Source organism: Phyllostomus hastatus, unplaced genomic scaffold, assembly GCF_019186645.2.
Source record: "Phyllostomus hastatus isolate PE091 unplaced genomic scaffold, TTU_PhHast_1.1 phas_contig_551, whole genome shotgun sequence".
Classification (NCBI taxonomy): Eukaryota; Metazoa; Chordata; class Mammalia; order Chiroptera; family Phyllostomidae; genus Phyllostomus; species Phyllostomus hastatus.
This window is the reverse complement of record NW_025333909.1, coordinates 447,795-505,395: the sequence shown is the minus strand read 5'-3', so window position 1 is coordinate 505,395 and position 57,601 is coordinate 447,795. Positions and strand designations below refer to the sequence as shown.

At 50.8% G+C, this 57,601-nt stretch overlaps 4 protein-coding genes across 5 annotated transcripts; 2 read left to right on the top strand and 2 right to left on the bottom strand.

Annotated features, from left to right (window-relative positions):
• The first annotated feature begins 16,818 nt into the window (after positions 1 to 16,818).
• FOXO4 (forkhead box O4) lies at positions 16,819 to 24,159 on the top strand. The gene is made up of 3 exons (XM_045847492.1): positions 16,819 to 17,875; positions 21,355 to 22,435; positions 22,746 to 24,159. The coding sequence occupies exons 1-3, from the start codon at positions 17,249 to 17,251 to the stop codon at positions 22,751 to 22,753; spliced, it is 1,716 nt and encodes a 571-aa protein (XP_045703448.1). The 5' UTR covers positions 16,819 to 17,248; the 3' UTR covers positions 22,754 to 24,159.
• Positions 24,160 to 24,606: 447 nt separating this feature from the next.
• CUNHXorf65 (chromosome unknown CXorf65 homolog) lies at positions 24,607 to 25,961 on the bottom strand. The gene is made up of 4 exons (XM_045847361.1): positions 25,866 to 25,961; positions 25,478 to 25,546; positions 24,955 to 25,061; positions 24,607 to 24,738 (listed from the first exon to the last, which is right to left on the bottom strand). The coding sequence occupies exons 1-4, from the start codon at positions 25,948 to 25,950 to the stop codon at positions 24,631 to 24,633; spliced, it is 369 nt and encodes a 122-aa protein (XP_045703317.1). The 5' UTR covers positions 25,951 to 25,961; the 3' UTR covers positions 24,607 to 24,630.
• A 1,068-nt stretch (positions 25,962 to 27,029) lies between these two features.
• On the bottom strand, positions 27,030 to 31,199 carry IL2RG (interleukin 2 receptor subunit gamma). 2 transcript variants are annotated; one of them, XM_045847456.1, is made up of 8 exons: positions 30,984 to 31,199; positions 30,634 to 30,787; positions 30,228 to 30,409; positions 29,873 to 30,012; positions 29,064 to 29,226; positions 28,149 to 28,254; positions 27,819 to 27,888; positions 27,030 to 27,480 (listed from the first exon to the last, which is right to left on the bottom strand). In XM_045847456.1, the coding sequence occupies exons 1-8, from the start codon at positions 31,111 to 31,113 to the stop codon at positions 27,316 to 27,318; spliced, it is 1,110 nt and encodes a 369-aa protein (XP_045703412.1). In that variant the 5' UTR covers positions 31,114 to 31,199; the 3' UTR covers positions 27,030 to 27,315. The 2 variants fall into 2 exon arrangements, with proteins under 2 accessions (XP_045703412.1, XP_045703413.1); XM_045847457.1 differs by having other exon boundaries at positions 30,996 to 31,199.
• Positions 31,200 to 33,600: 2,401 nt separating this feature from the next.
• MED12 (mediator complex subunit 12) lies at positions 33,601 to 56,769 on the top strand. The gene is made up of 45 exons (XM_045847381.1): positions 33,601 to 33,888; positions 34,405 to 34,509; positions 34,719 to 34,910; positions 35,047 to 35,206; positions 36,483 to 36,664; positions 36,853 to 36,963; positions 37,076 to 37,330; positions 37,695 to 37,841; positions 38,009 to 38,108; positions 38,233 to 38,369; positions 38,823 to 38,954; positions 39,321 to 39,447; positions 39,912 to 40,141; positions 40,516 to 40,596; positions 40,932 to 41,102; positions 41,313 to 41,457; positions 41,624 to 41,674; positions 41,985 to 42,103; positions 42,266 to 42,409; positions 42,904 to 43,067; positions 43,290 to 43,421; positions 43,851 to 44,078; positions 44,254 to 44,398; positions 44,579 to 44,699; positions 45,043 to 45,144; positions 45,244 to 45,357; positions 45,609 to 45,784; positions 45,957 to 46,136; positions 47,190 to 47,261; positions 47,704 to 47,837; positions 48,012 to 48,173; positions 48,427 to 48,538; positions 48,670 to 48,759; positions 49,485 to 49,594; positions 49,844 to 49,979; positions 50,609 to 50,770; positions 51,605 to 51,979; positions 52,186 to 52,336; positions 52,493 to 52,689; positions 52,862 to 52,939; positions 53,031 to 53,248; positions 55,239 to 55,473; positions 55,858 to 55,998; positions 56,217 to 56,298; positions 56,495 to 56,769. The coding sequence occupies exons 1-45, from the start codon at positions 33,790 to 33,792 to the stop codon at positions 56,536 to 56,538; spliced, it is 6,549 nt and encodes a 2,182-aa protein (XP_045703337.1). The 5' UTR covers positions 33,601 to 33,789; the 3' UTR covers positions 56,539 to 56,769.
• Positions 56,770 to 57,601: the final 832 nt, after the last annotated feature.

The window sequence follows — 57,601 nt, the reverse complement described above, 5'->3', positions numbered from 1 at the left end:
GCAATAACAAACAAGTGCTTCTCTCCCTCTCTTTTCCTTTCTCTCTCTAAAAATAAATAAATAAATAAACTTTAAAAAAGATTTTATTTATTTATCTTTAGAGAGGGAAGGGAAGGAGAGAGAGAGAGAGACATCAATGTGTGGTTGCTGGGGGCCGTGGCCTGCAACCTAGGCATGTGCCCTGACTGGGAATTGAACCTACGATGCCTGGTTCACAGCCCGAGTTCAATCCACTGAGCTATGCCAGCCAGGGCAATAAATAAATTTTTAAAATTAAAAAAATAGAACTGTTTCCCTTTGAGGAAAAAAAAAAATTGAAGAGCAGGCCCAGGAAGAAAAGCTTGTGAAGGAGACCAGGAAGGACTGGTCAGAGAGGCAGAAAGAGAAGACAAGCAAACAAAAGTGGGCTGAAGGGAAGGAATAAAAGATGTTTGCGAGGGGCGCAAGTCGGTGGTCAACAGTGTTTAATACAGTAGACGGGTCCAATAAGATGAAGCCTAAGCGACTCCACTCCATTTGACAATTGCCTAAACGAGAGCAGTGTTGGTAGAGCACTGGAGATGGAACCCAGATGGTAGTAAATTAAGAACTGAGAGGTGGAAACACCTAGTAGAGACCATTCTTTTGAGAAGCTTGCCTAAGAAAGGAATGCTGGAGGGCAATGCATTGTCGAAGGGTTTGCTAATGAGGGAAGAGACTTAACTGTGTTTCATAGCTTGGGGGGAGGATTTCATAGAAAGTAAGAAACAGGTAAGTTACCGGTAAGGCTTAAAGTCAAATAGCCCTAGGAGAATTGTGCAAGTTAAATTCACAATGAGGTGTAAATATATGGCTTTGTTTTTTTAAGAGAAAGACTTCATAGGGTGAGAGAGGAGAGTAAGGGTACTGGGCTAATTAAATCCTTTGCTGTAATAACAAAATAACAGCTGTTGCCAGCTGGCGCGCGCGCTCTCTCTCTCTCTCTCTCTCTCACACACACACACACACACAACACTTTTTGCTTTTCACGAGAGGCACAGAGCTTCACAGTTATTAAGTGATGTTGGGTAAGGCACAGTTATCCTCTGTACCTCAGTACAGATCCCACCGAAAAAAAAAACATGAGCTGAATCTAATCTCCTGACAAATAGGTGACATCACAACTTGATGTGAGCAATGTCCATTTTCCCATTTTGGGTTTCCTTGACCAAGTTCATTCTTTGCCAAAAAGAGTCCAGAGTGGGGGAAAAAACCCATATGAGTTAAAGACTTATGATCCTCAAAATGGAAGGAATCTCATTAGTTCATCCTCCTGCCCAATGAAAATACTGTACCTTAATCAGACAGACACCTATCCATCTTCCTGCCCTTACATTTTTTCCAAAGGAGGTTGCATAACCTCTGACTCAATGTTACACAATCATACTGACAAGAACTTTTAGTCTTTATTCAGACTTTCCTGAGGAAACGGCAAACCAAAAGCCCCTATAATCTGGGGTGTTTTGTGTCCCTGGGAGCAGGGGCCTGGAACTGCAAGGCGAGGGAGCAAAGGGAGGGACTGATTATAAGAGAGGTAGTGCAGTGAGGAAAACCAGAGAGCAGCCCTCATAACACACAGTCTGTACTCCAGGGAACGTGGACCCAGAGCGAAACAGCCTTTCTGTGGCACGTGCTCTCTTTCCATACACACCCATCCAGCTGCCTACTACCATTAGTGACTTCTCCCCTTCTTGAAGTTCATTTAAACCCTAATTTCACCTGGTACCTCCCTTGGGATAGTCTCTAAACTGAATTCCTTCTGAAAGTTGTCAGTTCCCTCCCTATGTTGATGAGGTGTCCTTTCTATATTCAATTTGTCTACTTCAGTTTAGTGATTCTATTTATTTTAGTAAAGTATCTCTGAATTGCCTAGGGGTGAGGGCAATCTGGTTAAAAGTAGTGTGACCTAAGTGTTTCAGAGTCTCTGCATGCTTATCAAGGGTTGCTAAAGACCTAACTCTTTAGGTGACAGGAGTCTGGCCTCCAGCTCCACACAGGTTAATTATATACTGGATTATCTAGCAACAATAAGGCCTGGAAAGATAATAATGTTGCAATTAGCAAGTCTTCCTCTCTTAAAAAAAAGGCTAACATTTATTGAACACTTACTATGTGCCAACCACTCTTTTCAGCACGTTATATGTTTTCACTCAGTTAATCCTCGAAACAATCCTAGGACATTGGTCCTATTTTTATATCTGCATTTTATTGGTGGGGCACAGGCAGATTAGACAACTTGGCCAAAATCACACAGCTAATAAATGGTAAAGTCAGGTTTTGGAACCCAGATTTTCAGTCTACCTTTCACAGAAGATTCTTTTAGCCCAGCATGCCACCGTAAAAGAAGTAAGATGGAAAAAATATTAGAAAAGGAAAAAGAAGGGAAAGGAAGTCTCCCCGCAAAATGTGCATGCTGGGTACAAGGGATACAATGTCACTAACAATGTTCAGTAACTAGAATGTCACTAACTAGAATGTTCAGTAACATCCTAGTGTAGGCTGCCTACTCCTGCCTAGATGTTCTTCACCTGTTTGGTCTTTAGCCTCAAAATGTTTGTGTTGAATTCTATCTTCTTCATAACTATGAGAACTTGAAGCCTATTTAATTTCTGCCCAACCTTCAAAGCCCAGCACAGGTCTCACCTCCTCCATAAAGCCTCCACATCCAGCCAGTGTACAGTAATCTACACTTTCAAAAAATTTTTTACAGATTTATTGTCTGTAATGTTCATTTGGTTCTGATTCACATTGTTAATTAGCTTTGTGTGCATTTATGTCTCATCTTACCAACCACACTGTAAACTCCCCAAGGGAAGAGAGTAAGACTTCTATTGCTCTTGCATCTTGCATCCTAGCACAGTTTATTGTAAATAACAGGCACTCGGTAAATATTTGTTGGTTGATTGATTGATTGAAAAAAGGTCAGAAACTGCAGCAAATTTTGGTTAACCCCTACATCATGTAGTAAAGAACTATTCACTCAATGTGTACTAAATAAACACTAATAATGATTACAAAATCATTCCAAGTCTACAGAGTTTCTACAGTGTAGAAGATGGTGCTATGGGGACAAACATGAAATAGAAGACGTTTTTACTTTTGAAGAGCTTAGCTTAGTCTTCTCTTACTAGTTCAATGTGCACTCTTTTCTCTGAGTTCCTACCGCATTTGAAGTCAGGACTATTTGTCACTCCATTGTCTTCTCCCCCGATTTGATTGCGATTTCTTTGCAAGAAATGGCTAACACTGTACTACTAACAGCATAACAGAATCAGAATTGGAAGGGACTGTAGAGCTTTTCCTATTGACAGACCAATGCAAAAATCCCTTTTGCAACAGTCGTGATCCAGCTCTTGTTTAATTATACTCTTCCAGTATCAGAAATCCACTGAAATAGGAAACACAGGAGGAAGAGTAGCTTTGGGGGCTCGACAATGAGTTGAATTTTGACTACGTGCAGTTTTACATGTTTGTTAGCCAACCAGGTGTAGACAGCTGAAATTCAAGTCTCGGTCTCTGGAGAGGGGTCAGGGCTAAAGATAAAGACTTGGGAATCCTGGGCGTGGAAGTGCTGGTTAAAATATTAAGATTGAGTAATACTGCCAAGGACAAGAGAAGACAGAAGCCAAGGACAAAGTCTCTGAGAATTCCTCCACTTGGAAAATGAGAGGAGGAATTAATTAGGTCAGAGAACTGGAAGAGAAAGGACAGGATTTTAAGGAGAAGCTGCTCAGAGTCAGTGAGGGATGGAGCAATGAAGTTAGAGAGCATAAGAATGAGAAAAAGTAATCTGATCTGGTGAATAAGAAATCAGACCTTAGATGACCTTGGGAAGAGCAATCTCAGTGAAGTAGGGTCTTATTTTTACTTACCCTTAATGATTAGCACAATGCCTGGCTCGTACACATTTGTTGAATTCCAGAAAGAATGGATGCATGAATAATAGTTCCTGCCCCCAAAAAAGAGGTGATGGGAAAAGAGAGGAAAGTAAACAAATTATCCTTTTTTCCCTCTGAAGCAAGAGGGAAATATGGGTGATAATATAGAGAAATGTTAAATGTGAAAAAGAAGTTGAGGGTTATTATTCCTCCTCCAAAATACAAAGTAAGCTCATCTGATAATCTATCACAGTTTCTATTGTCAATTTGATGGAGTAAACTCTCAGTAGTTAACAACTATAAATTCTGGACAAAATACACACAACTGAAAACTCCAGAGAGTGAACAAAAGCAGGCAGATATTGGAGGAAGGTTGGCCAAATTCCCCATTGTTAATGATTTTAGCCTGAGGGCAGGCAGCAGTCGCTGAACCCTACCACTAAAATTATATTAGGAAGCACTCATCTTTTTAGCCTCAAGAACCAGAAAACAGGGCCTGGTGCAAGCACGGTCTCTAAAAAGTGACAGGATGGCTCAAGAAAGAGATCCTGAGAAAAGAAGCCCTAAATTATTTGCATAGATTCTCCCCAAGACTTCTCCCGAATCACACGTGCATAGGGCAGACTCAAAGCGTCTTCCATCTAAGACTAAAAGAATGGAACTGAGATCTGAGCTGCCAGCCATCATAGGAAAAGCACAGTTTTTTGTTTTAAAGTGAATTGCCTGCTGAGACAAATGTATCCACATTCTTGAGGTATATAACAGAATCCAGAGTTTTTTATAACATAGCATTCACAATGTCCAGGAAACCTCTAAAATTACTCAATATATGAAGAGTTAGGAAATGTGACCCATTCTCAAGGGAAATGACAATTAACAGGGGCCAACCCTGACATGATGATGCTCAATGAAGAAAGAGAAATACTCCAGCAGTGAATGAAAAGATAGGAAACCTCAGCAGAGAAATAGAAAATATTAAATAGAACTTAATGGAAATTCTAGAACTGAAAGACACAATATCTGAAAATTTTAAATTAACTAGATGGACTTAACAGCAGAATGAAATAACAGGAGAAAGTCAGTGAACTTAAAGATATAGCAATAAAAAGTATCTAATCCAAAAGAGAGGATTGAAAAAAAAAAGCCTCACAAACCTGTGGGACGATATTCAGGTCTACAATATATGTAATTAGAGTCCCTGAAGGAGGGCAAAGAGAGTGAGACCAGAAACATCTCTGGAAGAAATAGTGGTTGAACACTTCCCACATTTGGTGAAAGGCATACATTTTCTGTTTCAAGCTCAGCAAACATCAAACAGGTTAAATATGGAGAAAACTACATCTCTGTGTATCATAGTCAAAACTGCTGAGAACCAGAGAGATCAAGAGAAAATCTTGAAAGAGGCAAAAGCAGAATGCACTACATATAATCATTCAAATAGCAGTAGACTTTTCCTCAGAAACTATGAATGTGAGAAGACGAGAAAAACAGCTTTAAATTGCTGGGAAAATAATCACTGTCAACCCAGAATTCTATGTTCATAACAATATTCTTTAAAAATAAAGACAAAATAAAGACATCTTCAGATAAAAGGGAGTCTCTCTCATGCATGTAAGATTTTATTCTTGAGGTTCCCTCTGTCTGGAACACACTGTCAGTCTTCAGCTTGCTAAATCCTCTTCATCTTTCACATCGAAGCTTAGTTGCCCATTCCTCCAGGAAGCCTTCCCAATATCCTAAGTCTAATTTAAATGCTCCTCTTTTATACACCTGTAGCACCTATAGCCCCCTATATTTCCCTGACCTTAGTATTTATCATGGTGAATCTAATTGCTTGTTTGATTGCCTGGGAGCTCCACTAGACTATATGCTCCATGAGAGCAAGCACTTTATTTTTCTGATTGGTGTATTTGCAGTCTCTGACATATAATAGGCACTCAATTACTATTTATTGGATAAAGGAAAGAATTTGTAATGGGAAAATATAATAAAGGTTATATATTTTTAAAAACTTCTGGCCCTGGCTGGTATGGCCCAGTGGATTGAGCACGGGCTTGTGAACCAAAGGGTCTCCAGTTCAATTCCCAGCCAGGGCACATGCCTGGGTTGCCGGCCAGGGCCCCAGTGTGGGCATGGGAGGTGTGAGAGGCAACCATATGTTGATGTTTCGCTCCCTCTCTTCCTCCCTCCCTTTCCCTCTCTCTAAAAATAAATAAGTAAAATATTTTTTTATTTTTAAAAATTATAGTTTCAAATTGTTGTTTGTCTCTTTATCATACCGCGCTGTCATCATAGAGAGGGAGATCCTGACCCTGCTGTAAGATTTACTACTATTACACTCTCTTAAACTTTATGGAGAAAGCTACTGTCTCTGAAAACCTGCAGCTTTCATTGGCCTATCATTTTCTTGTGATTACATGGGCAGTTACTATTTGGGGATGATCTACATGTGCTTAACATAGATCCTTGGCAATTAATGCTTCTGAAAATTCTCATTTTAATAATTTCAAGATAAATGGCCAGCTTTTCTTGGGAAATGATAAAACTATACTATACCCCACTGATAGAATATTATGCAGGCACTAAAATTATATTGATGAACCTGTAAATCATTTGGAAATATCCTTATATGTTAGGTGGGAAAAACAAAAATACGGAAGTATGCATACAGTGTGATTACAACAATGTTTTTTAAAGATCTATGTAGAAGGAAAAAATAATACTGGAAAAGATATAGTAAAATATTAACTGTAGTTTTCATTGGGCAATAGAATTATGAGTACTTAAATTTTTTCTGTATTTTACAATCTTTCTTTAATAAATATGCATTACTCCTATAAATTGGGGGGGACTTCCTTTTTCAAAGGTTTACAATAGAAATTCTCAGGCTAGGTAAAAGTCGCCTTGTATCCCAGACTGCAATCACAAGAAAAATAGGACAGTGTTTCAGCGTCCTTTCTCTTTAACTTATATCTAATAGCGTGATACCACTTGTGGATTAAGTGAATTCATGACTTTGTGGAAGAATGCTGTAAGAATGACCTCAGGAAAAGAAGGGGATCAGCAGTGGAGATTGTCAGAGGCAAAAGGAGAGACTAAGCAGAGATCAGAGAAAGTAAACAAAAAAGAGCAGGAAATGGGAGGGAGAGGGAAAGACGAGAGGATTGGTACGTATCCTTTCATACATTGGCACCAATACCAAAAAGAGGAGCTAGTCGTGGATTTTTATAACAGGCATAGCTAGCATATTTTTCAGGTTACTTTATTATTGTCTGTATTAAGTGTGTATTGGTGCCTCATGCCTCACTATTCCTCCCAGGGGCCAGCTGTGTATTTCTTCAGCTCACATGTGCTGTCATATCTGCCTGATGCTGCCAGGGAAGATCAGCTGGACACTAAATCTGGACATTTTGGAGCCTACTCCTGAAGCAAATTGCACAACCACGTGCCTATCTATGTGAGTTATAGATTTAGCAGGCTATGTGGGACAGTCTGGAACTTTCGGAGTGATAAAGAAGATCTGGATGGGGATTCAGGGAATCCCAGAAACATTTATGGTAAACAAGAAAACAGATAAGTTCTCTTTGGGTCGAAACCCCACCTATGACACGTGACTTGACTAACTGAACAATACTGGCTCATAACCAAGACCATTTTCTTAAGATGTTTATACCACCCTGTTGACTTTGCGTACTACTTCTGTCACCCTTGAAGCTTTTACTGGGCTAGTGGGATGACTGATGGGTGATTTTAGTTTATTCAACGCCAACTGAGGGTGTTAGAATTAGAAGTGAATTTTGCCATAGTTTGGTTTGAGTACAGTCACTTCCCAGAAAGACAGGCTTTCTAGCAACCTTGTTTTTTCCATATGATAATCCATCTTTTAACACATCTGGAAACCTGGAATAAAGAGACTTAACCTTAAAAGAGGGACATGTAAAAAGACCAATATAAGATCTTAGCATCATCCATTGACCTTTATAGGGTGGGCACAATTGTCTTAGAGCTCCTGATGATGTGATTTGTGATATAAAAGATTGTGGCTTTCCATTACCCTGTGCTACAGTCTTGCACCCGTCCCATGCAGTAGCCACCAGTCACATGTGATCAAATTTAAAGTAATTGAAATTAAATAAAATTAAAAGTACAGCTCCTGCTCTGGCTGGTGTGGCCCAGTGGATTGAGTGCCGGCCTGTGAACCAAAGGGTCACCGGTTCAATTCCCAGTCAGGGCACATGCCTGGGTTGCGGGCCAGGTCCTCAGTTAGGGATGCGTGAGACGCAACTACACATTGATGTTTCTCTCCCTCTCTGTCTCCCTCACTTTCTCTAAAAATAAATTTAAAATATTTTTTTAAAACAAAAAAGCCTTCAGTTCCTCAGTTGCCTGGCCACATTTCATTCAATGCTCAATAGGCACAGTAGTTAGTTAGTGGCTACCATATTGGACAGTACAGATACGGAACATTTCCATTATCATAGAAAGTTCTCTTGGTTAAGGCTGTAAATCTGGACTCCCAGAACAGTTATTTGGGACCAGGCATCTCTGCACCTGCATCTAAAGTGACTTATTTTTTTCTTATTTCAGGTTTTCTCCTTGCATTAATGTGCTCATAGTGACACCCAGGAAGTTGAAGCCGTTTGGCAGACTTACTAGCCCTCTTGTCACACACACACACACACACACACACACACACACACACATACACACACACACACCCCTGACAGAATTCTCCTTTAGGGAATGGCTAAATGTGGTATATTCACTAAATGGAATACAATACAGCAGTTAAAGGGAATGAACTAGATGTATCAATAAGGATAGACCTCAAAAACATTTTTGTGTGAAAAAGCCCATGGCTATACACAATAATTTATTGCATGCAAAACTATACTACATTTTTCATAAAAAGGTCTGGAAGAATACACACCAAACTCATGACCATGATAACTTCAGGGAAGGGGGAAAAGGTAAGTGGACCAACGGCACTTTTAACTTTTTCTGTAATAGTCTAAACTTTTAAAAGAAAATATATTCACATGTTACTTGTGTAATTATAGTTTTAAAACAGGACTCAAATTTATATACACAATATGACTACAAGTATGTAAAAATATGGTGGTCAAAATAATAAGGGAAGTACACAAAACCCTAATGAGAGTTTTGTTAAGATAGATAGGTAGACAGTGGTTCTGCCTGGGTAGCTCAGTTGGTTGGAGTGTCATCCTGATACACCAAGGTTGTGCGTTCAATCCCTGGTCAGGGCACATAGAAGACTCAACCAATGAATGTATAAATATGTAGAACAAGTTGATGTTTCTCTCTCTCTCCTTTGCTCTCTCTCTAGAAATCAATAAATTTAAAAAAAAAGATAGTTGGATTGTGGATAATTATTTTCTTCTGTTTTTCTATTTTTAAAAAGGTTTTGTTGTGACCAGTGTGACTCAGTTGCTTGGGCATCATCCACAATGAGAAAGGTTGCTGGTTCAGTCAGGGCACATGTCTAAGTCGTGGGTTCAGTCCCTGGACAGGGCATTTATGAGAGGCAACTGTTTGATGTTTCTCTCTCACATCAATATTTCTCTGCCTCTCTTTCTTCCTCCCTTCCCCCTCTCTAAAAATAAATTAACTATTTTTAAAAATGTTTTTGTTTTGTGGCTGTAATGTTAATACAAGAAAATTTTTAAAATAAAAAATGAGTTTACCTTTCTGCTGCTGACATAGTATTATCACATATGAGGTATAGTTATTAAGAGGCAATTGGGTCTGGTATATAATTAGTGCCTGAAATAACAGCTCGACATCAATTCTATAAAAAATTTTTTAGCCCTGGCTTGTGTGGCTCAATGAATTGAGCACCAGCCTGTGAACTGAAAGGTCGCTGGTTCGATTCACAGTCAGGGCACATGCCTGGGTTATGGGCCATGTCCCCAGTGTTTGGGGGTGTGCAAGAGGCAACCAATGGATGTTTCATACATCGATGTTTCTCTCCCACCCTTTCTCCCTCCCTTCCCCTCTCTCTAAAAATAAATAAATAAAACCTTAAAAATTATTTTTAAATCTTTATAATAATTGTCCTTGGAGACGGTCTCCAACATTCAGTTTTTCAATATAAAACCCTATTATGTAGCTAAATCAGACTGAATGACACACTGGGACCCTACAATTTCTAAAACCAGAGGTTCCGTTGGAAAACTTATGAGACCTTCCCTTCTTATGTTGAGGCCACCTGACTGGTTATGGGTTTTGAACATTGTTCAGATCCTCCCTGCCTAATGTAGCTCACTGGATTGAGCACGGGCCTGTGAACCAAAGGGTCACCAGCTCAATTCCCAGTCAGGGCACATGCCTGGGTTGCGGGCCAGGCCCCCAGTAGGGGATGAGCAAGAGGCAACCACACATTGATGTTTCTCTCCCTCTTTCTCCTTCTCTTTCCCACTTCTCTAAAAATAAATAAATAAAATCTTTTTTTTTAAATCCCTCCTCTGTTGTATGGATCTCAGTTCCAAAAGCTGCTTCCTAGGAAAAAAACCTAAGCTTCACCTGCACCCTACCTTCGCAGGGATGTGGGGTACACTTCCATGTAGGCAACAACACTAGTCAGGCTTCTCAACTCTCAAGACAGAATGTAAACCCTGTCACCTAACCACCTGTTTGTTCATCTGGCTTCCAGACCATATGGATCCTGCCTCAGTCAACACCAGAGCACACCAACGTTTCTGGTCTTCATCAGAGGATAAATGCAGTCAGCCTCTGAGGTCCCATCAAAAGCCTGGTAGTGAGAAGAGATATTTATGGGGTGTATTGTAAAAGACATTCTATCTATCCACTCCTTTAGGAGTGGTAGCATTTTAAGTTGTATCCTCAGATAAGTGAGAGCACCAGAAAGTTGCATGCCTGAGTCATATTAGCTCAGCCCCTGCAGAAAGGCTTTAATGTTACACCCTTGGCTTTTAGCCAGGGTGTTATAAGAAAGTAATATGAAAATCTCTTCTGTGTGTGTTATGAAACTGTTACTGAGGACATTGTCCCTTATGCTAATCCCAAATGAGACATTTCATATGGAATGTAGTGCCTGCAATGGACTATTATGTAGATGTTAAAAAATTATAACTCTGGAAGACTAAATATGAAAATGTGTTTATGATATGTTCATTGAAAAAAAACAGAACACAAAAATGGTGTATAGACTCTAATTGCAGCCATGTAAAATTATTTGTGTCTGTGGACGAAAACTGAAAGCTGATAGGCAAAGATGAGAGCTGTATGAAGGCAATGGGATTCTAAATGTTCGGTTCTTTCAAAAATTTTTGTTTGCTGTAGCCCCGTCTTTTCAATCGAGGGGGGGAAAGAATTTAATGACAGGAAAATCTGTCTCTCTTGAGAAATTGCTATGTATCTTTCCTTTGATAGCAAGGATTCTGTATTTTACTGTGTTCCCCCTATCCCCTGGCTCCCCAGAAGGTGAATTTAATGTTCAGTCATAGCACATTAGATCTCTCTTCCTTTCCATGCCTCCGATGTTCTATTTCTATAATCTCATGACATTTGTACTCTTTTTTTTAGTAAAGTGCCTCAAGTCTCTTATAGAAAGAGAGAAAATAAGGCATTTCTCCAGTGCAAAAGTTATACACAGTTGGCCCTGGCTGGGCAGCTCACAGCTGGTTTAAGGCATTGTCCCAAACACCAAGGTTGTGAGTTCAGTCCTCAGTCAGGGCACATACAAGACTCAACCAATGCCTGGCTGGTGTAGCTCAGTGGATTGAGCACAGGCTGCGAACCAAAGCATCGCAGGTTCGATTCCCAGTCAGGGTACATTCCTGGGTTGCAGGCCATGACCCCCAGCAACCGCACATTGATGTTTCTCTCTCTCTCTCTTTCTCCCTCCCTTCCCTCTCTAAAAATAAATAAATAAAATCTTAAAAAAAAGAATCAACCAATGAATGCATAAATAAGTGGAACAACAATCGATCTCTCTCACTCTCTCTCAAATCACTAAAAAATGTATGTAAAAGTTATATACAGTCATAGTAAATTGGAAAACTCTAAGAAAATTAAAAGAAAAAATAGCTACAGTTAGTTAACACCATTTGAACCTTCTATCTTTTCTCAACGTATTTTTTTAAAGGTAAGATTTTTCCTCTTTATTTATTTTTAGAGAGAGGGTAAGGGAGAGAAAGACAGGGAGACAAACATCAATGTGTGGTTGCCTCTCATGTGCCCCCCAAATGGGGACCTGGCCCGCAACCCAGGCATGTGCCCTGACTGGAAATCGAACCAGTGGCTTTGGTTTGCAGGCTGGTGTTCAATCCACTGAGCCACACCAGCCAGGGCTCTTTTCACATAATTTTAAAATATAAGCATGTTTTCATGCATTGGAGACTTTTTGGTTAAGAACTCTGGTAAATATCATGCCAGTAGGATTTTCAAACTTTAGAACCATAGAGGCCTAGAGGAAGGGTTAAAGAGGAAGCTCAAAGGTCAGTTCAGAGGATCCCAAGACCTGAGAGATGAAGCTTTACATACCTTATTCATACAGGTGCCAGGACCGAATGTGTGTGGGTGAGAAGTGAAAGCTCAGGGCAGCCTAAGGCCGAAAGGACTATCTGGGGTCTTCAACGCAGATGGAAGATCTTCAGAGACAGGATTTTAGAGCCAGGAGAAACTTGAGAGTTATCTAATACAACATTCTCATTTTACAACTGAAGCCACAGCCGGAAGAGGTGACTTGACTTGTGGAAGCTCTGCAATCAGCCTGCCTGGATTTGCAACTCTGCTCTGCCGCTTAGGAACTCTGGACTTCAAGGAGGTCCCTTCACCCTCTCTAAGCCTCATTTTCCTGTGTGAAATGAAAATAGTACTAGTGTTTAACTTCCATGCTTATTGTGTGGATTAAATCAGATGATTCATATAAAGCACTTCGCACAGTGCCCAACACATCCTAAAAACTCAATAACTGTTCCTCTTTAATAGCAGTGTAATTTTATCATTATCCAACTAGTCAGTGACAGGGCTATGACAAGGACTCAACTCTCTTGACTTAATCTAGTGCTCTTTTTGCTGCATCGGACTGGCTTCCAGGGTCCAGAGAGGCCTGGACGTGGCCCTGGACTCAGTCATGGGGCCAAATCAAATCTTCTTGGGGCTAAACCTGAGGACTTCAGTCCATTCCAGTGAACTTACATAAAAACACTTAAGACTAGTGTCTGGAAAATAGTAGGTTCCTAAGAAATATTTACTAATGAGAAGATTTTTTTTTTTAACCAACAGCAGGGTTGGAAGGGTGGAACTGGCTTCTAAGAAAAGATCTAGAAATCTTTCACAGAAAAGCATAAGGAAGGACTTAGGGAAGAATATTATAAAAGTATGTGTTTCATATGTGTCTGTGAAGACCAGGGACAAGCAGAGGTGGTGCTTTCTGAGATTCCTTGAACTTTGTCATCGCTGTTTTTGTTAACCTTTGCATCTTTCCCTGCAGTCACTAGCAAAAATCCTATACAAACCCTAGGTGGGGGTTGTGTGTATTTTCAGAGCTGGGCAGGGTAAGAAAGAAGTGGAGAAATGTCTATCTTGATTCAAATGAGTAAAGCCGGTTTGGTAGCAGGCTTGGGGGGGCGGGACGGTTGCACCCAGGCAGAGGAGTGGACAGTGGCAGGGAAAGAGGCAAGAAAGCCAAACCCCTATGCCCTTTAACGGGGGAAAAAAACAAGTGGTGAATGGGGAGTCGTTTGAGACCATAAACTCTGGGACTGAAACTGGGAAAAAGGCCTGTGCCCCCCACACACACCGTGTTCGGCCATATCTATTCCTACTTTATGACTACAGTGGTTTGGGGCAGGGGGGCTTCTGTTAATCCTCTTTACTACTAGTGCCTCCTATATCTTCTAAGGCCACCTTGCTTACTCTTTCTCGGGACTAATATATATTCCAACTCTCCCACAGTAATAAGGTGAATGCCCATGACCTCTCTAAGATGCATGATTTCAAGCTGTAGTGTTTTCACCATTCCACTGGTCCTGGAGCTCACCCTCTTAACATCTGGTCCTATGGTTTATGGTCATTTTTTAAAATATTTATTTATTTATTTTTAGAGAGGGAAGGGAGGGAGAAAGAGAGAGAAGGAGAGCAACATCAATGTGCGGTTGCCGGGGGCCATGGCCTGCAACCCAGGGATGTGCCCTGGCTGGGAATCGAACCTGCGATGCTTTGGTTCGCAGCCTGCGCTCAATCCACTGAGCTATTCCAGCCAGGGATTGTGGTCATTTTTAACTGCCCAGAGTTTCAAGGTATACTCTCAACAGTAAAAGCTCAATAACCATTTTTGATTGATTGCAGAGTTTATACTCTAGTTGGGGAGACAACATGCCGTCATGAAATGAAAAGCCGCCCTGGCTGGTGTGGCTCAGTGGATTGAGTGCCGGCCTGTGAACCGAAATGTTGCCAGTTCCATTCCCAGTCAGGGGACATGCCTGCGTTTTGGGCCAAGTTCCCAATTGGATGCGTGCGAGAGAGGCAACAGCTCGAGCTACCTCTCACACATCAACGTTTCTCTCCCTCTCTTTCTCCCTCCCTTCCCCCTCTCTAAAAATAAATAAATTAAATATTTAAGAAAAGAAAATATGAAAAATATCTGCAAAAACGAGAGAGAAAGAAATGAAAAGCCATGTAACCACAAGCACAAAATTAAAGAATACAAACTGAGTTCATAGAGGTTCAGGAGATGCAAAGTAGATAAGTGACCTATCAGGTTGGACTAGTTGGGGAAAGTTTCCAAGAGCACATAAGTTTGGAGCTTTGAATTGGAAATGTAAGGAGGCGATGGACATGAGTTGGTGCAAAGGTGGACCTTTTCAAACAAATGCACAAAGGGAGACAATGCAAGATATAACTCAGGCCAGGACAAGTGCCTGCCCCACCCTGCCATTTCCCTGTCTCGGCAGCTCTGCATGATCTGCCACCACACCTGTTTCACTCAGAAGAGAGCTCCTTGTGACCTAGTGGCCCACCAGGCTCTCTCCTCTACCAAACTCACCACTCTGAAGCACTTGACAAGTACTCCAGGCAGGAGGAGGAGGCACAAGCAGGAAATGTTTGGCAGGCATTGTGAACAACTATGTCCCATCTCTTTATTCTGGACTTCAGATGAGAATATGTAGTCTTTTTTAAAATTTTCTTTAAAAGATTTTATTTATTTTTAGCGAGGGGAAGGGAGGGAGAAAGAGAGGGAGAGAAACATCAATGTGTGACATACATGGGTCAGTTGCCTCCCACACATTCCCACTTGGGGAACCTGGGCCACAACCTAGGCATGCGCCCTGGCCAGGAACCCAACCGGTGGCTTTTCCACTGGCAGGCTGACTCTCAATCCACCGAGCCACAGAAGCCAGGGCAAAGGAGTTTTGTTCTATTTTATTTTACTGTATTTTTATTTTAATTGTTGTTCAAGTACAGTTTTCTGCCTTTTACCCCCATCCCAGCCCACCCCTGCAGCCCTCCCCACCTCCCTCCAGTTTCCACACCCGCCCTTGTTTTTGTCCATGTGTCCGCAAAGGAGTTTTTAAGCAAGGAAATATGTATGACCACATATAAGTAATATGGTCCCACTTCTCCCTGCTAGGTGTGTGACTCTGGGCAAGTCATTAAATCTCTTAGCATTAGGGTCTTCGACTATACAGTGAGGATAATAGTAGTACCTATATCAGAGGGTTGATTTGAAGAGTTGAATGAGTTCATGTGTACTAAAGCCATCGCCACAGGGCCCAGCACATAATTAGCGTTCCATACATTTTAGCTGTTATCAGTAAAGTTCCTTAGAAAAAAATAACTTTGTCAGCAGCAACGAACACACTGTAGTGGGGGAAAGATCGATGGTGGGAAGAGGCCCGATTAAGATGACACTGTAGTTTAATCCAGTGATAAATAAGGTCTTGAAAAGGGATTTGGATATGGGAAGCTAGGGGCCTGGGAAGGTGAGCGGTTAAGTCTAGCTTGGGAGACTGGGTAAATCTGGATAACCATTTACCAAATTCAGAGATAAGGGTGACCAGAGGATAGGATTGTGGGTACAGAAGCGGATAAATGAGTTCAGTTTGGGACCTACTGAATGAGAAGTGAAGCCGCATAAGATGGGAATCTGGGGGACGTCAATATTCGCGGGGAGACCAGGAGAGCCAATGGAGAAAGCTGATTGGTCAGTGTCCACACTGTCAGTGTGAACTGAGTAGGGGGGGGATCAGGAGGAGTGTGGGAGACCCTGTCGCCAACTAACCACTTGTTTACGTTACACAACTCCGCCACCCAACTCCTCAACAGGCTTATAGCCTGTTTCCTAGTTAGTTCTTTGCTTCTTGCTTCTCGTAGAGATTGCAATTTTTTTCCTTTTGCCCTCTCTCAACTGAAAGAAGGAAAAGTCTAGCATCTCTCAACACAGCCACCTAGGTGCCTCGGAATCAGAAGAAAGGGGGTGGGAAGCGCGGGGAGGGAAGGACGAAAAATATTTTTAAGGGATCAAAGAGTCCGCAACAACTTCTAATAGAGTTCCACCTCCCGAAATCCTGCCACGCTGCTCTCCTGCCGCCCTTATCAGGCTCCTGGCCGCGAAGCAAGGCGGGAAATGCAGTCCTCAAGCCTGAGCAGGGTGGCCCGACCGAAAAACTCGCTTTCCCAACTGACTCTCTAGGCGCGTGCGCAGATGGCTGCCTCAGCGAGTGGTAAACAGAGACGTCAGGCGGGGCTGCAGCTCGGAGCAAAACAAAAGGGAGACCCGGGGGGCGGGGGGTGGGGGGGTTGGTAGGGGAATTGGTTCTGGAATAAGAGGGGCTGGGGCCGAGGGGACGTGGACCCTCTTAGGAGTGGAAGGAACAGAAGAGACGGAGGAGGGGGAGTCAGGGGAGGGGCAAGTGACGCGGGGGAGCGGGGCGTGGGGGAGGGCAGTGACTGGGGTGGAGGAAATTTGGGAGGAGTGTCCGGGGGGCAGCAACTTAAAAGTGGGTGGGAACTGCAGCTACGGAGACGTTCGCTGATGGGAGCGCGATGTATGAGGGGCTACGGAGCCTCAGGTTTAAAAGAGCAGGAAGCTGAGTGAGAGCTAGGAGAAGAAGTGTCTTCGCGGAGGTTACAGGTGGTGTCTCGGGGCTCCGAGACAGCAGGCTGTAGGCGCGAAGAGAATCAGAGTTGCGTGGAAGGGAGAGACAGCTTAGGGGGCTAGGGTACGGGGGCGAGGGGGAAGTTGGAGACTTTTTGAGGACTGGAAGGAATGTGCCTCCTGGCCCTGGGTGCTTCCCCCCTGGGGGGCGGCATCGCGAGGGACTTTGGCAGGCTCCTCTGAACGCCTGAGCGGTCCAGCCCCACGTATGGATCCTGGGAATGAGAATTCGGCCACAGAGGCTGCAGTGATCATAGACCTCGATCCCGACTTCGAACCCCAGAGCCGTCCCCGCTCCTGCACCTGGCCCCTTCCCCGACCCGAGTTTGCTGTTCAGCCGTCCGAGTCTTCCGAGTCGTCTGAGCCGTCCGAGCCGTCCGAGCCGTCCGAGCTGTCCGAGCTGTCCGAGTCGTCCGAGCTGCCCGAGCTACCCGAGCTGCCGGAGCTGCCGGAGCTGCCCGAGCTGCCCGAGCTGCCGGAGCTGCCGGAGCTGCCGGAGCTGTCGGAGCCGTCCAAGGTGGATCCAGACCCAGACCCAGGTCTGGGAAACAAGGTACACACGGAGGGGCACACAGAGCCAATCCTGTTGCCCTCCCGGCTCCCAGAACCGGCAGGGGGCCCCCAGCCCGGGATCCTGGGGGCTGTTACAGGTCCTCGGAAGGGAGGCTCCCGCCGGAATGCCTGGGGAAATCAGTCATATGCAGAGCTCATCAGCCAGGCCATTGAAAGCGCCCCAGAGAAGCGGCTGACACTGGCCCAGATCTATGAGTGGATGGTCCGCACTGTGCCGTACTTCAAGGACAAGGGTGACAGCAACAGCTCAGCCGGATGGAAGGTAACTCTGACCCCCTTACCTCCGTCCCAATACCATCTGCCCCTGGGCCCCCCCCCCACACCTCCTTACTGCTATTCCAGGACCCCCTTTGTACCCAGCCCACCCCAGAGGTCCACCTTCAATAGTCAATTAGACAAACATGTACTTAGGATATAGTACACGCGGCGCTCAGTGCTTGATGCCGGAGGATCGCAGATGAATAAGACACTGTCCTGGCCCTGGGGAAAATTGAATTCTCTGCTCTCGACTCAACACTCCCAGCGCAAGTGTTGGCTTGGGCCGCCCCAAACACTTATTCCCACAGAGAAGCCTTTATCCTATGCACTGCGGGAGCTGTGTGGGTTCTCCACAGAAACCTAGCCTTCCCTCCACCTCTACCTCCTGCCCCAACACCTTTTCTCTCCCATCCCTGTGGGATTACTTGGATTCCCTGCTTGCCTCCCAATACCTCAGGGTGGAAGTTCTGTTCTAGAACTCCTCTACTCAGGAAGAGGGAGTGGAGTTCGCAAAAGGTAAAAAGAGTGATATTCATGCGGTAAGGTAGGTGATGTAACCCACTAAGGAGAAAACAAGGAAGGGGTCGTGATCTGATAACTGCCTTGGGTTACCTGATAATGCCAAGAAACTCTCCCTAGAAAGGGACTGTCCAAGTTTGCGGGGAAAGTTGAGGAATATTAGTCATAAAGGAAAAAAAAGAGAGAGAGACCACACGGTTGGGCGTCCCTTCAGCTTTCCATGAAGAAACTGCGAGGAAGGATCTCATTAGATGCTGGGAAAACTTGTCTTGAGAAGTATGAGGCTCTAATCACAAAATCAAGGAGCTTCAACCCCTATGCATACCTTGGATGCCCAGAGGTGGTGAGGTCAGCACACAAGGAAGTGCAGAGGGTTTAAAGAGGAGAGGGTCTTCTAGGTATACGAGATCGAGGGATCAGATCTGCCGTCACCCTAGAGGTTGGGTAGAGCAGAAAACGGGACAGCTGACTGAGACCCTTGGCACTATTTCTGGGTAGACTGCCACACCACAGTCGCAGCTCATAAAGCGCTCCCCTCCTAGGACCCAGCCTACACAGCTGTTTTTCTTTTCCCTTAGGTTCGGTTTTCCCGGGTAGAAGAAATAACCTTGAGTTGTTAGTTATGCTGTGGGAGTGTAGTCCCTCCTTGTACTTGACACTTACACCGGGCTTTTTAGTTTACAAAGTGGGTTTTTTTTTTTAATTTTTTTTCTTTGATTAATCTTCACAGCGATTCTGAGATTCCACATTTTACATATTAGAGTGCTGAGGTGTAGAAAGGTTAGCAAATTCACCTAATCTCCGTAGAATGAGGATTTGAACTCAGGTCTAACTGTAGACCGTATGTGTTGCTGCTAGTCCACGCTGCCAAATTCTCTTCGTGGGAATTATGGCAAAGCCAAATCACACTGAGGCTGGGGCCTCCAGGCTCTCCCCCCACAGTCCCCACCCCCACTCTACTCCAAGGGGACCTCGTGCCTGAACTGGCTTAACTGGTCTCTTGCCAAGGTTACTACCACCCCACCAGGGGGCGGCACCCACTTAGAACAAGAAAGCTTCCTTTAGATGGCTTGGGGAGCAATGAACAGTCATCCCCCTTCGAATAGGTAAGAATTATTACAGGCTCCTAGGGAACTCACCTCTCTAGATAGGTGGCCGCACTGTGGACTAATTCCAAAATCTAAAGAAGAAGGGATGAAGAATTGGGCCTCATGGGGACTGAGTAGTAGGGAAAGAAATGGGTCTTCTCAGTAGACCCCAGAGTTAGAGGATGAAAACGGGGGAAAGTCATGGTGCCAGAAGTCACTGTGGTCCTCAGTTCCTAAGAGCCCAGGCTGGACGGACACATGTGGTTTCTTGAAGGAACGGTTGAAGTGCCATTGCTGTAGAGTCCCAGGAAGACACGTTCTTTAGCTAGAAAGAACTACTTAAGCATCTTTCTCCAGGCAAAGGATATCCTTACCTAGAGGGGCCAGAAATGCTTGAAGTGACTTCTGACTGTCCAGAGCTTGAGCCTCCCAGTTGCTCCAAGCCCTTCTGGACTTTACCTGTGTTTCTAAACAGTAAAGAGCTCCATGTGAGAGGTCAAATGCCCCTAAGGTTGTGGGGATCTTATGCACAAGTTCTTGAGGAGAAGTGGGTGAAAGGCAGTAGGAAAGAGAAGGGAGTGGGGTGGGGGGGCGGGTGCACAAAGGAATGGCTTAACCAGCCTGGGGCAACCAGTGGAATGAAACTGCTCTGGCGGCTCAAGAGTCTGCCAATCTCCATTCCATGGGCCTCTGGGCAAAAAAAATACCTTATCTCTAGAAGAATATCACCTGTGAGTGAGAAAGAGCGAGAAAGGGGAAAGAGAAAGGGAGAACGGGAAAGAGAAAGGGAGAACGTATAGCTTCTAATACCCAAGGCACTCAAGAGCCAAGAGAGACTCAAAGGGAGCTTTGCCATCACCTGAGGCCCACCCCAGCGATCAGGCCAGAAACCATCGATTCTGTACTGGAGCCTGAGTAGTACTGTCAGCTTAGTACTCTGAGGAGGGGCACTACTGGGGGGCAGGACACTGCCTGACTACAGGATAGGATCTGTGTCCTGGGCGCTTACACTTTTTATGAGACTAATTCCGTGAAACTGTAAAGAACACAGACAATTGGATACAGGAGTCAAGCAACCACTTTCTAAAAAAGAGAAGACTGAAGCTTGGGCTGGCAGAACCAGTAGAATTGAGAGAGGGGAAGTCCTTCCCAGGACAGGGGCGAAGAGAGGGAGGAATGTGCCTTGTGTATCTGAGGCCCAGTGAGGAGCCTGGCCCGAATGTGGTTGAGGGTGTGTGTCCGAAAATTGCGAGAAATCAGGGGGGAAAAAAAAAAAGGCTTCTTCAAATCCTCTGGAGAGCTGGGGCCCAAAGGCCCGTGGGGAGTGGAGCGCCAGCTGCGCCGAGGTTCCAGCCCCTCAGCCTGTTCGGAGAACTGGCTCAGGACAGGGTGGGTCAGTCCTGGGCTGGTGTTGCGCCACTGTCCTGTAAACTCCACCCAAGCTAGCACTCAAGGAAAGGGGTGGAGCTGTGGAATGCTCTTTCCCATCAGAGCCTAGTTCTTGCCGAACCAGGAGTGTGGCGTCCTGATATCCCCTCAGCCCCAGACAGCCCCCCGGGGACTTGGGAGGAGTTGAATGCTATGAGCTTTTCCAGGGTGGGTGCCCTGCCCTCTGCAGCAGGTTGTTATTCAGGTTGTCTCTGGTGCCCCTGTGCGGGCTTGAGTAGCTTGTCTTCTGGGTGGGAACTGTGTGTGTGGTCTCCTCCCCAACCTCCAGCCCTACCTTTGCCTGTTCTCCCCCCTGTATTTGACTAGCTCTGCATTTCCGGGAATGCCGCAGCTATGCCCCAGCATCCTTTTAGACTGCGCTGTGGCCCACTGACCCCCTGTTGTCCCACCACTCATGCCCCCTTTGTGTTGCCTCTGCCCTCTCCAGAACTCGATCCGCCACAACCTGTCCCTGCACAGCAAGTTCATCAAGGTCCACAACGAGGCTACTGGCAAGAGCTCCTGGTGGATGCTGAACCCTGACGGGGGCAAAAGTGGAAAGACGCCCCGCCGCCGGGCAGCCTCCATGGATAGCAGCAGCAAGCTGCTCCGGGGCCGCAGCAAGGCGCCCAAGAAGAAACCAGCTGTGCTGCCAGCTCCACCCGAAGGTGCCACTGCGATGAGCCCCGTTGGCCACTTCGCCAAGTGGTCAGGCAGCCCTGGCTCTCGAAACCGCGAGGAAGCCGATGTGTGGACCACCTTCCGTCCACGAAGCAGTTCAAATGCTAGCAGTGTCAGCACCCGGCTCTCCCCGCTGAGGCCAGAGTCCGAGGTGCTGGCAGCGGCGGCCGCCGCGGCTGTGGTGGTGGAGGAAATGCCAGCCTCCATCAGCAGCTTTGCAGGGGGGGTCCCTCCCCCGCTAAAGGAAGATCTGGAGATGTTAGATGGGCTCAATCTAACACCCTCCCATTCCTTGCTGTCTCAGAGTGGTCTGCCTGGCTTCTCTTTGCAGCATCCTAGGGTTCCGGGCCCCTTGCACGCCTATAGCCCCTCCCTCTTCGGCCCAGGGGAGGGGTCGCTGTCAGCAGAAGGGTGCTTCTCAAGCTCCCAGTCCCTGGAGGCCCTGCTTACCTCTGACCCACCACCCCTCCCTGCTGATGTTCTCATGACCCAGGTGGATCCCATTCTGTCCCAGGCTCCCACACTGGTGTTGCTGGGGGGTGTGCCTTCCTCCAGTAACATAGCCACGGGGATCGGCCTGTGTCCCAAGCCCCCCGAGGCTGCAGGTCCCAGCGGTCTGGCTCCCCCGCTTCCGATGGTAGAACCATCTCTGGTCCTGGCGGTGGCTCCCGTCCCCAAGAGCCCGGAGTCTCCTGAGCCTGAACCCTCTAATGAAGCTACAAGCCAACCCAGATTGCCTCAGGATCTAGATCTTGACATGTATCTGGAGAACCTGGAGTGCGACATGGATAACATCATCAGTGACCTCATGGATGGGGACGGGGCACTGGACTTCAACTTTGAGCCAGGTACTGCACCCCCAATTACCATAGTATCTCACAGCTTAGGCCCACTCCTGGGTGCCCGGCTACTTCCACAGTCTAAGTGAGGGGGAGACTTGGAACAAGGGGGTAGGTGGAGCTCCTGGGGAACTGGAAGGAGGGTGTCGTGTGAGAGTGGCAGAGTTTCCAGACAGGACCTCCAGGCCCCTCGCCCGGTAGCACAGGGAAGGCGGGAGAGGAGCTGTCTCTGATTTCCTGGGCATGGGCCTTGGTGGTGGGACGTGGTCATGCCCCAGATTGAGCCTCTTACCTTGTCCTCCATTTCTTCTTCCCACAGATCCCTGAGCCACGGCTGGAAGCTTTGTGCCCTGCCTCAGAGGTGGAGCCGGGGGTGCTCATATCCACTTTTTACCCCTGACCTCACCCGGGGAATTTGGGATCCTACTTTAGAGCTAGGATGGGGTCTATTCATACAGGTGTCCAGGAGAGTATAAAGATAAAGCTGCCCCATATAGGAGCTGTGGGGGGAGGGGAAGGGAGGGAGTTTATTCTCACTGTGCCAATTAGGGGGTAGGCCCCCTCTCAGGAGCCATCCTGGGCTTCCCCCATTCCCACCCCCTAGGTTTTGTAGCAGGGGCGAGCAATGCTGTTGGAAATGTGAAGTCACCAGTGGCCTTACCTCTGCCTTTGGGAGCAGGATTTTTTTTGTAGCATCTTATCTGAGCTGGTCCAGGCTAGGTTGAGCCTGGGGTTTGTATGCAGTGGCCTCTTAGGCCAGTGGTGGGGGGTGGGGGGTGGGGTAGTAGAGACCTGGAAGGGCCAAGGTCTGAGCACTGGAGTGGCTCACCAGGCTAAATGACCCTTGGAAGACTGCAGATCACACAAAGGCTTTTTATAAACTTTTAAGAACTATAAACACAAATATAGAGATTTTTAACAGTGGCAAGGTGCTAGTGATGGAGAGAATGCTTTTTTTTTTTTTTTCCTTTCTGAGGGCTTTGTCATAGTGACATGTTGCAAACACTACAGACATCACTGGAGGAAACCTGGGGAGTGAGCAAGGGGAGGCACGCCCCCACGGCCCAGGTCTAGAACGAGGTCGGTGCAGAACTAGCTCAGAGTTTCCCCAGTGAAAAAGCTAAGCCACACGCCCGCCTTCAGCCACCTTGTGCCTAGGAGTGTGTGGTATCAGGATGCAGCCACACTCTCCCTTGACCCACTGTGGGCTAGCGCCGCAGTGGGGGAGCGCATTGAAGGCCTGGAATGAGTTTGTGGCCTGGGAAGCAGTGGGAGGGGGAAGAGAAGGAGGGAAGGATTTAGGGTGGTAAAGTTAGGCACAGAGACCTCCCTGTTCAAGGCCCCTGACAGCTGTCCCTGCCCTTCTTCCCCCTTGCCTGACTACAGGGGTTATGTGGAAGTGTGTGTGGTGGCGGGCAGGGGGAGGGGCGGGACAGAGAAGGGGGAGCTGGTGAGCTTGGCTGAGGGTCTGGGAAATGAGCTGGGATGGAGGGGAATGTGGATCAGGTTTACTAGCACCTGCCAGGGAGGCCATCTGGGGCTCCTCCACCCCAGCCCCCAGAGCAGCCCCTCCCCCAGTCCCCTTTGCATTGTCCCCTCCCCCGCCCCTGCTGTGGGTTCCCATCATTTCCTGTGTCAGTGCCTGGCCTACCCAGATTGTATCATGTGCTAGATTTGAGTGGGGTAGTGTGTCAAATCAATAAATGAATAAATTCAATAAATGCCTATAACCAGCTCTGGTTTCTGCTGCCTTGCTGCCCGTGGACAAGGGGGAGGGAGGGGGAAAGGCCAAGTTTTGGCGGGAGGGACTGCCCAGAGGCTGAGAAGTGGGGGTGGGGGAATTTCAGCAGGGGCAGAAGGTGGGGGTGGGAGGAGGGAAGTGGCCCGTCAGCCACCTAACCCAAGCACGAGTGGGCAGGCTTTGATAGGCCTCCTTTGGTAGTCTGGCTAGAAGAGACCCCGCCCCCCTACTCTGTCCCTCTGTCCCTCAAAGGCTCATTGTATTAAGCTTCCCATTCTATCCTCACCCCCACCCATGTGCAGCCCCAGCCCTGCCCCGATGCTCCTATCCACCCTCAGAGCCTCCAGGGTGCGCGAGACACACTTAGGCCTCCCTGCAACCACTGGGAGAAGGGCTCTCTTGAAAAAGGAACCTCACAATAAATTCCAGTGATTTCATACCTAGTATTGCTGCTCTCACTGGGTCACTTTTTATTTGGTTTTCGTTTCTGCTTCGGAGTGGGAGTTTTAAAGCTTACCCTGAGCTTCTGGCCTGCGCCCTTGCGAGTGGACTTGATTCCACCTTTTTTGGACTGGAAAAGGAAAGGGTCAGTCAGGTAAAGAGGTTCGTGCAAGGAAGCTTTCTACAAACTAGGGCCAAAGGCAGGACAACAGAGGCAAAGGGCAGGTCTTGGGCATGGGCATTGAATTTGGAAAGGAAATCTACCCCAGGGGACCATGGTGGAGGAGCCTGGTTGGCTGGTGTGGAAAAAGGGGCGCTGGGACAGACTAAATTTGGGGAGTCTTACTGCCAAGCTCCTAGCGGATTCAGCTTTAGCGAGTTTCTTGGCTTGTTTGATTGCGAGCATTTTCAGTCGGCTTCTCTCCATTAAGGCACATTGTAAGCGCAAGGCCTCTAGAAACCAGGAAAAGGCACCCCACCTCTGAGGACTGACGATCTTACCTACCCATCGCGTCCCTCCCATGGTTGAAATGATCATTTAGAGCAACCCGGCCTAAAGTTAGTCTGGAGAGTGATCTGAAGATGCCTAGGCTTCAACAGAGAAGGAAGAAGGGAAAGATGGAAATGATGGAGTGGTGATAGGGAAATAGACTGAGAAGAGGACTAAGAAATGGGGGGAGCAATGAATGACACACAATGCACCTGGTTTGAGCTAAGTATCCCTCCTAAAGTGGGCCTAGACCCTATTCCCCTTTTCCTAGGATCCCATGATCCCCCTTGCTATATGACAACACTCCCACCCTATATTCTCCATCGCCAGCTCTACATAGAACTCTCCGTGTTCCTCCTTTCTCCTCCGTGCTCCTTACCGACTACTGAATGTTCTGGATTCTTCAGGAGAGGTACAAAGGCTAGGAAGGCATTCGCACGTGGTGTTCCTGTGAATACAGCAGTATGCTATCCACGGCCCATTACTCAGTCTCCACCGTTACAAAGCCCAACATTTCAGGACCCTACCACTCAACACTAACTTGAACTGGTTCACCTCATTTCCTCTTCTCAGATCCATCCCTAGGACCAAGGAGTGGGGGGTGTGGTATGTGTGAACCTGACCTATTGTTACCGGCACTGCCCCTTCTTAGGCTGACTAGACATGGTCAATTAGACCTGTTTGAGGGTGCCCTGTTTGAAGGACAAAGTCCACAATCCATCCTGAGGGTCTTGCTCTACCTCTGGGGAATGCTCCCAAGCCTCTACCTGGTTTCCCGCGTATCACCCTACAGACATAGTAGGTGTTTCGAGGTGTAAGGTATTTGTTGGCATAGTCTCCGGGCTTCTTCATCAGGAAAAACAACTTCATTGCTCCTGTTGTATCACACAAATCGATGGAGCCTGGAGGGAGGCCACAGGGGTAATTGGAGCAGCTGAGGAAGGAGAGTGGAGGCAAAAGGGGCCAGGGATCCTATCCAGAAGGACATTCAAGGCCAGCAGGAGGCCTTGGGGGCCAGAGACGACCCTCCTGCTTCTGACCCTTGGCCGTCAGTCCCCTCCCCAAACTCCTCACCTCTTTTAGACAACCCCAGTTTTCTGCGGACATAATACAGCAGGTGGTAGACAGCACAGTTAGTGTTGGCAATGAAAATTTGACTATCTGAGAAGAGATGGAATGGGGCATATGGCCCTTCCCTGGTTATACTGTTCCTGTGGTCGCCACTGCCCTCAAACCTTCCCAGCCCTGCACATGTACTCCAGTTCCTCCGTGATGCCCCCTCACCTCCATATTTGATGTAGATGAACGTGCCAATAAGCTCTTGTTCTTCAGAAGGGGCCTGATCAGCCATGGAGAAGGAGGGTGTTCTGGAGACCTTGGGAAATCCATGGGGTTGGGGGATTGGAGAGGCAGGTGGATTACATGCTAAAGGGAGTGCAGGCCAGGGAAGACAGCAGAGAGCTGAGAGAGCTAAGGGCAGTGGTAGATAACCACCATCGCTAGGGGGTGGGGCCTGAGGTTGCAGTAAAGGGATTATGAGGTCAGAAGTGGTCTGTGGGGTAGAACTCGGAATAAGGATAAGGAAGAGAACCTGGGTGAGGTCTGTAGAAGATTCATTGGGAATAGGGGCAACATGGTAAATCTAGCTCTAAAATGGGCCCCGGAAGGATGCCTTAGAGAAAAGTTAAGTTTTTGGAACTGCACTTTTTTTTTTCTAGTTAATTTGTGGTACTACTGCTTCCACAGCAAGACTCTAGTACTCTTTTTCCCTACTCTCAGCACCATGCCCCCCATTCTTACCGTACCTCATGTTTTCCCTGCACCAACAACAGACATTCTTGATTATTATCAACAGAAACTTTATTTCTCATTGATTTGGGAACAACTGAAGGGTAAATGGAAAGGCAGAGGGAGGAGGGCAGGGAGGGAGGGAGGGAGGAAGGGAGGGAGGGAGGGAGGGAGGGAGGATTCTGTGAAGAGGAAGGGCTGGATTGAGGGAGATGAGAAACATGTACAGGGCAAAGGGGCAATTCTTAAGGAGGAGAATATTGAATGAGGGGGCAGTCATAAGGGGTACAAAATTCAAAGTCAGCCACAGTGGGGCCAGAGGAGAATTGGGTCCAGGCTGGTTGGACAAGGGGAAGTTAGTCCAATTTAGGGCTTCACGACCCTGGAGTTCTGCCAGGATATCAGGGCTCAGGTTTCAGGTCTCAAGGTTTAACATGGGGGAGCCCAGTAGGGGCTATGCTGGCTACAGGGGGAGCCCCCAGGGGCCTCCCCGGGAGCCCCTCCTTTGGGGGGGATCTCACTGACGTGGCAGAGCCGTTCACTGTAGTCTGGCTGCAGGCTCTCCGCCAGTCCCTTAGACACACCACTCCAGGCCTAAAGACAGATATCTCCAGGTCAGGGGTCAATAAGGGGCAGGAAATAAAAGACCCAGGCTCTGTGCCAAGAGAGCGCTCTCACTCACTTTTCACCATTGTGACGATGGGACACAGACCCCTGGGCTCCTGGTACCACTGTGCCATCTGCCTCAACCAATCTACAATCAGCTCCTCCACTGGTCTCTCTCCATCTCCCCCACCCCCACAACTGGTGGGCCACATACTGACAGTTAGTGTGTGGGGGGCCTCCTCCCCTTTGCCCACCCCCTACACCCTGTCTTCCTGCAGGAAGTTGGCAGTTGACAGACTGCAGTCCCCCTATGACCATGTTCTCACCAAAAAGTTGCCCTGGTATTCCGTAACCAGATCCTCTAGGCTCTTGAGATGAGGAATTCGGGGCATCACCCTGGGGCAGGGGGAGAAAGAGGGAGCAAGAGCACATTGGTGGTGCTCTTTTATTACCCTTTTTTCCCCAGTTCTTCCATGTGCAATAAAGAGATTCTGTGTTCTCTGTGCCTGCAGCTTCTCCATCCCCACATCCACTTGGGTGACCCCCCTCATGCTTTACCACCCTGCCCTCTTCTTCTAGAAACCCTGTAATCATGAACCAACTCTACTATTCCCAGCCACCGCCGCGTCTTTTTTCTGGGATTCCCAAACTCTCACCTTTCCGGACAGCAGAACACACACATGAACAAAATAACAATAAGAATCAGTCCCATGGAGCCAAGGGGAATGAGCACGGCTTCCACTTGAAACCACGGTGGGGGCTCTGTGGAGAAGAGGAAAGGAAAAGAGTCCTAATGCTTTTCACACTCCTATGACACAGACACACCAGCAGTGGTAGAGCCCCAACTAGGTGCCTGGAACTATGCTAAACACTTTTCTTTTTTTCTTTTTTTAAATATTTTATTTATTTATTTTTAGGGAGGGAAGGGAGTGGGGGGGGGGAGAGAGAGAGAGAGAGAGAGAGAGAGAGAGAGAGAGAGAGAGAGAGAGAAACATCAATGTGCGGTTGCTGGGGGTTATGGCCTGCAACCCAGGAATGTACCCTGGCTGGGAATCGAACCTGGGACACTTTGGTTCCCAGCCCGCGCTCAATCCACTGAGCTACGTCAGCCAGGGCTAAACACTTTTCTATATACTTAATCCTCACAACTCCTGAGAGGGGGACCAGTTAGTATCTCCATTTTACAGATGAGGAAGGACAATCAAGGAGGTTAGTGATGTACCCAAGATCAAAGAGGCAGGAAATGGCAGAGGCAGGCTTATACCCGAGATCTGGCTGGTCCAAAGTCATCTTCCCTATGCTGCTGCCTTCCGAGGAATGCTGTAGGGGTGGCTTATAGATTCGATCTCCCTTTTGAGCACTCCTTGGCCTTCTTCTCAACCCATCCCCCTACTCTAACAATGCAGCGACCCAACCCTACACAGGAAAAGCCTGCTTCCTGGGGGTTGGGGTGGAACAGTGAGGGCAGATGGGCCACCAAATTTGGGAGCTTAGGGATAGGAAGGTAGAGCAAAAGACAGTGGTGCTGGAAAGGCTGGGATGCTGGGTTCGTGGGTTGCAGTTCATTTTACCTTTTGAAATATGGCCGCCCCACTGGATCGGTTGGCTCCATTCACTCCAACGCTGAGCGCTTCCACAGAGTGGGTTATAGCGGCTCCGAACACGAAACGTGTAGAGTTTCTGCACGTCCACACTAGGCAGAAAGAAGCTTTGTCTGTGGTTCACAGATTGTCCCTTGGGGAGAGAAAGTGTAAGGGAAAGATGGGTGTCTATAAAAGAAGGAAGAATTAAATGGCTGCCCCTCCTGCAACATCATCTTCTGGCTCTTCCCAGTCCCTCCCTCCTGACTACTCAAGCTACAGGGCTCCCTCCACTAACTAGAATCTAATGCCTCTCTCCTGGTCCCCCCCCCCAACTCCAATTTTTTAAAAAATGATTTCATTTCTTGACTTTTAAACAGAGGGGGAAGGGAGAAAGAGAGGGAAACATCAATGTGCGGTTGCCTCTCGCACACCCCCTACTGGGAACCTGGCCTGCAACCCAGGCCTGTGCCCTGACTAGGAATCGAACCGGCGACCCTTTGGTTCACAGGCCGGCAGTCAACTCACTGAGCCACACCAGCCAGCATCTCCAGATCCCCTTAAAGGCTTCCTTTGGTTTACTTGTCTGTCTGGTGTTGGGAAGACTATGGGTAGGGAAACCCTAATGAAAACTGAGTGGGTGATGCTAAGGAAAGAGTTGGAGAAAGGCAGGGGGTGGGCAGGGGAATGGGAAGGTAGGGACCAGGAGCTTGACATCAAGTGCTCCTGTTTGGCTGATGGAATGCTTTATCCCCACCTGCTTGGTCTTAGCTGCTACATTCATATCCCCAGTCACTCACAGTCCAGCTGTCGTCCCGGTCACTCCGATACTGCACCATGTGCTCCAAACAGCGGTCCAAGTATCTGTTGCTCCAGTTCAGTTGCAGCTGCGATTCACTCAGCTTTTGAACAGTTAGGTTCTCCGGAGCCCAGGGAATCACTGGAGATATGTGTGTGTGAGTGGTCATTCCCCTGACCTAGATAAGCCAGGATCCTGAAGGTAGTGCTCCTGATCCCTCCTCCCTTCCTCATCCCAAACCCTCACCTCCTCCCTTCTGCCCAGGTACCCTAATGGTGAAAGGTCACAGCTCTGTATACTTCAACGACCCACAATCCCAGGACTCTTGAGTCCCCCCGCCCCCCCCGTCAAATCACCCAGATCCTGTAGTTTTAGCGTCTGTGTGGTCTGCCTCCTAGGTCTCCGTGGGTCCTGGAGCTGGACAACAAATGTTTCGTAGAGATGGATCTCCTTTTTTTGCAACCAACAGCCGGAAGTGACCTCTGAAGAGAATAGATAGTGGCCACACTCTTGGGCTTTGTCTTTAGAGTTCTTGTACCTAGAGAAGGGTTAGAAGGAAGAGGAATGCTGGGGTAAACTTGGGTGCTACAGACATCCACAGCCCAGCCTCATCTCCTCTGAACTAACTTATGACTTACCCCATGAGAAAATACTGGAGTGCCTGGAATGCTGGCTACCCTCTTTCTTGGGTCCCAGGCAGTCTCTCACATCCAGCCCACCTCCTCTTCCACCCCTGTGCCATCCCCTCCTCCTTCCTCATACCAATAGCGCAGCGTCAGGTTGGTGGGCTGGGGCTCAGAGCTGCTGTTCCAAGTGCAATTCATATACTCGACATTGAATACAAAACACTGAACCTCTGGGAGGTGAAGGGTGGACAAATCAAAGATTCCAGGGGGTGTGGAGGTCAGGGAGAAATCTAGGTTGGGGAGAAAATGAAGTGGGGGAGGGGGAGAGAAGAAATGATGGTCAGAAGAAGCAGCAGCGTGAGGCACAGAACCCTTCCCCCGCCCTCCCCCCAGCACTCTTAAATTCTGCCTACATGCAGTGGCAGGTTCCAGATTTCTGTACGGCCCCTTCCCACAACCCCCCTTATCACCAAGCCCTTCCAGTACCAGGCTTCCCACCAGTTGTGATGCTTTCAGTCCCATTAGTCGGTGTGAGGAACTTTGTGGTGTGCCCCACACCCAGCAGAGGCAGCTGCAGGAACAAGAGGAATCTGAGTGGCAGTGGTCGCTTCAACATGGCGCTCTTGCTCTTCGTTCCCTGCGTGTACTGTGTCAGGAACCTGGGCCCCTCACCCACTACCCCTCCTCACCCAGACATTTCCTTCTGTCATAGCTTCCGGTGGAAAGAACCTTTGAAACCGGGGCTTATAGAGGGTGTGGCAAAGTGCACTATGACACAGGCTGTCTTCTGGGAGGTTAAGTGGTTGATCTAATCTGTAGGTGTAACACCACCCAGCCGCGAAGTGGTGTTAAGGAGGCTGAGCATACAACACTGTCAGAGACTCAAGAATCCTTAGATCGCCTAGATCCTGGGAAGGATCTTATCACCACGCACCATTCCCAACCACCTTCTTATCAAAATCATTTCATCCTCTATAGTGGAGGGTCTGGACTTCTTTCCCATCCTATGCTACACTCCTTCCTTGGCTCAGCCATCCTTAAACCTCTGTCAAAGCTCTACTGTCTCGGCTAGATGGGAAATACAGTCTTGACTCCTCGGGGCACATAGATAGCTGTCTTTCCTCTGAATGCATCCCAACCACATTATCCGTCCTTAGCTCCTGTATGAGCTGGGTCTCTGTTGACACTGGTGAGGAGGCCTGACTTAGATGGAGATTCTGGAAATGGAGGATTCCAACTCCTCCTCTCCCCCTCCCCCCATCTGCTTCCCTTCCTGTATTCTCCATCTGAGTTAATGGTATCATCACCCTCTCAGTCACTCAGACTTGAAAGCTCAAAGTCATCTCCAATTCCTCCCACTATCTCACCCTGAGAATCCAATCAGCTCCACTTTCTACAGTGTTTCTCCTCCCAGCAGGGCCCTCCTTTCCATGAGCACGGCCGCTAAATCAGCCTTTCATTCCCTCTGGTCATGATTCTTACTAGAACCCACCAACTAACTGGCCTCCCTTTCTACAGGCCCCCTGCTCTCTCATCCATTTTTCATCTCATTGCCAGACTTATCTTCCCCAAAGTACAGAGCTGATTGGAAAAACCATTTACAAAGATTGTTTATTCAGCAAGCATTTATCGAGCCTTTAATATGTGTCAGACTCGGTGCTTATCTTGTAAGCCACCCTAATTTTCTCTGTGTTAAAATTTCTCAGGGTTAGCTCAAATATCACCTCCTCCCAGCAGAATGTTTCCTGTCCGCAATCAGAACAAATGTGTGGCCCCATTGTGATTCAGTAGAATTTTGTTATTATTTGTGTTATTTGCTACTTTTATTTTCATTGCAATTTGTTACTTTTATTCCAGTAGTGTGTCTTTTCTCCAAAAGGCAATGCCGTCATTGAAAGAATATTGGCTCAAGAGTGGAGAAAAAAAATCCTAGCCTCAGCTCTGTGACTTAGTAGTTATCTAATATCCGGCCAGTGAACTTCTGCTCTTTGAAAATCAACCGCCTTATCCATAAAATGAAGACAGTAATCCCTAACTCATGGGGCTGTGTCCGGATTAAAGGAGATAATGTCTGAAAAGAATCTGACACTTAGTAGGTGCCTCTTTCGCTAGAGCAAGGGTTATTAACCTGAAATTCCTGGAAATTAGGGGATGCATGGATGAGCTCCAGGGGGTGTTAAGAATCTTCCTGGGCCCTGGCTGGCATAGCTCAGTGGATCAAGCGCAGGCTGCGAACCAAAGCATCGCAGGTTTGATTCCCAGTCAGGGCACATGCCTGGGTTCAGGCCACGGCCCCCAGCAACCGCACATTGATGTTTCTCTCTCTCTCTCTCTCTCTCTCTCTCTCTCTCTCTTCCCTCTTTAAAAATAAATAAATAAAATCTTAAAAAAAAAAGAATCTTCCTGTAAAGAACCACAACATTTTGTGTGTCTCTACGTTCCTTTTTTTGGGAGAAGGGCCACAGCTTCCATCCGCATCTCATCTTGTGAATCAGAAAAAGTTAAGAATCTCAGTGCCAGGCCCTGGCGGGGTAGCTCAGTTGGTTAAGCATCATCCCCATAAACCTGAGTTCGATCCCGGTCAGGGCACATACAAAAATCAACCTATTAATGTACGGATAAGTGAGACAACAACTAGCGTTCTCTTTCTCTCCCTCTCCCTTTCTCTCTCTCCCTTTCTCTCTCCCTCTCCCGTCTTCGCTCAGAAATCAATTTAAAAGAAAGAATCTCAGTGCTAGACCATAAAGACCTTGAGGGATTCGATTTAGCCTTTCGGGATTTCATGAGTGCTTTGTCAGTATACACGGGCTCTAAACGTCACAACGATCCTTTGAAGGCTGTATAAGTACACCCATTTTTCCGATGCGGAAACTAATACTATGGAGCCCCCATTCTAGGCCCAGAACTGAGCGAGGCGCCCGGCAGCCAGCACAGGTCCCAGCTCGGCAGCGCGGCCGCCTCCTCCCGCCTCGCAGGTTCCCATCCCCGCCCACCGCGCGGCTTCGGGACCGTCCGCAGCCGCCGGCCGTGTGAAATCGATCTGCGGCCGAAAAGCTCCGGCGCGCGAAGCTCCGCCCCACGCCGGCCTGGCCCCGCCCCGCGGAGGTCCGTATTGTCCGCCGGTTTCCGGCGTCCCTCGGTTACCCTCGGTAGTTTCCGGCAATGATCGAGAGTTTCTAACGTGCCCCCTGTTGTCTCTCGGCCGCCGCGCTCGCCACCGCCGCCCCCCTGGCGGCTTCCCCTCCCGCGGAGCCGGCCCAGCTCGGGCCTCCGGCGGTCCGGGCTGGGCAAGATGGCGGCCTTCGGGATCTTGAGCTACGAACACCGGCCTCTGAAGCGGCCGCGGCTGGGGCCTCCCGATGTGTACCCTCAAGATCCCAAACAGAAGGAGGTACGTTCCCAAGCCGGGGTTCTCGCGGGGCCACGGACCAACGGTCGGTACGGGTGGAATCCCCGACGGTTTGGGGAAGGGGAGGCGGAGCGGTGTGGGGCGAGCGAAAGTCCCGAAAGGGGAAAGAGTAAAGTGGGTGCAGGACAGTGGAACCTGGAGGGCACCCGAGTGGGGGGTGGGGGCGGTTTTTGGGTGTGACTACAGGACGACGAAGGGGTCACTCAGGAGGCGCCCCCCTCTGCACACACACCCCTCAGAAAGTTGTGTGAAGGAAGCTTGTAGGCAAAGAGCGCTGTTGGGCGAGCTCTGGGTGATGGGGAACCTGAGTGCCTGGGGGCTGAGGGTCTACATGAATATCAGGGCCTCGCGCGAAATAACAATCTATGCTACTCAGAGTCGTCCTCCCACCTTGTCCACCCCCCCCCCTTCCCTCCTTTTCTCCTGCCCTCCTCTCCCACCACCACTACCCCGCTGGGGGAAAAAAAACCACGCTAAAATGTTGCTTTCCTGCCTCAGGACGAACTGACGGCCTTGAATGTAAAACAAGGTTTCAATAACCAGCCTGCTGTCTCTGGGGATGAACATGGCAGTGCCAAGAATGTCAACTTCAATCCTGCCAAGGTGAGAAAACCCTGCCAGGCTGAAGGAAAAGGCTGGAAGAATCTGAGAAGGAGCAAAGGCCGTGGGTTGGGAAGACTTAAAGGGACGATCTCAGTGGCTGAGTTTTCCTTCATAAACTAATGCTACCACATTGGCAGTTGCCCATCAAAGGCACGACCACCTCTTTCTGCCCTTCCTTCCCACCCTGAGGTGTAGTTTTCTTCCCTCAGATCAGTTCCAACTTCAGCAGCATTATTGCAGAGAAGTTACGTTGTAATACCCTCCCTGACACTGGTCGCAGGAAGCCCCAAGTGAACCAGAAGGACAACTTTTGGCTGGTGACTGCACGATCCCAGAGTGCCATTAACACCTGGTTCACTGACCTGGCTGGCACCAAGCCACTCACACAACTAGCCAAGAAGGTGAGATACTGTTTCTTGTTCCTCAGGCCAAGGTGGGAAGCATGGGTACCAGGTGCCCTCCTGTTCCCAGATTAAGCTACATGGCTGACAGATTGCAGTGGCAATAGAGGTCTCACTGTTTGTGATCTCCATCCAGGTCCCCATTTTCAGTAAGAAGGAAGAAGTGTTTGGGTACTTAGCCAAATACACAGTGCCTGTGATGCGGGCTGCCTGGCTCATTAAGATGACCTGTGCCTACTATGCAGCAATCACTGAGACCAAGGTTAAGAAGAGACATGTCATTGACCCCTTCATGGGTGAGTAACTCCCAACACCACCGGTCCGTCCCACCACTGATCGCTTCAAGGAGCAATAGACCCTTGGAATTATTCTCTTTATCGGCACTCCTTCCTTCTGCTTCTATTTGTATTCTCTCAATTTAGTAAGCAGCCATTAGCTGGAGTGTCTACTGTGTGCGTGTACTGGGCTCTAAAGAGGACCCGTCCCTCATCCCTGCCCTTAGGGTGCTTACAGTCTACTAGGGATGCCAAGGCATGCGTACGAATCACAGAATTGCGTATAGAAAGTAGTAAGTGTCAAAAGAGGAGGCAGAGACTTCTTTGAGACTTGAGTGGACAGAAACGGCGCTTTCTTTGGAGAACAGTTGACATGAGCCAAAGAGGACGAATAGGGTTTAGAAGTATAGTAGCCCTCCCCCCTTATCCGAGGGGGATACGATCCAAGACCCTCAGTGGATTCTTTCTGTTTTGTAAAGATTTTATTTATTTTTTAGAGAGAGGGAAGGGAGGGACAAAGAGGAAGAGAAACATCAATGTGAGAAAGAAACAGCCTCTCGTATGTGCCCCAACTGGGGACCGAACCCACACCTGGGCTTGTGCCCGGATTGGGAATCAAACCAGCAACCTTTTGCTTTGTGGGGTGGTGCCCAACCAACTGAGCCACACTGGTCAGACCCCTCAGTGGATTCCTGAAACCGCAGAGAGTAACAAACCCAATGTATACTGTGTTTTTTTTCCTATACATACATATCTATGATAAAGTTTATAAGTTAGGCACAGTAAGAGATTAACGACAGTAACTGAAAACAGAACAATTAGGACAATATACTGTAACAAACGTTTTGTGCACGTGGTCTCTGTCTCAGAATATCTTGTGTTGTACCCACCCTTCTTGATGTGCGATGATAAAATGCCTGAGTGATGAGACGCAGTGAGGTGAATGACGCAGGCATTGTGACATAGTACTAGGCCACTGCTAACCTTCTGACAATATGTCAGACGGAGGATCATCTGCTTTGGGCGATCCTGGGTCATGGAGTCATGAGTGACCGTGTCGATGGTCGGATGTCAGGAACAGATGATGTGGATGGTTGGGGAAACACACTTATTTTCAGGCCTCGTTTGACTGTGGGTAACCGAAAAGGCAGAAAGCAAAGCCATGCATAAGGGGGGACTGCCGTGTGGTGATTGGAGTGGAGTGGGGTGGGGAGCGGGGCTAGGCCAGGGTGGGGAACGGAAGGTGTTCTAAGCAGAGGGACAGTGTCACAGAGCCCTCTCCCCGTCTTTCCCTTAGAGTGGACTCAAATCATCACCAAGTACTTGTGGGAGCAGCTGCAAAAGATGGCTGAGTACTACCGACCAGGGCCCGCAGGGAGTGGGGGCTGCGGTTCCACTATAGGGCCCTTGCCCCATGATGTAGAGGTGGCAATACGGCAGTGGGACTACAACGAGAAGCTGGCCATGTTCATGTTTCAGGTAGGGCATGTCGTGCGGGGCGCGGGATGGAGCCTGATCTTGCACTTGCACTCTGCCGGTGGAGGATGTGATCTGTCTGCCCCTTTGCCCCAGTTGCGGTTCTCCTCAACCTCTCATGGGTTTTCTCTGCCTCATCTCTACCAGCCCCTGGGCTAAACGAATCCTTTCCCCACCCCCGGTGCCCATAGGATGGAATGCTGGACAGACACGAGTTCCTGACCTGGGTACTTGAGTGTTTTGAGAAAATCCGCCCTGGAGAGGATGAACTGCTTAAACTACTGCTGCCCCTGCTGCTTCGAGTAAGGCCTAGGATTGCGGGGAGGGGGTCTAGGGAGGGTTGGCGGAAGAATACGATGTGGCAGCAGCGTCCCTTGGAGAGAACCGAGGGATTCGCTCGCCGTGTCTTCACAGTACTCCGGGGAATTCGTTCAGTCTGCATACCTCTCCCGCCGCCTTGCCTACTTCTGCACCCGGAGACTGGCCCTGCAGCTGGACGGCATGAGCAGCCACTCGGCTCACGTTATATCCGCCCAGTCGACGAGCACCCTGCCCACCACCCCTGCTCCCCAGCCCCCCACTAGCAATACACCCTCTACACCCTTTAGTGACTTGCTCATGTGCCCTCAGCACCGGCCCCTTGTTTTTGGCCTCAGCTGTATCCTTCAGGTAGGTACCAGGTGGCCCCAAGGAAGTGTTAAGAGGCATCCTGAGAGGAGTGGGGTGCCTGTCCTGGAGAATGGGTATCATTGGAAATTGGAGGTGGAAGTTGGCACCAAGTACTTGCTTGGAGATTATTGCTTCTCATGCATGGGCTGTTAGTTCCCTTTGAGTTACTTAGTTCTCTTCCGGGGCTAAATAGGATTCCCAGAGGCTTTTTGGAGAGGGGATGAGGGAAGGGGTCAGGGAGCGAGTGATGCCACCCCGGGGACTTAGAACTTTGCGTCGGAACTCTAAGGGTGGGGTCTTACAATGGGGTTCCAGAGAGGTTGGCGCGGTAACTGAGTCTGACGCAGCGGTTCTTGTCCGGCAGACCATCCTGCTGTGTTGTCCTAGTGCCCTGGTTTGGCACTACTCACTGACTGACAGTCGAATTAAGACTGGCTCACCTCTTGACCACCTGCCTATTGCCCCCTCCAACCTGCCCATGCCAGAGGGCAACAGTGCCTTCACTCAGCAGGTAAGTCGGGACCCATCGCCTAGTACCCCCAGACCGGGAGGTGAGGCCCAAACACTCTTTCAGAAATTGTGACTTGGGAGTCCAGCAGTGTGCTTTTAGGCTGGGGGCCCGGCTCATTTGTATTATGCCTTGGTACACCCTTAAATCCTTCCTCGTTGATATTGCAGGTCCGTGCAAAGCTGCGGGAGATCGAACAGCAGATCAAGGAGCGCGGACAGGCAGTTGAGGTTCGCTGGTCTTTTGATAAATGCCAGGAAGCTACGGCAGGTAGGTGCCAGACAACGGGTAGTGAGAAAGGTGTTTCGGAAAAGGATGGGGTTGGTAGGGACGAGAGGTCTGTGAGTCGGACTGCACAGGCAGGTAAATCCCCTTTGCCACTTCTCCTGTGTAGGCTTCACCATTGGACGGGTGCTCCATACTTTGGAAGTGCTGGACAGCCATAGTTTTGACCGCTCTGACTTTAGCAACTCTCTTGACTCCCTCTGTAACCGCATCTTTGGATTGGGGCCTAGCAAGGATGGGCACGAGGTAAGCAAGAAGGGGAACCAGATGGGCAAGCGGCATTGCAAGAGCAACAGTGTATGAGGGGAAGGCGTGGGGAGGCATGAAAGCTGCGGGATGTCCGAAGAGATGATCTTACTGGTCCTGGGATGTTTTAAAATGGGGCCCGGTCTTTTTTCTTTTTTTTAAAGAATTTATTTTTAGAGAGAGGGGAGGGAGGGAGGGAGGGAAACCTCGATGTGCGAGAGAAACATTGATCTACCGCCTCTCACACACCCCAAATGGGGACCTGGCCCACAACCCAGGCATGTGCCCCAACCCAGGAGTCGATCCCATGACCTTTTGGTTCGCAGGCTGATGCTCAATCCACTGAAGCACACCAGCCAGGGCATAGGATGGGGCCCAGTCTTTAAAAAACTGGAACTGAGTTCTTTGTGCTCAGCCCTACCTTGCTCACTCCTGTCTTCCTTCGGTCTCCAGATCTCCTCAGATGATGATGCTGTGGTATCACTACTGTGCGAATGGGCTGTCAGTTGCAAGCGTTCTGGTTGGCACCGTGCTATGGTGGTAGCCAAGCTCCTGGAGAAGAGGCAGGCAGAGATCGAAGCTGAGGTGAGGGAGAGAAGAGAATGTGATTGGCCAGCGGGGGGCCGTGGCCGCTGGGCTTGGAGACAGGGAGAGCTGGTAGTGGGAGCAAAGTTGAAGTTGTGAGAATGGAGAAGTGGTAGGGAGCACCCTACGGGGAAAGTGGAAGACATAAGGCAAAAGCAGACAGGAGAGTGGGTTGATGTCGGAGTTCCAGAAGCCAGCAAGGTGTCGGCTGGGAGGCAGTCAAGAAAAAGAGAGGTCAAAGCGGGAAGGGAATGACAAAGCTTGGGGCGCAGACAAAAGAGGTGGTAGTTTCGGGATTATGCAGAGAGAAAGGGGCCAAGCAGCAGGTGGACAAGCAGGCCCGCGGTGTGTTCTGTCATCCTACAGCGCTGTGGAGAATCAGAAGCCGCGGACGAGAAAGGTTCCATCGCTTCTGGCTCCCTGTCCGCTCCCAGCGCTCCCATTTTCCAGGATGTCCTCCTGCAGTTTCTGGACACACAGGCCCCCATGCTGAGTACGGACCCCCGCCACCCTCTGCTTGCCTTGGCCTGGACTCAGTTACCCATTACTGCCATCAGAAAGCGTTATTGAGGGGCCTTCTAGTATATTTGTGTGGCTCGGGCTCTATGCTGAATCACTTTTGGATGCAATTGTAGTCTTTGATCGTCTTACAGTTTAACAGAGTAGAGAAATAAAGAGAAGAACAAAACCCAGAAGGAACGATTGAAACCCTTGTTAGGTATACTTAGGGGCAGAGATGCTGTACTCCTTCCCGAGGCGGTGTGTGGGGCCGGAGACGGGGTGACCGAGCACGCTTCCTCCCTCGGCAGTGTGTGTCTGTTCTGTTTCTCATCGTTTTTCTCGTTACCCACTTTGGGTACTCCAGGGGGAGCATGCCTGAGGTGTGGCACTTTCTCTTCCTGTGCATCTCTCGCCGTGCTTCTCCTAACTCGTCTTCTCTCGTTCCCTCCCTTCCAGCGGACCCCCGCAGCGAGAGCGAGCGGGTGGAATTCTTTAACTTGGTACTGCTGTTCTGTGAACTGATTCGCCACGATGTTTTTTCCCACAACATGTATACTTGTACCCTCATCTCCCGAGGGGACCTTGCCTTTGGAGCCCCTGGTCCCCGGCCTCCGTCTCCCTTTGATGACCCTGCTGACGACCCGGAGCGCAAGGAGACTGAGGGCAGCAGCAGCAGCAAGCTGGAGGTGAGCGAGCTCCTCCTGGCCCTGGGTGGTTTCTTCCCGTGTTGCCATCTTCCCCGGCCCGCAGAGTCCTCTTGAGAGTCCTTTACCCAATACTGAGGGCCGTACCTGCCGAGCGCTTCGTGGTGTACAAGGCACTCGCGCGTCCTTCTCTTTCATTGGATCCTCACAACTGCCGGTGAGCTGAGCTTAGCCCCATTGTACAGCTGAAGGCACCTGAGGCCCATGGTGGTTGAATGACTAGTCAAGGCTTGAATCCAGGTCCGGCGCGCCGCCCGCTGTGGTCTCCTCTCTCCAGCTCCCCTGTCAACCTTCCTAGGTGGTGGTGAGCAGCTCCGTGGGGCTAAAACAAGTCCGCTTATGTTCTGTGCCCTCAGGATCCGGGGCTCTCGGAGTCTATGGACATCGACCCTAGTTCCAGTGTGCTCTTTGAGGATATGGAGAAGCCCGATTTCTCAGTAAGTCAGAGCCCTGTGTGTGATCACACAGCTCCCGAGGGCTTCCCATGATGCCTCTTGTGGGAACTGTTTTCTGCCTCTTCATTTCCTTTGTTCCTCTAAACCAGGGGTGTCAAGCTCACTTTCACCAGGGCCCACATCAGCCTGGGGGTTGCCTTCAAAAGGCCAAATGTCATTTTAGGACTGAACAAAGGTACTCCTTAACTAGGGGCAAAGAGCTCAGTGTTGCCGCAGGGTAGAAACAAGGTGCCGGCTGGGTAAAACAACGGAAGGCCCGCAGGCCTTGTGTTTGCCACCTGTGCTCTAAATGCTCTGCCCTTTGGCCTTCCTCTTAGTTGTTCTCCCCTACGATGCCCTGCGAGGGGAAGGGCAGTCCGTCCCCCGAGAAGGCAGATGTTGAGAAGGAGGTGAAGCCACCACCCAAGGAGAAGATAGAAGGGACTCTAGGGGTTCTTTACGACCAGCCGCGGCACGTGCAGTATGCCACACACTTTCCGATCCCCCAGGTACTCTTTCCCCCAAATTCCTTGTGACCATCTGTTTTGAGCCCAGGTCTCCTGTCCCAGGACCGGCGGAGGGGTTGGAGCCATTCTCGAGGGTGCAGCGTGCTGGGAAGGAAGGGCTTGAGCGCTGGGCTGCTGAGGGGCGTGGCGCATGCTTTTAAGAGGAGGGAAAGAGCTCCCGTGCTGGAGTCTGACGGTGCTGCTGGGATGCAGGAGGAGTCATGCAGCCATGAGTGCAACCAGCGGTTGGTCGTACTGTTTGGGGTGGGAAAGCAGCGAGATGATGCCCGCCATGCCATCAAGAAAATTACCAAGGATATCCTGAAGGTTCTGAACCGCAAGGGGACAGCAGAAACTGGTGGGTTTGAGGCTCCTTAACCAGATCTCCCCCAAAGAGCGCCCTAGTCAGTGTTCCCTCCCCCAGCGTAGGGCATTCCCAGTCACGCCCCGATGTCCTGTCTCTTGGAGTCTCCTGAGAGCTCTAGTCCTTTTGAAACTTCCCCCCTCATTCCCCTCCTCTGCAGACCAGCTTGCTCCTATTGTGCCTCTGAATCCTGGAGACCTGACATTCTTAGGTACCTCACAGTAAGCCCCATATGTCCACCCTCCCCTCCCCTCCCTCCCTCCACCTAGCACCTCCCCGTGTGTATTCCTCTAAGGTCCACATAGTCTGTGGTCCTCAAAACCTTCACTTCACTGTCCCCTTCATCCCTCCCCCACCGGTTCCTTGGCCCTCCCTTCCCATCTTCCCTCGTCCCTCCCTTCCTTCCCCTCTCCTCCCATCCACCCTCCCCTACCCATAGCCCTTTCTCCATTCCCCACCCCACCCCTGTCAACTAGTTGATCTTCCCTGCCCTGACTGGTCCCTTGCGACTGTCCCCTCAGGTGGGGAGGATGGGCAGAAGCGGAGACGCAGCCGGCCTGAAGCCTTCCCCACTGCTGAAGACATCTTTGCTAAGTTCCAGCACCTTTCACATTATGACCAACACCAGGTCACAGCTCAGGTGCGGGCCTAACTCCAGCCCCCTTCCCACATTCTGACCTCCTGCCCTCTTCTTTCCGTTAAGCCTCTGGGTCTCATCCCTTCCCACTGCCCTCCTTTCCTGCCTGCCCCCACGCCTCTTCCTGTCTCTGCGCTCCCTTCTCACTCCCACTGCCCTTATCAGGTCTCCCGGAATGTTCTGGAGCAGATCACGAGCTTTGCCCTTGGCATGTCATACCATTTGCCTCTGGTGCAGCACGTGCAGTTCATCTTCGACCTCATGGAATATTCGCTCAGCATCAGTGGCCTCATCGACTTTGCCATTCAGGTGGGGCAGTTGGTGAGATCGGGGTGGAGGAAGGAGTTTGTGCTGTGTAGGGTCACGAGGATAGTAGAGGCTCAAGGAGGAGTCCCGGGCTCTTTGGAGGGGCAGAAAGAGTAGCACCGTGGGCAGGGGGTGGGGCAGAAAGACTAGCACGGGGTGAGGCGTGGGGAGTGGAACACGAGCTAAGACAGCAGGAACAGAGACTCAGATGTTCCCTGGGGAGGCCCGAGACACAGATTAGAGCATCGGGCACACACTGTCCTCCCAGCGTGGAGTTCATAGAATTGTATCCTGGAGACTGACTAGGTCTTTGATGTGGATGACGTAGTTAATAGAATAAAGGTCAGTGGCATATGGGAACAGGGCTTGTGTAGACCGAGATGGCTCCGGCAGGGCGGGGCCGGGGCCTGGCTTTGCCAGTTTCTTCCAAGGAAGCGGGGTTCTGTATAACACGTGCTCATCGCTCACCCCCCTCTCTCTCTCTCTCTCTCTGCCAGCTACTGAATGAGCTGAGCGTCGTCGAGGCCGAGTTGCTTCTCAAGTCCTCTGACCTAGTGGGCAGCTACACCACCAGCCTGTGCCTGTGCATCGTGGCTGTCCTGCGGCACTATCACGCCTGCCTCATCCTCAACCAGGACCAAATGGCACAGGTCTTTGAGGGGTAAGCAAGGCTTCGGAATCACTGGAACACGAGGGGCTCCAGTGGATGCCGGTGGAAGTGGTCGTGAAGCACATGCGGGGCCCTCACGGTGGGCACGGGCATGCCGTTCAGGTGGAGTGGGGAGAGTGTTGCCAAGAGACTTGAACACGTGTCGGGGGGCCTCTGTGCCCCAGGCCCCACGTGCTCTCCGCGAACCCTCCTGACCTGGCTTTCTCCTGGCAGGCTGTGTGGTGTAGTGAAACACGGGATGAACCGGTCAGATGGCTCCTCTGCAGAACGCTGTATCCTTGCTTATCTCTATGATCTGTACACCTCCTGTAGCCATTTAAAGACCAAGTTTGGGGAACTGTTCAGGTAAGAGAGGTGGCAGGGGAGGGATCGAGAGTGGGGCCTCATCCTGTCTCCTTCCCATTGTCGCCCCCTTCAGGAGCAGAGCACAGCCGGGGACCCCGCTGCCTCCGCGGGGCTGTCTGGGGGCTTTGTCCTCCACATGTTCTTGGTTCCTGAGAGTGGGCCTGCTTCCTCGTTGGCCTTAGTTAGCTCCAGCCCATTTCTGTGGGGCCCATGCTCTTCCTCTCTGCCTCCATAGGCCCCCGAGCCTGCCCCCGCCCCAGGCCCCGGGTTCCCTTTTGGCTTGGTCTGCTTAGTCCCATCTCTTGTTTTCTTGTCCCGAGGTTCCCCGGTCCCTCAGTTTCTCCTTTTGTTCTTTTCTCCCCCCTGCTGATCATCCCCGTACCTCACCAGACCTCCAACACTAGTATCTCCTCTCCCCTCCCCCTGCAGCGACTTCTGCTCCAAGGTGAAGAACACCATCTACTGCAACGTGGAGCCATCGGAATCCAACATGCGCTGGGCACCCGAGTTCATGATTGACACTCTGGAGAACCCTGCCGCGCACACCTTCACCTACACGGGGCTAGGCAAGAGTCTTAGTGAGAACCCCGCTAACCGCTACAGCTTTGTCTGCAATGCCCTTATGCACGTCTGTGTGGGGCACCATGATCCCGATAGGTATGGGGCGTACTGAGTGAGGAGTGGGCACTGTGCTCCGGCCCCATATTGGGAGGGGTGAGATGCCCGGGAGGTACTGCAACCTTGGTTATTGCCGGGGTGGAGAGGAAAGGTGAATGAGTCTGAGGTCTGGTGGGACAAGGCTTTTCCTGAGGGCATGTGTACTTCTCCCCAGGGTGAATGACATTGCCATCCTGTGTGCGGAGCTGACCGGCTATTGCAAGTCGCTGAGCGCGGAATGGCTGGGAGTGCTCAAGGCCTTGTGCTGCTCCTCTAACAACGGCACATGTGGCTTCAACGACCTCCTCTGCAATGTGGACGTGAGGCTTGGGCGGGGCCTGCCGGGGCCTGGGCCGGGTGACCGGGGCGGCGTCTGGCCTCAGTAATCATGGCAGCACTGGGCTAGAGTTTTGTGGAGCACAGGCATACTGTTCTGAGTTCTGCATGGACACCCTCTCTCCACCCTGAGTGGTGTGTGATCTGTGCGCTTTTGCCCCCAGGTCAGTGACCTGTCTTTTCACGACTCCCTGGCTACTTTCGTCGCAATCCTCATTGCTCGGCAGTGTTTGCTCCTAGAGGATCTGATTCGCTGTGCTGCCATCCCTTCGCTCCTTAATGCCGGTAAAGTACCAGTGCAGAACCCCTGGAATGGCTAGGACCCCAAATTCCGGTGTGCACTCTGGCTGCACGCTGTGTGCTCAGTGTAGCACTCCCTTGTGGTCCTGTGGTGTGCCTCGGGCGGGTGGGGGAGCCACTTCATAACCCCGCATTTGCAGCGCTTATCTGTCCGTTTTGTGGCCCTTCGAGGAATGCTCCTTCCACAGCAAACATGTAGCCGCTCCATGTGTCCTGCAGCATTATCTTGTTTGCTCTCTTTTTGCCCTACCTCCTCTCCCCTTTCGCTGCCCACCTCCGCAAAGCCACATAGGATCCGCCTTCATCCCGTTGTCTCCCTTCTCCCTAGCTTGCAGTGAACAGGACTCTGAGCCAGGGGCCCGCCTCACCTGCCGCATACTCCTCCACCTTTTCAAGACACCTCAGCTCAATCCCTGCCAGTCCGATGGAAGTGAGTGCTCCCCGTCTGAGCCAGCAGCAGGCCAAAGCGTGGCTACACCCCCACCACCGTTTCTACTTTTGCTTCCCCTGACTTTAGCTCCCTCCCCAGACAAGCCGACTGTAGGAATCCGCTCCTCCTGTGACCGCCACCTGCTGGCTGCCTCCCAGAACCGCATCGTGGATGGAGCTGTGTTTGCTGTTCTCAAGGCTGTGTTTGTACTTGGTATGGGGGTAGGAAGGGAGTGGTGCCAGAAGTGTGTATCGGGTGGAGTGCCAGCTAAACTACAAAGGACACTCTTTCTCCCTCCTGAAGGTGGTCTCCCTGACCTTTAGGGAGGAGAGGAGGGAGGGCAGTGTATTTCTGGCCCATAGGGGCGGATTTGGGGAGTTGCTGCCTCTGCGGGTCCCGGGTGGGTCTCCACACAGGGTTCGGATCTCACTTCGCCCTCCCTATCTCCTGCCTGTGGACCACAGGGGATGCGGAACTGAAGGGTTCAGGCTTCACTGTGACAGGAGGGACAGAAGAACTTCCAGAGGAGGAGGGAGGAGGGGGCAGTGGCGGTCGGAGGCAGGGTGGCCGCAACATCTCTGTGGAGACAGCCAGTCTGGATGTCTATGCCAAGTACGTGCTGCGCAGCATCTGCCAACAGGTCAGTCTCACCTTCCCCCACGCCTCTTCAATGCCTCTGTGTCATGTGGGCCCGTCCGCAGCCACGAGCACGCCACCTCTCTACTAGACGTCGTGGCCCTCACGATCCCCCTTATCCCTGACCCCGCTGCCCGCACTGGTCGCCCCAGTCCCCTGATGACGAGCTTCTTTAGGAATGGGTAGGAGAACGTTGCCTTAAATCGCTGTGTGAGGACAGCAATGACCTCCAAGACCCAGTGCTGAGCAGTGCCCAGGCCCAGCGCCTCATGCAGCTCATCTGCTACCCGCACCGACTGCTGGACAACGAGGACGGCGAGAACCCGCAGCGGCAGCGCATTAAGCGTATTCTCCAGGTAGGCCCAGGTGGTGGGGGTCTTGGAGGGAGCCGTGGAGCCCAAAGCATGGCACCCTCGAGCGAAAACAGAGACAGGAGTTAAGCAGGAAGACAGACAGGGATGTAGGCGACAGGAACAGCTCCAGCATCTGTTTCGAAATCAAGTTGAAAGGATCCAGACTCGAGCGAAACTGTTGGGTCAGGGTTCGGCTGTCTGGACGGAGTGGGACTCTAGCTTAACCAGGGGAGGCACAGCATCTGGGGGGCCTCGTGTTTGGCCTCGGACGTTTGGCATTTTGGCTGTGGCTCGGTAATGAATGGTGATGCTACTCACTAGCTACCACACTGGACTGTCTGCCGCCCGCCGGGTACTGCACTCAGCGCTCTGTATCTTGTCTCGCTTAGTCTCTATGGCCCTGTGAAATAGGTCTGCGTGTCCCTCTTACAGGGAGTGTCTCTGGTCAACTCGTGAGGAAACTGAGGCCTGAGGAGGTTGAGTAACTTGCCTAAGGTCACACGGCTAGTCAGCTGAGAGTCAGTCTCTGACCCCAGGGTCTGCCTGTACCCTGAACACTCAGCACCTTCAGCACGCGGATGACTACAGAGTGGAAAAATAAAGGCATGGAGGAGGCGCTAAAGGAAGGAGGTTTCTTCAGCCCCAAGGAGATAACAAGATAATGCCATAGACAGATTAGCTAATAGTAGCCTTGGGGTCTCAAAAGGAGTCTGAGCAGCTGATCTGAAAGGGGGAAGCAGGCTTCCACTTTAACCCCGAGGATTTAGGTGAAGTGTTCAGTAGAACTTCCTCGTGCTAAGGAACACGAGGCCCTGGAACCAGACCCTGGGTCACGACGGGCAAGTTTTCCTGAACCACTTTTAAAAAGAGGTTAGGTGTTTCCCCAGCCATTTTTGAATTATTTAGGTGTACTCTTTCCTCAAGCTGGGGCCACAGAGCTCCCTCTCAGTATGTGAGTCAAGGACGTGAGCGATCAGGAACTCGCCTCAGGGTGCTGGCTGAGTGGCTGTGGGGGACACAAAGATGACCAGCTTGGGGGTGGGGTCTCTGTCCCAGAACTTGGACCAGTGGACCATGCGCCAGTCTTCCTTGGAGCTGCAGCTCATGATCAAGCAGACCCCCAACAACGTGAGTGGTGCCCCCGCCCTCTCTCCCCTGCTCACTTCCAGCTCCCTGCGGCAGGGAGGTGGGCCACCGTGCAAGAACCTAGGTCCTACCCTGCAGTTCTTGAGATAAGGGGGGGATGGAAGGATGGCCGAGGTGTGGAGCTGATGATATGGGAGCTGGGGAGGGAGGCTCTGAGCTGTGGGGGACGTTGGCGGGGCGCTGGCTGTGGAGGCTGTTTCTGAGGGCCGCAACTGGGAGGAGGTATGTCACGGAGAACACAATGGGAAACTGGAAAGATCGGGAGGGATGGGAGGGGCGTGACTCCCAGCAGAGCGCTGTCCCTACGCTCCCATTAGCCTCCACAGATGCCTTCATCTGCCCTCATCGCCCAGCTCTGCCACCCTCCGTTCTCCTTCACCCTCAGCTACCCACTTAGCACCCTGTGCCTTGCCTTCCCCCCCAGGAGATGAACTCCCTCTTAGAGAACATTGCCAAGGCCACGATCGAGGTTTTTCAACAGTCAGCGGAGACAGGGTCGTCTTCTGGAAACACCGCAAGCAACATGCCCAGCAGTAACAAGGCCAAGCCCGTGCTCAGGTTGGGTAGACATGTGTTAGCGCCCGTCCCCTTAGGAGTTTCCCTGCTGGCAGTGTCATTGGTTTCAGCCATGTGGAGGTAGATGCCAGGCATGCCCATCCGGAAAGGAGAGGCTGCAATCTACCAAGCTCGCCTGGCTCCTCTGTAACCCTGTGGACTCCATCTGTCCTCCAGTTCCATAGAGCGCTCTGGTGTCTGGCTGGTGGCCCCCCTTATTGCTAAACTGCCCACCTCAGTCCAGGGGCACGTGTTAAAGGCCGCTGGGGAAGAACTGGAGAAGGGCCAGCACCTGGGTTCCTCTTCCCGCAAAGAACGCGATCGCCAGAAGCAGAAGAGGTACAGCAGCTGGGATGGGGCAGGATCACAGGGTAGAAAGGAGAGGAGGCAGCCCAGCGAAGAGGAGAAGTTGGGGCAGGGGGGTGAGGATAAAACCCATGGAAAAGTGGAAAATCCGTGGACCAGTGGGCATCATTCAGCAAGCTGCTAGATCTTAACATAATAGGGTCTAGGGCTTGGGGGAATGAGGTTGGAAGCTGCCCAGTCCCTAACCTACAGTCCTGTTCTTTCTCTCTTTTCCTCTCATCTCTAGCATGTCCCTGTTGAGCCAGCAGCCCTTCTTATCGCTGGTGCTGACGTGTCTCAAAGGGCAGGATGAGCAGCGTGAGGGACTCCTTACCTCCCTCTACAGCCAGGTGAACCAGGTATAGGTCTCTGGGGCATGCGGCCAGGCGGGAGGGCAGACAAGGATGCACCCAAGACGTGAACACCGAGGGTGCTTTGGAATGGAAACAGGAGATCGCTGAGCTGTGTGTTAAATTCATCTTTGTCTTAGATTGTGAACAATTGGCGAGATGACCAGTACTTAGATGATTGCAAACCAAAGCAGCTAATGCATGAGGCCCTGAAACTGCGGCTCAACCTGGTGAGAGGGGCAGCTAGGAAGAAGGAAGAGGAAGGAAGGGGGTGGGGCTAGAACCGTGGAGAAGTAGCCCCAGCCCAGGGAGGGCAAGAGTGTGGGTGGAGGGCCCCGGCTGTTCTGGGTCTTTGAGCATTCGCCCAGCTCTCCTAAAGGGTGCAGGGCCTGAACGTGGGAAGGAGACTAGATCCTGGGGGGTGCCTGCCTCAGCTATCCTACATTCTGGCCAGGCCCTAGAAGACCTAGAAACTCACTTGGGAATGTTGGATGGCATCCTGGACATGCTTCAGTCCAACTCCTGTCATTTTTTTTTCTAAGATTTTATTTACTTACCTTTAGAGAGAAGGGAAGAGAGGGAGAGAAACATTGATGTGTGAGAGAAACATTGATCACTTGCCTCTTGCACACCCCCAGCTGGGGATCTGGCCCGCAACCCAGGCATGCACCCGGACTGGGGATCGAACTGGTGACCTTTCAGTTTGCAGGCTGGCACCCAGTCCACTGAGCCACACCAGCCAAGGCTAACTCTTGTCATTTAATAAGTATGGAAACCGAGGCCCAGAGATGCCAGCGATTCAGTCATTGGCCCGAGATCAGGTAGCAAGCCATAGGTACAACTGGAACGCTGACCTCAGATGTCCCTAGTCCACGCAACCCAGGTTGTGATCTGTTTTCCTGAAATGCTGTGCTTCACCCCGAGCCATCTGACTGACCTGCTGTGGTCCTGGCAGGTGGGCGGCATGTTCGACACGGTGCAGCGCAGCACCCAGCAGACCACGGAGTGGGCAGTGCTCCTCCTGGAAATCATCATCAGTGGCACTGTCGACATGCAGTCCAACAAGTAAAAGCACCCCACCCCTCCCTGTACTTTTGTGCCCCAGAGCGCCCGCCCCTCCCTCCGCACCAGGTGCATGACCCACTTTGGTCAGCGTAGCCCATGCTGCCCACTCAGGGGCCTCGGGTTCCCCACCCGGTTTCAATGCCCTCGGGGTAATGACATCCTAAGCACCGCTCTCTGCTCCTGTCCAACCCTGAGGCCTTTGCCTTCACTTCTTTCTTCTCTGGTGTTCTCCCTGGCTTCCTGTCATAGCGAGCTCTTCACTACTGTGTTGGACATGCTGAGCGTGCTCATCAACGGGACCCTGGCTGCGGACATGTCCAGCATCTCCCAAGGCAGCATGGAGGAAAACAAACGTGCCTACATGAACCTGGTGAAGAAGCTGCAGGTGAGCAGAGGAGGCAAGGCCGGGGCTTGGGCAACTGCAATCTTCTCAGCTTCCTGTCCCCTGACCTTGTGGTGGCTGTCCAGCCTCTGGGCCTGGGCCAGAGTCCCCGCCCTTCCCTTTCAAGGTTGTTCTTTCTTTGTTATTCGTACAGCAAAGATGGACTGAGTGTTCCATCCCCCTGATTCTGTATTCTTTCCTTGTAATTTTTTATTCTTTTTTTTTTGTAACATTTAAACATTTTTGTAAACGTTTTTATTTATTTTTTTCGAGAGGGAAAGGGAGGGAGAGAAACATCAATGTGTGGTTGCCTCTCACGCACCCCCTACTGGGGATCTGGCCCGCAACCCAGGCATGTGCCCCAACTGGGAATTGAAACGGCGATCCTTTGATTCGAAGGTTGGCACTCAACCACCGAGTCACACCAGCCAGGGCACTTTTTTTATTTTTAAAGATTTTTTTTTTATTTCTTTTTAGAGAGAGGGAAAGGGACCTGGCCCACAACCTGGGCAGTGGCGTGACTGGGAATTGAACCAGTGACCTTTTGGTTTGCAGGCTGGTGCTCAGTCCACTGAGCCACACCAGCCTGTTTCTGTATTTAGAACTCTTGTTCCGTCTTACTGTGCCTGCAGAAAGAGTTGGGGGAGCGCCAGTCAGACAGTCTGGAAAAGGTTCGCCAGCTGCTGCCACTGCCCAAGCAGACCCGAGACGTCATCACCTGTGAGCCACAGGGCTCCCTTATTGACACCAAGGGCAACAAGATTGCCGGCTTTGATTCCATCTTCAAGAAGGAGGCACGTTCCATTGTCTTTCTGCCCCTACCCCTGCCTCCCAACTCCCACCCCCCGCCTTTTGCCCCTTTGCACCAGAACCTTTCCTGCATTAACCTTGTAGCTACAGGGGCTGCCAGGCTAGGGCATCCATGGGGCTGTGTGGTGAGAGCCGCCTCTGGGCTGTTGAATTCATTGCTTAACTTTACTTACATGTCTTCTCCCCGTCTTGGGAGTCTCACCCTCTTTCCTCCGTCTGTCCCTTCACCCCCATGCACCAGTCGCCACTCCTACCCACCTTTTACTGTGCCACCCATTTCTCAGCACTCCGCCCTCTTCTGTCCTCTGCCCCACCTGTCTCCGGTCCTCCTTCACCCCTGCCCGCACCCCACCCGTCCGTCTGGCTGACAGCCCGTGTATCTCCTTCATGCCTGCATTTCCCTCGCTCCACTCAGCCCTCTCTGCAGTTTTCTCTTTTCCCTCTCTCTGTCAGTTGCAGTATTTATTGAGTACCCATAATCCTTATGTATGGTGGAGAGGAAGAAGAGGATGCAGGTTTTGAGATCCAAAGGCAGACCCATCCGTGCATACACTCTCATTTCTTTCCCTGGCCAGTCTGTGCTCCACGCGCCCATTGCCCCGTCTCCTCTTAACTCTCTCTCCGCCGTGTGCACGTGTGTGTGTGTGTGTGTGTGTGTGTGTGTGTCTTCCTCTGACCGTCTCCCCTGAATCTGCCCATGATTTTCTGTGTTTATCTTTGAACGCCTGCAGCTGTTTCCCCCTTTCGTACAAGTCCTTAAGGTCTGGCTTCTGTGTTCCCACCCTCAGCTGCTCATTGTTTCTCCTTTTCTGGAGCAGGGTCTGCAGGTTTCCACCAAACAAAAGATCTCTCCCTGGGATCTTTTTGAGGGCTTGAAGCCGTCAGCGCCCCTGTCTTGGGGCTGGTTCGGAACAGTCCGGGTGGACCGGCGTGTGGCTCGGGGCGAGGAGCAGCAGCGTTTGCTGCTCTACCACACGCACCTGCGGCCCAGGCCCCGGGCCTATTACCTGGAGCCACTGCCGCTGCCACCGGAAGACGAGGAGCCCCCTGCTCCCACCCTGCTAGAGCCCGAGAAAAAGGCTCCAGAGCCCCCCAAAACTGACAAACCTGGGGCTGCTCCAGCGAGTACTGAGGAACGCAAGAAGAAACCCACCAAGGGCAAGAAACGCAGCCAGCCGGCCACCAAGACAGAGGTTGGTGCCACCCCCGTGACGCTTCTTCCACAGCCTCCCTCTCCCCAGGATTCTGTGCGGTTCCTGGTTTGTGGGAGGGCTGGGGGCTCGTGGGGCAGGGTTGCCTCTGGAATTCTAAAAATTCACCGTGTGGAACCAGCTCCCCATGACCCCTCCTAGCCTGTGTCACCGCCACCCCTCACCTTTCTCCTCTGCTGTTCACACAGGACTATGGAATGGGCCCGGGGCGGAGCGGCCCCTACGGCGTGACGGTGCCGCCAGACCTCCTGCACCACCCTAACCCTGGTTCCATAACCCACGTTAGCTACAGGCAGGGCCCCATAGGCCTCTACACCCAGAACCAGCCACTGCCTGCAGGTTGGTGCCGGCCCAGGAATGGGAAACTGATCCAGGCTCCCCCTGCCTGAAGGAGGATGCCCCTCCTCCTAGGAGCTGTGTGTGGGTAACCGGGACACTGAGCCCTGGGACGGAGAGACGAGGAGTCTACAGAGCTCAGCCTGCTCCCTTTTGCAGGTGGCCCTCGTGTGGACCCGTACCGCCCCGTGCGGCTACCAATGCAGAAGCTGCAGACCCGACCAGCCTACCCTGGAGTGCTGCCCGCAACCATGACTGGCGTCATGGGGCTGGAACCCTCCTCTTACAAGACCTCCGTGTACCGACAGCAGCAGCCTGCGGTGCCCCAAGGACAGCGCCTTCGCCAACAGCTCCAGGCAAAGATAGTGAGAGGGGCAGTGGGGAGGGCCCCCAGGGAGAGGGGCATTTGAGGGTCACAGGACTGAGGAGACCCTTGGGATCTTCACGAGGACGTGCAGAGTGGGACATACAGGAGACGTGGCAGGAAGCGTTTCGGGAGCTTGAGTTTGTCTCCTTTTTCCCTTTTAGCAAGGTCAGGGGATGTTGGGCCAGTCATCTGTCCACCAGATGACTCCGAGCTCCTCCTACGGTTTGCAGACCTCCCAGGTAAGGGCATAAGGCGGGGCGAGCTGGGGAGCTTGAGGCAAGGCGCTCTGCACGCCCTTGGCCCTGACTTCTCTCTCCTCCTCCCGTCCAGGGCTACACTCCTTATGTTTCTCATGTGGGATTGCAGCAACACGCAGGCCCCGCAGGTACCATGGTGCCCCCCAGCTACTCCAGCCAGCCTTATCAGAGCACCCACCCTTCTACCAATCCTACTCTTGTAGATCCCACTCGCCACCTGCAACAGCGGCCCAGTGGCTATGTGCACCAGCAGGCCCCGACCTATGGACATGGGCTGACTTCCACTCAAAGGTACCCGAGGGAGCGGGGGGCTGGAAAGACACTGAGGTGCAGAGGCGCGTTTGACCTGGGACAACCTGTGCCTGGAGACGATGGGACTAGTCAGACCCGGAGACATCGAGAACACTTCTCTGGTCACGTAGCCTATCGCCACAAAATGCCAGAGCGGGGAAGGCACCCTGGAGACCAGTAGTCAGTCTCATACCTATGTCCCCAACATTTCTTTGAGGCCCAGAGACAGGAGATCATTTATATGACTACGATAAGGGAAAATCTGGGGATCGTAGGTACACTGCATGATGAGGAGGCATCAAGCTGGTATCGGAATAGTCTTAATGCTGAAGTAGACCAACGAACATGTTCACCCTCTGTGCTGAACAGTAGTCAAACCTTAGTTAAGTCACTGTAATCGTGTCTTGAGGCTCTGCAGCTTAGGATTGAGAACCCGGGGGGTGGGGGGGAGCGGGCCAGAGGCTCTTACTTACTGTTAACTGCTCACCGTGTGGTCACCCGTGTGCTCGGACTGGTTGGGATGATGAAAGATATTTTTATTTTTTTTTAAGATTTTATTTATTTTTAAAGAGAAGGGCAGGGAAGGAGAAAGAGAGGGAGAGAAACATCAATGTGTGGTTGCCTCTCGAGCACCCCCCACCGGGGACCTGTCCTGCAACCCAGGCACATGCCCTGACTGGGAATCAAATCGGCGACCCTTTCATTCATAGGCCGGCACTCAATCCACTGAGCCACACCAGCCAAGGCAGGAAAGATATTTTTAAAAAAAGAACTATGAAGTTCTTCCCCACAAAGAATTGTCACTCTAGTTGGAGACATGAGACTTACGCAGAAGAATATTTAGAGAACGCTCTGAGGAGAAACAGGATCAGGTGTGCGGTTGTGTGCTGTGAAATCAAGCGGGGATCCAGAGAAACGGGGTAGTGCCTGTCATCGTGGGCCTGAGTCCCCAGAGGAAGTGTCATGAAGGGGGTCCAACGCGAGTGGAGGGACAGCTGCAGTCGGGGTTGTGGAGAGGAGGAAGGGGGGTCCAGATAGAGGACATAGCATGAGGAAAGACATGGGGGCTGGAATGAAGACAGCGGCTGGGAGGACACGTAGGAGAAGACCTTGGATGGACGCAAAAGCGGTGCCATGGACGTAGTAAAGGTAGTAGACTGGGAGTGGGCAGGTTGAAAAAGGTCCTCAATGCTCGTGCAGTACTGAGACCCAGTCCAGTTCCAGAAAGGCTTTTTGGATCAAGAAAGGGACACAATGAGTTGAGCGTGTTGAGAGATTAATATGGAACGCATGGGTAGGATGCATAGGGAAGGTGCGAGGAAACGTGAGACGGGGGCCGGTCAGTAGCCTGGTGCGGTGATGTGCAGATTGGGGTGAGGGCGGGGAAGGAGCAGTACAACTCGGTTGTCTTGGAGCCCCTGGAACGTTCTTGGGGATCACCACTGACAGTGAAAACCTCACTGTGTGTTAACAAAATGCCAAACTTGTGCCGAGACTTTTTTTTTTCATTTTTATGAAAAATAAAATAGTAAAAACAGAATTGAAAAAATTCTTTTTTTTAAAAGATTATTTATTTTATTATTTTTTTAGAGGGGGGAAGGGAGGGAGAAAGAGAGGGAGAGAAACATCAATGTGTGGTTGCCTCTCACGTGCCCCCTATCAGGGACCTGGCCCCCAACCCAGGCATGTGCCCTGACTGGGAATCGAACCGGTGACCCTTTGGTTTGCAGGCTGGCGCTCAATCCACTGAGTCACACCAGCCAGGGCAGAATTGAAAAATTCTTAACTGTGAAGGCTGTGAGACACTGAGATGGGATATTGTTTTTGCGCCTCATTCCCCTTCTTAGAAAGCTGTCAGGACCCAAAAGGCTCTTCTGGTTAGTGTCAGGAGAAGTGACTGAAGTAACCTGAAGTGTCAGGTCAGGCTGTGGGGCTTCTTCTCTGCCTGTCTGCCCACCTCGGGCCTTGATGTGTGGACGTCTCTTCGTAGGTTTTCACACCAGGCACTGCAGCAGACACCTATGATAGGTACTCTGACACCACTGGGCGCTCAGGGCGTCCAGGCTGCCGTCCGATCGGCTGCCATCCTGCCTGAGCAGCAGCAACAACAGCAGCAGCAACAACAGCAGCAGCAACAGCAGCAGCAGCAACAGCAGCAGCAACAGCAGCAGCAACAACAACAGCAATACCATATCCGGCAGCAGCAGCAGCAGCAGATCCTGCGGGTAGGGCCCGGGGAGTTCATAGTTCACTGGGGACCTGGGAGCCCAAGGAGGAGGAGAGGCCCTGGCTCCTCTGGGTTGTACATAGAGACCAGCTGAGACAGTGCACGGAAAGCGCATGGCAGAGTGGCTGGTGCACAATGGGGTCTTAGGAAGTTAGTTTACCCTCCTCCCCCATTTTGTTTTCTGGGGGTCCTAGGGGGAGACAGTTGGGAGTTATCTGCTGGAGACCCTAGATTAGATGTCTCTCTCTGCAGCCCCCTCAGGAAGGGAGGGCAGGGGACCCAAAGTTCCCTCCCTGCTCCTCTTTCCCCTATCCCCGTCTCTCCACGCCTGGGCTCAGCTGCCTTGCTCTCCTTAGAAGTAGCTCCTATGTTCTCACAGCAGCAGCAACAGCAACAGCAGCAGCAGCAACAGCAGCAGCAGCAGCAACAACAGCAAGCACACCAGCAGCAGCAGCAACAACAGCAGCAGCAGCAGCAGCAAGCGGCGGCTCCTCCCCAGCCCCAGCCCCAGTCCCAGCCCCAGGTAGCTGCTGGAGTCCAGCCCCAGGCTCAGGGACAGCCGCCCAGGTTGGGCGGGCAGGCAGCCAGTGAACCAGGTTGGGGACAGCGTGCCATGGGGTAGAGGTAGGAGGCAAGGCATGGCACGCTACAAAGGGATGGGGAGAGGAGGATAGAGAAGGAAGTGAAAGGTTCCAAGCAGAAGGTTCGAGTTCAGTCTTCCACTTCCCGTTTCCACCCCAGTTCCAGCGCCAGGGCCTTCAGCAGACCCAGCAACAGCAACAGACTGCAGCTTTGGTCCGGCAGCTCCAGCAACAGCTCTCCAGTAAGCCTGCCTGCCTTCTTTCCCAGGACAGCCCCATGGAATAAATGGGGGCGGGGGGGGGGGAGGTAACTGAGGCAATTGCTTCCGGGTCAGGTTGTGGGCGGAGAAGCATCCCTTGGCACTTGAATAGCTCTCCCTGTGCCTGCCCACAGCTGTGCTTGGCCTCCCACCCCTAATCTTCTCTGGTTTTTCACAGATACCCAGCCACAGCCCAGTACCAACATGTTTGGACGCTACTGAGCCACCTGGAGGAGCCGCTTGTGACTGGATGTGACCCCACCCTTTTCTCTGAATTGTTAATCCCCTTCCCGGGCTAGCACCAGTAGTGGTTGGGGCTCTTCCCTCAGGCTCCATTTTTAATAAGTTTTTAGTATTTTTGTTAATGTGAGCCATTGAGCTGTTGGGTTTTGTATATTATTTATATAGAGACCCCAGAGCTGTTGCACCCAATACACAGAGCTTCTTTGCAAAGGGCGCGTGTGAGTTCTGCATGTGTGGAAAGGGCGGGCCTTTGGGAGTGTACCGGACGCAGGACGGACAAGTCAGAGCCTTCATTCTGTTCAGATCCTCTCCCCTGCTCACCCGCCATCCCCTAAATTTCTCAGTTCGAATGGGATTGCTCCCTGGGCCCGCCATCTCTGAAAAAGGGCAGTTCACCTTCTCAGCCAAATGACGCGGCTTCTGGACAACTTGTCTCCACGGCGGATGTTCCGTTGGGAATGGGCAGTGGCCAACGAGGCAGGGGAAAGATCGATGGAACCCGATTCTTCTTCCACCCATCCCACGTGCTGCACTTTAAACAAGCTTCAGGGTGGGGAGGGGACATGGCAGACACCGTCTACCCTTTTGGCCACCTCATGTGATCCCCATCGTGTACCAAGTGGTATCCTAGACAGAGACCCCCCCTGAGAGTCACATTGGTGGGATGAAAAACCGCCCTCCATTAGCAAGTGTCCACATCCAATAGGTGGAGGAAGGCTGGCGTGGTCCCAGGAGGAAGAGACCGGCGAAAGGAAGCACCCTTTTCTTTCTCTGCTCTGTTGGTGGAACTGCTTTCCCTCACTCGATTCACCCTGGCAGTTCCCCGGGGTAGTTAGCGGTCGCTCCCATTTTAGAGTAGAGGTAACTCAAAATTGGCTGCAGAGTCACAATTGGTACTGTGCAGGACCACGCTCAGCCCCCTCGCCTGCAGGTTCGAGGCCCGAGACCTAAGGCTCAACGGGGTAGCCACCTGGTTTACTACCATGGAGTCTTCCGGTGTGCCCGGCCAGGGCTGGAAGTGGACCAGCTCCCGCCCTATGGG

What these genes read in the sequence shown, in the direction of transcription:
- IL2RG (XM_045847456.1), bottom strand. Translation starts at nt 31,113, where the DNA reads ATGTTGAAGCGACCACTGCCACTCAGATTCCTCTTGTTCCTGCAGCTG. An exon ending in GGGCGGCCATATTTCAAAAG is followed by an intron (nt 28,255 to 29,063) that starts GTAAAATGAACT and finishes TCTTCTCCACAG; the next exon opens with AGCCCCCACCGTGGTTTCAA. An exon ending in AATACCAGGGCAACTTTTTG is followed by an intron (nt 27,481 to 27,818) that starts GTGAGAACATGG and finishes ATCTGTCTTTAG; the next exon opens with GCCTGGAGTGGTGTGTCTAA.
- CUNHXorf65 (XM_045847361.1), bottom strand. Translation starts at nt 25,950, where the DNA reads ATGAAGAAGCCCGGAGACTATGCCAACAAATACCTTACACCTCGAAAC. An exon ending in GGTGATACGCGGGAAACCAG is followed by an intron (nt 25,547 to 25,865) that starts GTAGAGGCTTGG and finishes CTGTATTCACAG; the next exon opens with GAACACCACGTGCGAATGCC. An exon ending in AATCCGCTAGGAGCTTGGCA is followed by an intron (nt 24,739 to 24,954) that starts GTAAGACTCCCC and finishes TTCCTTTTCCAG; the next exon opens with TCCAAAAAAGGTGGAATCAA.
- MED12 (XM_045847381.1), top strand. Translation starts at nt 33,790, where the DNA reads ATGGCGGCCTTCGGGATCTTGAGCTACGAACACCGGCCTCTGAAGCGG. An exon ending in TGTCATTGACCCCTTCATGG is followed by an intron (nt 35,207 to 36,482) that starts GTGAGTAACTCC and finishes TCTTTCCCTTAG; the next exon opens with AGTGGACTCAAATCATCACC. An exon ending in TGGCCATGTTCATGTTTCAG is followed by an intron (nt 36,665 to 36,852) that starts GTAGGGCATGTC and finishes CGGTGCCCATAG; the next exon opens with GATGGAATGCTGGACAGACA.
- FOXO4 (XM_045847492.1), top strand. Translation starts at nt 17,249, where the DNA reads ATGGATCCTGGGAATGAGAATTCGGCCACAGAGGCTGCAGTGATCATA. An exon ending in ACAGCTCAGCCGGATGGAAG is followed by an intron (nt 17,876 to 21,354) that starts GTAACTCTGACC and finishes TGCCCTCTCCAG; the next exon opens with AACTCGATCCGCCACAACCT.